Source organism: Hibiscus syriacus, unplaced genomic scaffold (assembly GCF_006381635.1).
Source record: "Hibiscus syriacus cultivar Baekdansim isolate YM2019G1 unplaced genomic scaffold, ASM638163v2 tig00110540_pilon, whole genome shotgun sequence".
Taxonomy (NCBI): domain Eukaryota; kingdom Viridiplantae; phylum Streptophyta; class Magnoliopsida; order Malvales; family Malvaceae; genus Hibiscus; species Hibiscus syriacus.
This window is the reverse complement of record NW_024062772.1, coordinates 1-55,569: the sequence shown is the minus strand read 5'-3', so window position 1 is coordinate 55,569 and position 55,569 is coordinate 1. Positions and strand designations below refer to the sequence as shown.

The window sequence follows — 55,569 nt, the reverse complement described above, 5'->3', positions numbered from 1 at the left end:
TTGTCTTGTCTAGATAGCTCAAGTTAAACAACTGGTTGCCCTATTTTTTTAACATTAGTAAGAACCCACCATAGTCATATATAGTTGGATTTTTTTATGTAAATAATATCTTAATTATATTAGAGAATTTATCCCAACATCATACCAATAAATTATCACGGGGAGTTCAAGACGGACACAAGATTTTATATTAAGTGGACAAATTTAAATTTTTAAATTTCAGGAGACAAACTTAAACTTATAAAATTTTAGGAGGGCGAAATCATATTTTCAATAGAAAATACATAGAAGAATCTAAAAATATATACTAATTTTAAAATTTCAGCGGGAGACTGCCCCATCTGTCCCCCTAGTCCATCCTGGTAGAGTGCTACATTTTTTTCTAAGTAGAATGTCAATGTACCCACTTATTTACTTAAAAGTTCAACTTAAGATCGTATAAGATATAAAAAATGATCATAACTCATTGTTTGACACCGTTTGATGGACTTATTAAGAGTTTGAAGATGACATGAACTTGATTTTAGAACATGAACAACTTGGAGAACATGATGACACGATGGGAGAGAAAATAACATTTAGGGGACTCGAACTCATGGCCATTCCCTTAAATGGACTCCCCAGTCAATATAGACTATATTGATTAATCGAAATCAGTTACGTAATCGAAAGTTAAAATCTAAACATTTTATAATATTGTTATCTCAAAAATGTAATATCTGATCCCAAAAATTGTATAATCGAAAGATCCCTAAAAATTAAAAAAAAAGTTTAACTCATCATTTAAGAAATTCATATATTCTAATCACAAATATTTGAAGCAAGTGCAAAATCTAAGAGGGAAAGTAGAAAAGAGATGAAAAGAAGCAATAATGAAGAAGAGCCAAAAGAAGAAAAAGAAAAGGGACGTTTTTGGTGATGGGGACAAAAAAAAATGTCCTTCCATTATTCTTTTCTTTTTACCATTTTTTTTAATAACAGAAAACACCATATATCCTTATTCGCCTACTAATTATCTCTCTGCCACCACACCACACGCTTGGGGTGTAGCCGTGTAGGGGTGGGGATGGACATGAACCCGATGGGTTTTGACCCGATCGATTTGATCGGGTTAAGATTTTTTAAAAATATAAGTTCGAGTCAGATTCATATTTATGGTGAAAAATACCTAATCTGACCCGATGCAAAAAAATATAATTTTACATTATATATTTATGAATAATTATAATAATACCCTTCTATATATTATTATTTTTCAATAAATCATTGTTTTTATTAAATAAAAATAATATTTTATTATTATTTCGAGTCGAATCGAATTTTATCTCAAAAATCAAATCGAGTGGAAGATATATTTTCGGGTCGAGTTTCGACCATGCCCATCCCTACTTAGTGGGACCAATCCCCCCTTTATTTTACCTTTATCCTTCTTTATTTGTTTCTTTTATTATTACTATATTGGTTTTCATTAGGTGTTTAAATTTCAGTTTTAACGGAATTAATTAATTGAATTAAAGTTTTTTTCGGTCGGTCAATTTTTGGTTTAGTTAGTTAGTGGTTAAGTTTTTAAAAAAATCAATTATTAGTTAATGAGGTTCGGAATCGATTTATTAACCGAATTAAGCAAAAATCTAAATATTTAATATATTATATATATTATTTATATATTACTTAGCCTTTTGAGTGTTTAAATTTCAGTTTTAACCGAATTAACTAAAAATATTAAATATATAATATACATTATTTATATATAAATTTCGACTAATTCGATTAACCGACCGATTAACCAAATTTTATTCGATTTAATTAAAATTAAAAAAGAATTAATTCGATTAACGGTTAAGAGAAAAAAATCGATCTTAAAACGCAATTGCATATTTTGCTTTCATTTCAAAAAAAGAAATCATAATCTTTGTATAAAATAATTTTACATAATCTTTGTATTAAATAATAATCCTTAAAAAAAATCTTTGTAACTCTTATTGAATTTCAATCGCTCGTCGGAAAGCCATTTTTGAAATTATGAACGATAATTCAAAACTAATTTCTATAAAATAAAAGCATATTTCATTATTTAAAATAATTAATTTAATGTTTTATTAATAAATCATAAAAACATAATTAAATTTTATGAAACATATTATTTTTATTATTTTGTTAAAACAACGCTTCAAAACAATTAAAATAATAAAAAAAATAGTATGAAAAATTATGAATTTTATGAGATATTGGAGTCCCTCGACGACTATCGACAGTTTGAGTCATGTTCATAACATTGACACATTATAATGCATAGCTGAAATCCACGTGCATGTTCTGAGAATCATGCAAGTACTCCCACTTGCCTTGGACTCTCAAATAGTTGTGGATGTCTCTCATCATTCATCTTACAAGCAACAAAAAGTTCTTGGAGAAGATCCATCCACTTGCACTAATTGGGTAAGGGAGACAGAGATCCGAGATATAGAATAGGGCCTCTATGCAGGACTGATCAAGGGGAGGGTATGAGTGCCGTCGTCCTTTAAAAATTTCAAATTTCTATATTTATTAGATATATTCTTCGCATTTTCGATTGAAAATCTGTTTCTCCTTAAAATTTTATAAATTCGTTTATCTTAAAATTTTGTAAAACGTCCTCCTAATATAAGATTCTACGTTCGTTCCTATGGACCCTACCTATATGTTGATAATAATGCAGCAAAAAAGAAGAAGAATATGGAAAAGTCTAAAATTGCGCCGACGGAAAGCATGCATGCATGCCATTGCCAGCCCACGGCCGATAGGGAATACATGAGAAGTTACTTTTGGCTGTAAGCTCACGTGATTGATTCCTTTCCATTCTATGTTGTGCATCTACTTCTAGATATAACCCCCTATCTATTTTTGACCAATGTATATACTATTTGATAGTAATTCGAAATGGGGTATATTACTCGTTTAGCACATTAACTATCAATTTTGATCCATTTTAGTACTTAAACTTTAAATTTTTTTGTTTTATCTTGACCAATGTGGACCGCCATGTTAACACCGTAACTATCAACGACAAAAAAAACGTTGGTCAAAGGGTCACATTGGATTTATTTTCTGAGTTGGAGGGTCGCATTGAGAGAAAAAAATAATATGAGGATCACATTAGTTTTTTTCAAAAGTACATGGACCTTTTATGCCTTTTTACCTAGTTATTAAGATGGTTTTATTGGGATGTTGAAAGAGTTTTTTTTTTGGAAATTAGGTTTTGGGATACATACTAGGTTTTGGGAAATAAGATAATTACATGTATTTTTACTCTTTATAATCCCTATGTTTATAGTGATTATTGTTTTTCTCATTTGTGAAGGCGGATAAGTCCGTACAATATTAAATCGTATTTCCCTTGTGTTTTATCTTTTCATGTTGATTCGATTAAGATTTAACAACATAATAATTATATTATTATAATTAATCAATTTTCTTGATTAATTGTAATAATAGAATTATACTGTTTCTCGCTAAACTCATTAGAATTTTGCTTGATTCGTGCTCGTTAAGAAAATTTGTTGTTCATTTTGTTGCTCGTTGCTCATCAAGCTCGTCGATTTATTTTATTTTATTTTACTTTATTTTATTTTAACTATAAGTAAAATCTACTAATACTAATACCATATAAAACTTAATATAAACATAAACTAATAAATTTAACAAAAAAATTATCAAAAGAATGTATGAAACCAATTCAAAGTTAAACATCAAAATAACAATCCATAAATACATTAAAATAGTAATTAGATTTGATTTTTGGGTGTAGTAAAATAATAATTATTAATTAAATAATTTAGTTTTTTAATTATTTATTAGAAAACTAATAGATAGTAACTTATAATATTTTTTATTATCTATTATTAAATTAGTAATTTTTGAATGAAATATTTTTTTAAGATAACTACTAAAAAGTTATAAAAAAATTAACGAATTGCTCGCGAACTTATCGAGTCGAGTTGGACTCTGCTCTACTTAGCTCGTTAAGGTCTCAAGTTGAGCTCGAGTTCGAGTCGAGTTGAGTCAACCCGAGTTGAGCTTTTACCAAGTTTTGACCAAGTCGAGTTCGAACTGCTCACGAGTTGCTCAACTTCATTAAGCACCCCTAATTGAGAGAGTCATCCTATAAAATGAATCTCTATAACATTTGATCTGAATTAGTCAATCAATATATTAAATAAAAAAATGTCCAATTATTTCATTTATTTGTAAAATAGTCGACAAATATTATTACAGAGATCTATGGGAAAAAATCCCTAACGATTGGGGCACCATAAACAACCCATACCCTTTAGTTTCCATTTTTAAGGGGAAGATATCAAAATCAAATGGTTACATGTGATGTGGATGGGTTTTTTTTCTTAATATTTTAGGTGTGAATTTTCCATCTTTTAATTTTTCAATTTTTTTAAAAATTGTGTTCATGTTTTTTATTACAAAAATTGTGTTCATTTTTATTTTATTTTTCTATAATAACTTTTTATAATCATTAATGGTTAATTCATTAATTAATTTAGATAAAATTTTAGAAAAAACTATGATAAGATAACTTTATTAATCCAATTTATTAATGTTGGGCTTTAAGTTTATTTTTAGGGTAAATTATGCATTTAGTATCTAAACTATCAATTTTAGTATTTAAACTTTTAATTTTTTTCAAAATCATACATGGTGTATAGTTTTTTTTCATTTTAGTACATCACCGGTAAAAATTTAACGGCATTACATTTTATGGGTAAATTACATCATTCATTACTCAACTATCTTCTCACTCCTATTCTGGTACTAAAGTTTAAACATTTTCAATTTAGCTACTCAACTTTCAAATTGCTCATATTTTAAGCACTCTAATTTATTTTATTAATAATTTTAGTGACATGACATTTGTTATTATTATTTTATTAATATATAATTAGAAATAGAAAAAAATAAATTTTAAAGTTAGAGTGATTAAATTACGAGTAATTTGAAAGTTAAGTAATTAAATTAAAAAAATAAACTTTAGTGACTAAAATAAGAGTGAGAAGATAGTTGGGGTGAAGAATGATGTAATTTACCATAAAAAAGTGTCACGTGTAAATCAACCGTTAAAAACTTAACGGGTGATTTGTTGTTTAATATATAGATGAGAAGATAGTTGGGGTGAAGAATGATGTAATTTAAATGTTAATTACTAAAACGAAATAAAAACTAAACGTTAGACATAGTTTTAAAAAATAAAAGTATAAATACTAAAACAAACTAAAACTGATAGTTTTAGTACTAAACACATGATTTATCCTTAATTTTATTTCCCTTTTCACCACGTAATCACTTAAGCTAATGTGGCTGATCATTTGTCCTCAACTGAGCACTCACTAGTACTAAAGCCATTCTCTTTTTCTTTCCTAGTAAATTTGGGTCTTCGAGGGTGAAAATGAACATCGGTCTTATTACGCTCTTAGTCCCTGTTTCTTTGCACGTTTGAAACTTAGTTTCTTCAAACTTTTTTAATACAATTTTTTAAATTATTCAGATCTTACTTCATCCGTAAATTGAAGAACACTATATTCTTAAACTCATGTACTCTTGGATATTACAATAATGGTTGAAAAAAGGGATAAATTACTTTTTTTTAACTTTAATATTTAAAGATAATTATATATTTTTCAATATTTCAAATTAAAATAATTTTTATTTAAGTTTGAATAATGAAAGAATTGTTTATTTTTTAATATTTTAAATTTAAAGATATTATTATTTGTTTAAATTTAGATATTAAAAGATATCTAGTTGGAGTCAAACTCTCTTGAAATTCCCTTATAAATACTGAGCAAACCTGATAGATTTTTCACATATTAAAATTCAAGAATTTTTCTTCTCTTGAAAAATATTTTCTCTCTTTCTTAGTATATAATCTTTTTCTTCCTTAGTTTTTTTCGGTGATAATCGAAGATAATGATAGTTCGTGATCTCTACTGTTGTGCTACTATAGTTGATCATCTAGTTGTTGTATTATGTGAGATAGACGATCGAAGGATCTCGAGCACCAATGATTGGCTGAAATTTTGTCTTAAGGAAGCTGTGTAGACAGACCTTAACTAATTCAGATCATATGAGAAAAATATAAATTAAAATTTAAGATATCGATAATTAATCGAATAAATAAATAACTGAAAAAAGTTCAGATTTTAAAATGAAAATTTATTCATCCCAAGTTAGACGTGAATCTACCGTTTACATTTAAGAGAAGTATAATGGAAACCGGTACCTTTGTTTCTTTTACTATCACGTGGCTTTGAATTGGTCACGTAGGCATTTTTATAATTTAAAATACCACATAATCAAATTAAAAATAGTAGGTAAAAAATCATATTAAATGTCTCTGTACTCTTGAAAAAGAACTATTACGGTTTCTGTATTATTTTTCTTTCTAATGTAACCCTTCAATTCAGAAAATAAATTCAATTTGACTCTTTGACTAATATTTTTTAATCGTTTGACCATTACTAGGGCTGTTCATTCGATTAATTCGGTAGCCGAACCGACCGAACTATCATTAACCGAATTAACCAATTTTTTTTCTTTAACCGTTAAACGAACCGAACATTTTTTTGAAAATATTAACTGAACCGAATAAATTTCTGTTAATTCGGTTAATTTTCGAATTAACTGAAATTTTTTAAAATTTTCTAATTTATATAAAAATTTAATATTTTATAATTAAAAAAATAGTATAATTAATTTAAATAATATATAATTATAAAATAAAAATTTTATATAAATTTTTTAATTAATTAATATTGATTTAGGTTTAAAAGTTATTGGATCTTAAATTATTAATTGGGTTTTAAATGGTTTGGGCTGAGCCCATATGTTATATATTATATATTTAATATTTTTTTAATTCAGAAAAATAATTTACAATTAATTTAAATATATAATTATAAAATAAAAATTTATATAAATTTTTTAATTAATTAATATTGATTTAGGTTTAAAAGTTATTGAATCTTAAATTTCTAATTGGGTTTTAAATGGTTTGGGCTGAGCCCATATGTTATATATAATATATTTAATATTTAAAATTTTATTTCAGTTAAGTAACCGATTTCGAACCGAATTAACCGTTAACCGAATATCCAAAAAAACCTTAAACGTTCCCCGACCGAACTAATTCGGTCACCGACCGAATTAACCGAATTAGTTCGGTTCGATCGGTTAATTCGGTAAAAACCGAATTTTGAACACCCTTAACCGTTACGGTACTGACGTGACAGCTCACGGTGTTGATATGGCAATCATGTTACTGATGTGGTAGTCCATATGTCATGTTTGAGTTAGAGATGAGCACAAGACGGGGCAGGCCGATTTTTTGGCCGCCCTGGCCCTGACCCGAAAATATATTCCCTAAACTCGATGCTACCCACCCCGATAAATTATTTTGCCTCGATATTGCCTCGAATTTTAGATTAAAACGCCGACCTGATCCAAATATATTAATATTTTAAAATAATAAAAATAATAAATTGTATAATAAATTTTATATTTTTAATAATTAAAGAATATATTTTATTAATATAAAAATAAAAATCTCTATAATTTTAAATATATTATATATAAAAAAGATAAAATAATAATTTATACCGGGTCAGGTTGATTTTTTTACTTTAAATTCGGCCCTGCCCTACCCCGATCCTTGAAATTAAAAAAAAAAACTACCCCTACATGGTCAAGTTGAGTCGTGACCTGTCAGATTCGGTTATTTTAACCATCCCAAGTTTGAGTTACTAATTTAGCTCATCTGTCATGCTATCTGTCAAATTATCAATCACTATAGATTGTCACATCAACATTGTAGAGCACCATAAACTATCATGTCAACATCGGAACAATCAAACAATGAAAAATGTTGGTTAAAGGGTGCTATTTGGTTTTTTTTTGAGTTGGAGGGTCATATTGAGAGAAAAAAATAATATGAGGGTCATATTAATTTTTTTTCCAAAGTACACGGACCTTTGATGCTTTTTTCCAAAAAAATATTTTGACGGTATTATCAATTGGTGTTAAATTTCAACGTGAGGAGTAAAATTGAGTAGGACCATAATTACAAGGGTAAATATATAAATAAACCCTACGCCCCCACCCCATCCTCACCAGGCTCGTCTTTCTTTCCCTATAAAGCAGCTTCTACACATATTATTACACCTTGTTAGAGTGGTCCATCAATGGCTGCTCCTCCTCCTCCTCCTCCTCCTTCCCATTCTTCTTCTTCACCACTCCATGGAGAAGTCCTGGTCATGCTTTTCCACAGCTTTCTTGAACTTTCTTCCCAGTATTAGCACGCCATGGAAGGAAGCTCAAGAAAGCTGTGGGAAAACATGATGGCAATTCAGGACCTTATTTCTGCAAGAACAAGGCTCTTTTATCTGCAAACAAAGCATGGTACGTATAATTCAAGTGTTTTCTTTTAAGTATCAAATAATTTGGACCCGTGTATATAAATTTTAATTTTAAATAATATTAAAAAAGTACAAAATTTTAAGTATTTGACAAAATAATTGCTAATAACAAAAAATAAATAAATATTAGAACTCGTAAAATAATCTCGAAGATAAAAGAAAATTTTCCTTGGAGATTATGGCGTATCTAACTAATACTCAATCATGATATTAGTTATAAGTATTGGAATATACTAAACAATTACATATTTAACCATTCTAAACGATATATCAATTACATATAAGTAAAATAATATTGTAAGTGGCTAGGATTACTAATTAGTTGGATCTGAATAGGGATGGATCGAGGGGGAGTGTTTGGACGTATTCGTTTCTCAAAAATTTCAAATTATCATATATATTAGATTTTTTTCTTAATAATTTTTTTTGGTAATCCGTTTTCATTCCTTACAATTTTATAAATTCGTCTATTCTTAAAATTTTAAAAATTCATCCTTAATATAAAATCTTGCTTTCATCGTGTGTCTGAAGTATGATAAAAATAAGTTATTTGTAGTTGTTTTACAAGGGTTTAAAGGTTAAGAGTAGGGACGAACTCATAATTTTATATTAGAGTGTAAACTTATAAAATTTTGAGGGGGTGTGAACTTATAAAATTTAAAGAAAATAAAATCGAATTTTCTGTAGAAAATGCAAGGAAAATATTTAAAATTTTGAGGGACAACTATCTCACCCGCCCTCGGTCTATCCATGGGTAAGAGTCATAAAGACGAAAACAGGCTTTAATAGGGGCGAAATATGGCATACAAATTGATCCAAAATGCTACAAATATAACAGTCTACATTGTAGCTCATGGGCATTATAAGTATAAAAAAATTGATTAAGGAGAGATAGTTACCTTCTTAACCTAAATGTTAGGTTCGAACTCACATAAGATGAGACAATATGAGTATCTTTAATCACTCAATAATCAATAAATCTTAATCAATCAATAGATCTTTAAGTAACAAAAAATAAGAGTAAAGTACACAAATGATCTTTCGACTATAGGGTAGTACTTTATTAAATCTACAACCATTAAAAGTTATAAAATAGTCTTCCAACTATAGAATGTTGCTTTATTAAGTCCCTCAATTATTAAAAGTTACAAAATGATCACTTGACTATTCATTATGTTCTAGAGTCACCATTTTTCATTAAAAGTTGGCGGTTGTTTAAGTTGGACGTTAGCATAATGATTGAGATATGATAGTTGTTTGATATTCCGGGATAAGATTTTATCCCATCACAGTCAGCAGGTTAACGTTTAACTCATAATACCTTCAATTTTTTAACGAAAAATGACGAGTTTGGAACGTTATGAATAATCAGGTGACCGTTTTGTAACTTTCAGTAGTCAAGGGACTCAACAAAGTAATACTCTATAGCCAGAGAATCATTTTGTAATTTTTAATAGTCAAATGACTTAACAAAACAATACTCTATAGGCGAGGGACCAATTGTATACTTTACCCAAAAAATAATATAAAAAAGTCATTAATTTGAGCTTTGGTCTAACTTTTTTTTTGGTGAACAAAAAGATTAAACGCTCAAATTTTCGTATATAATTCAATTACTTTGTACCTACACATTCTCTTAATTAAGAGTTTAACTATTGACGTTTCACACACAATCTCTAAACGTAATTACTTGAATCTAGAACCTCAATAAAAAACAACACTCCTTTTTAACCATTGAGTCACTTAACGGGTTTAATGTTCGTAATTATAATAGTAAGATGTTTGCAAAAATTGCAATTAACTTATTGGGAAAAGTATAAAAATAGTCCCCCGACTATAAGGTTTTATTTTGTTGAGTCCTCCGACTATTAAAAGTTACAAAATAGTCATCCGACTATAGGGTGGTGTTTTATTGTTTCCTCTAACTATTAAAAGTTACAAAATGGTCAGTTGACTATTCATATATTCTAAACTTGTCATTTCCTATTAAAAAATGATAGCCGTTTAAGTTAGATGTTAACCTGATAACTATGATATGATAAAATTATATTTTAATGATATCTACGAGCATTGTCATTGCTTTAAAGCAATAACTTGCCACCATAATATTTCAATCATTGGTTCGACAATATAATATAAATAGAGAGTTAATCCATAAAATACAGTTCAAATGGTTCTGAGATTAGATTTTATCATATTCCATCAATTTGAGATGCTATGGTGTCTCGTCAAGCAATCGAAGATTTATAACGATAAGGTTTTGCAATTTTGGTGGGTTTCTTTTGCTAGGAAGGTTTGAAGGGAAGTGATCAAATTGGTTGGGGATTAATTTGTTTCATGTTGATCTTGCAGTGACGGATAGAATGCGTTTTATTTTCATTTAGGTTTACGTAGGTTTTTAACGAGACATCCTATTTAGTCATGACTTTATGATTAATATTAATAAAAATCATAATTGCGTTACAAATTCTTTAAGTTTTTTTGGGTAAACCACACAAATTGTCATAATGTTTAGGTAAGTTTTGTTTTTTCCGCTGAAGTTTCAAAAGTTACAAATTGATCACTAATATTATTGATTTGTAATAAATTGATCACCCAATGTCTGTTATCGTTAACGTGAGTGATGGAGTGCTGAGCTGGACCGTTAACTACTTACATGGCTTGTTAACTGTTGACTCGATTCGTTTGACCGGTCAACTCTTCGACTTTAAAAAAATCAATCTCATTTTATTCATTTTTATTTTAACACATTACTTTCACTGACATCTTCAAGCACCATGGACACTCTCTTCTTCAAATTCCATCGCCTGTTTGACGAGACACCATGGCATCTCAAGTTGATGGAATATGCATGAAATACTTGATAAATGAACTATATCAGAAAAGGAATGATAGAAAGAGAAAGAATATAGCTCGACGAGATATCGATCTTACTTAAACCCATTTTTTTACCTCCTTTCTTCAACATCTCGAGTGTTTCCAACGCGACATCCTGCAGGAAAAACTTCAGCAAAACAGCACTTCCAACTCTGAAGCTCTTTGTCTTTACCCCAAAGAACCAAACAAATACCATTATTTTCAATCTAATCTCTTCACTGACAAGACACAGAAATGGGAATAAAACGAAGAGAAGAAAAGCCTAAACAACCCTTCAGCTTCAAGGGCCACGAGCCTGAAGTAAGGGAACAACGATGGGGATTTCCACAAAGCTTCTTCAACACTAAAAACCACTAGGGTTTGGTCTTTTGATAGATTTGATGATCTGTGAGCAAAAGAATGGTACTTGTGGTGTAATATTTTACCTTCGTTTGCATGAAGATTGCTCACGTTTTTGTGGAGAGCTTTGTGGTTTTAGCTTGTCTGAAGACGACTTGATAGAGAAAAAAAAGGAAAAATAGTTCATGGCCATTTTTTAAGTTCCAACGAAAGGTATTCGTTGAGTGAAGATGTACTTGTGTTGACCTATATGTAGAGAGAGAGTTCAACACGGTTTAATCCGATTGACCCATTGGTATAAAACAACACGGTTACGACTTAGGAGCTACAGATATTGAATAAGGATCATGTATACATGATGCCACACGAACACAAAGAGAAATCAATTAATGATGAGCAATTGAACCAATCAACAAACAATAGATGGACGTGAGTTCTTACTAACAATCTTTCATACAATTTATTTATTTTGAAAGAATTTAATTAGATAATAAACAAAGACGACCAAAGGTAGAACAGTGGTGAAACCTACCTGCCAATTAAAGCCTGAATGCAAACAACAACCTGAAACATGCAGGCAAGAAAAAACTACTCATAAACTAACTGCATTGTTCGGCGAACTGACGACGTGAGAAAAGATGGAAAAGCTGACGACCAAATGAGCTCTTGACTGGCACTGAGACCCTTCTGTACAAGAACATGTGCCACACCATTAGCTGAACCAAGAACATGCTGCCCAGGGGATGAAACAAAGGATCCCAACAAAGATCGAGCATTGAAAATAAAATTAAAAAAATGAGAGGAGACGCGGAGTATCACCGATTACCAGAAATAACGGATGACCTTCAAACAATCACCTTCAAAAATGACATTAATATGCTCAGCATCCAGCACTAGTTGGAGTGTTCTGCCTCGAAAGCACTTGCAACCGCAGAAATAGGTGTTGAAGAATCCAGAAGAACCACTGATCATCACCCCTCCGAGTTACGGATCACCAGATCTTCACCATCGCCGTCTTCTTAGGCCTTTCTTTGACCTCTCCAGGCCAGTATAGCCTCGAGAATCGAGCTCCTTGCAACGTCGGCATTGACGCCTCTAAAAAACTCTTGATCTTCGAGGTCGTCTCCTTCAGCTTCTTCATTTTCCCCTTCCAGGTAGCGCCGGGCTTGCCGCTTGAAGCTCGCCAAAAGTTTGTTGAACAACAAAGATATGGATGAAGGTTTTAGGGCCCACCTTAACCTCAAAGTTTTAAGGTTCAGGATGATGGGCTCCATCGTCGGATTCGCCATGGGCTACGACGAGGTCGACGAGCAACGTGATATCAAGACTCTTCATCATCTTGCAAATGAACTTTTCTTCATACTATCGTAGAATCTCAGTTTTCTTAGCATAAGACAATATATACACACTCTGCATACGTAATTATTCAAATCCAAGTCTTCAATAAATAATAATATTCATTTTTACCTTCCAATACCGAAGACATTCAATGAATTTTGTAACTCAAATTTGAATGTCAGATACGATCATGTTGAAGTTTTTTCATATATTCGAAAGGTCCAACTACGTTCACACGCAAGTTTTTCAAGAAAAAGTAAAGGGTGAAAGAAGCATAGTTTGTGTCTTGAGGAATTGATATCCATAGAATACAACCGGCGCCAGTGAAAGAAATATAGCAGAGGGGTTATGAAAATTTAGAAATAAAGAGAGGGTTATGAAAATCTCTCAACATCAATTTTAGTATTGGTCACCGACCGCATATATTTCCCATATTTTCTTCTTTTTTTAAATTTGGATCTTATTTTTCTCTTTGTTTTGTTTCTAAATTTTTAATAACTCTATGTGTATGGCATGCTTTCGTCTGTCTTTACTGTATATTTTTCTTTGCCTTTTGATACGTTTTCGATCGTTTGATCATTTTTTTCATTTAGTTTTCTCAATGTTGGATTCGACAACATCTCAACTGATTAAGATGATCGTTATTTGTTATCTTGTTGATGATCTTCTCCGCTTTAGACCATCGGATTGAATTTTGAGATGCATATTGCTTTCAGAGAGTTTTTTCACGATGCTTGACTCTGGTTTACAATTTTCTGTAGTCTTTCAATAGTTTGATCCCCTATTATAGTTTGTTTGTTGATGCAGTCAGATACGTTCGTATCTATCTTTTTTTCTTTGCATTATCTTTATATGATCTCAAGTGTCTAATTTTTCGTGTTAATGGTTTAGGAATATGTCTTAATTATATGTCCATTGTAATATTGGATATTATCTCTTTTTTAAATAAAACTAATGTCTTCTATTTGCATAAAAAGTTTAGATAATTTGATTGACATTAAAAATGGAACATTAGTTATCTAATTGATAAAATCTTTTATTTAGTGATTAAAATAAAATTGATCTTATAATTTAATGACTGAATAGTTAATTAATCTAAGTTGTATACCTTTTTGACTAGTTGAATAACTGAGTTGTCCAGAAGCATTTATATATTAGTTTAATTACAAATTAGATCCTCAAATCTTTTCTTTGAGCTATAAAATGACCCCTTAACTATAGGACGTTATTTTTTAAGTTCCCCATCTATTAAAAGTTGCAAAATGGTCACTCGACTATTCATTATGTTTCAAACTCGTCATTTTTTTTAAAAATTGATAGTGGTTTGAGCTGGATGTTAACTTGATGGATGGGATGTGATAATCTTTTGAGATTTTGATATCAAATTATATCATATATCAGTCAGCAAGTTAACATCAAATTCAAATTGCCATCACTTTTTAACGCAAAAAGGACAAGTTTTGAACACAATGAAGAGTCGGGTGACTATTTTGTAACTTTTAATAATCAATGGACTTAAAAAAGCAACATCTTATAGCCGGGCACCATTTATGTACTTTACCCATTATAATACTAGGAGGCTGTCAGCTGATTAAAATATAAGCAAAAATAGTTGTCGGCATTAAGACATGAATAAATAGATTTGTCAAAGGCCCAATTATATTTAGCGTAAAACTTTTAACTTTATAAATTTCTAAGATCATTAGATGAGTGAAAATAGATAGGTAAAATTATCTTTTTATTTTTCCTCATGTAAATATCTTCTCGTTTTTATTGTTAATCTCATCCGTATATTTTCACTCGTCCAACAATTTTAAAAAATTATAAAACAAAAAAGTTTTACACGACTTGAAAGGGTTCAATCTGACACTATGAGATGATTTCATTCTGACTATCAATCTTTTAATTTTGTTATCAGACTACTTAACTATATATTCCAACATTATGTATATAGCTTATACTTTAAATTAAGACTCGATTTTATATTTTTAACTACAATATAAATTATATATACAATTTACATTTGTTTATTTTCACTCATTCAATGTTAATTTTAAAATTATGTAAAACTAAAAAGTTTTACATAGCATAAAGGGATCTTGCCTCATGTGTGTGTGTTTATATATATATATATAATTGTGGTAAACTACATCCATGACTACTTAACTATAAGAAGATTATAATCTGATTATCGATCTTTTGAATTTGTTAATCAAACTATTTAAATATAGTTTAAAACATTGTGTATATAGCTTATACTTTAAATTAAGACTCATTTTTATATTTTTAACTACAATATTATTATAATTCATAACTAAATGGTCTGCTTAATAGCATAAATCAAACGATCTCGGTGGTAAAAAAAATTGTTGTCATTCCTTGAGGTATCAGTTCGAGTACTAGGAATGTCAGAGGTGTGAGCATTTAACGTCAAATGGTTAAAAGCTATCCATGAAAATATATTGTTTTGCACTTATCCTAAATTAATAAAAAATGATTTGCTTTATAAAATTAAAAGATCGATCGTCAAATTAAAATCTCGCCATAGTTAATTGGTTCTGGGTTTAGTTTACCCATATGATTAAAGTATCTATCTGTATCATGTGATCTGTAAAAAGAACTTTGAACAAACGAGTTGGCCTCTCATAACTAGATTTAAAATAATCTTACATTCAGATCTGATGTTCAAGCATCCCCTGGTTCTATCAGGACAAGATATATAACATGTCTTTAGGCCAATCTAGTATCTAGAGCCCCTTTTTATTGCACCTAAGTTGTCCTGTGGACACTGTACAAAAACTGGAAAAGAAAAGGGGGAAAACCCTAATCTGCAAAGTTCCTAAAGGTTCATTCCCTGAAACATCTTCACATTCACAACTGGAGTGGTCCATCTGGCACTAATATAACTGGAACTTTAATGCGGCTTATTATAGTTAAAAGTCAAAATTATATGTAACAATTTTTCTATAATCATCGGGATCTGATTTATTGATGGATTAATATGAGATCGGATACTGTAACGCAACCTTATTAACTCAGTTTGTTCCATTCACAACGATATAATTCGAGTCACCGGTCTTATTTAAAGAGTCTAATACCCCATCTTGCTTGTTGATGATCGGAAATAATTTTACATCAGAGAAAAGCATGCAATCCCCATTAATGAGAGAGTGGTGAATCATATGGGCAGTCACAAGAAAGAAAATTTTGACTGCAATAATGGGATCTTTTTGGTTGGGGAAATGCATGAAAATTGACTGAAAGTAACTGCAGATTGGTCAGCTAATAACTATGCAAATTTTAACTACAAATATCAAGTAAAAGAGCCTTTTTCGTACCTCTGTGGAACCCTAAAGATGAGGGGCACCACCCTACACTAACATAAAACAAAGTCAAGACAATTAAACATAAAGAAGATCCAAAACTAACTATTCAGAACTACTCAAGAAAATTCCATGTACCAAAACGAAACCTATCACTTTCTCTCTCTCTCCCCCTCCTAGTTTACCGTGTTTAGGGTTCAAAATTACTGAGGAGAATGAAGAACGATTAGATTAACAGAAGACCGAGTAAACAACCAAACATAAAATCATGCATCTGTTCTTATTTAATACGATGGATCTCTAAAATCTTTACTTTGTGGCCCTATCTGTATCTTCCCGCAACTTTATTGAACCGCAACGAAATAGGCCGGCGAACATGGATGGATGCACCATTAACAACGACAACAAAAACTGATGATCTACGATGAAATTGCAGTTCAAGAAAGCTGTGGAAGAATACCAAGAGGGCCATTTTTTTTCTTTTGCTTCTCATGAGCATCGTTTTTATGAAGAAAAAAAAACCCTAAAGCTTGAGAACCAACCATGGCTTCCAAAAAACCAAATAAGGAATTTAAAGGGAGTGAGAGATTGAAGAAAGGGGAGCTTATACATATAGGGTAATGAAGGAGGATGGTTTTTATAGCGGAAATGAGAGACTTTTCTGTATTTTTCTTACTTTTTACCACCGATCCCGAGAAGAACATTGGTAGGGAAAGATGTATAGCATATATATATTGAGTCATATTTGGTACATGTACTTTGATACAATGTTCAATGTGATACTTGTACTTTTAACATGTACAATATGATACTTCTACATGTACTTTTAACATGTACAATATGACACTTCTACTTTGATAAAATACCTAATGTGGTACATAGACTTTAAAATCTTTAAAGTGACACCTATATTTTGATAAAACTTTTAATGTGACGCTTGTACTTTAAAAGACATTCAACTAAAAGAATCAACATACTTTTTTATATAATATTATAATATCGAATTCTAACATTGTGAATAGATCTTTACAATATCCGTTTTAAATTAAACGATCAATGAATCAAATAAACGAAAGAGGAGGGTGTTCACATGGAGACATGTGGGGAAGACCCCACAGTAAGAACGTTGGTGTTGGTAAAGACAGTGCACCCCGTTTTTCCCGGACCATAGTGCCTTTGTCGGGGGGTCGACACTTCGTGTTGACAATTTGACATCTTCGTGGAACATTCATCCACCACAACATCATTACAAAACCGAGGAATAAATTTAATAAATTTAATTATCTTTTTATTAAGAAAAGGTAATGAATGTTCAATCACTTATGTTATAGTCGTTAGTGTTTGAATATGGGACCAGAGATAACAAAGGTGGAGCGGTCAAATTTTAAAATTTTAATATCATCATATATTTTAGATTTTTTCTATGTATTTGCTATTGAAGATATGTTTTTGCCTCCTATAATTTTATAAGTTCAAATTCGCCCCGCCAACATAAGATCTTGCGTCCGTCTCGAGTCAGGACCACTAAGAATAACAATCATTCATTTAATCACTGAGGTAATTTAGTTCGTTCAAATTTAATTATCTTATAATCATTTAAGATTATTAAAAAAGTATTGATAAAATAATTGTTTAAACATATTTTAATGATGTGTGATGTAATTCACCATTTAATAATGTTTGAATCATGCCCTTGTTTAGATTTGTGAGAATTAGGTGTTGGTTTATAGACATTATTGACTTATTGTGCTTCGTGCATGAGAAGAAGTTAATATAAAGACAATATAGAAATAAATCTTTATATTATATGAATTTTCATACGATTTAACACATGATGGTGTATGTTCTTGATCTTTATATATATATAACTTTGATTTTGAAATTAATTTTAAGTTTAATAAAATTTTTAGGTTTGTTTTAATATTTAAACTTTCAATTTTTTCAAACTATACCTAATGTTTAGTTTTTGTATTGTTTTTGCACATCGCCGTTAAAAATTTTACTCAACGGGTGATTTTCACAAGCAAGGGCGGAGCTAGAAAAAAAATTTGGATTTCAAATTTAGAAATTATATGAATACTTTTTTTAAGTGGAAAATTTGAATTTTAAAATTTGTATTATTAAATATTTTTTTAAATATGGGGTCAATTTCTTTTTTAAAATGTGTCAAAATATTTCTAAAAGGGGTGTCATTTTTTCTTTTACTATATATGTATGTATGGGTAAAAAGAAAGTTTTGAAACTTTTGGTGTGTCAATTTACACCCCGTAATATATATTGGCTCCGTCAGTGTGCACGTGGCACCTTTTTATAGGTAAACTATATCATTCATCACTCAATTATTCTTCACTCTTATTTTGGTCACTATAGTTTAAATTTTTTTAATTTAATTATTTAACTTTCAAATTACTCCTAAGTTAATCACTCTAACTTTTAATTTTTTTATTTTTAATTAAATATTAATAAACTAATAATAAAAAATTTATGTCATGAAAATTATTAATAAAATAAATTAGAGTGATTAAAATAGGAACAATTTGAAAGTTGAGTCGTTAAATTAAAAAAATTAAACTTTAGTACCAAAATAGGAGTGAGAAAATAGTATGAAACAAAAACTAAACGTTAGATATGATTTTGAAAAAACTAAAAGTTTAGGTACTAAAATGAGCCAAATTGATAGTTTAGGTACTAAACATTTAATTTACCCCTTTTCCATTAAAATTAGGGTAAATTACATACAAGTCACTCAATTATCAATAAGATTACAAATAAGTCATCTAATTTTAAAAAGTTACAAATAAATCATTTAATTAATCAATTTTCATAAACATATCATTATTGATAAAAAATGAAATAAACCTTTAAAAGTAGCGTTAAAAAAATTTCTAATAACTTTTTATTGAATAAATTACATCATAAATAATTCAATTATTAATAATATTACAAATAAATAACCTAATTTGAAGAAGTCATAATACAATAAAATAAGAATGTACTTGCCCCAAAATACCCCTAAGACCAGCCATTATTCCCATTGGGCTGCCTTTCAAAGTCAAATTGGTTCTTCCCACCAAACCCTAAATAAAAGTCCAAAACCGAAGGGAGAGAGAGATACATGATTGTTTCTAAGCCCAATTCTTCATCGTCTTCCTCCCCCCAAACCCTAGATCTATCTCCCCTTCAACGGGCCTCACTTTCCGGCCTTCCAATCCGCTCCCAGATCGCTTCGCTTTGGGGCTTTGACCGGTAAAATTCTCCATCTCTTAACTTAATTTTGGGTTTCTCCTCGTCTTTCCGATCTTTCTTTCTTTAGTGTTTGCTATGTTGTCGTAAAGTTTAGAGCTTTGATTTTAAACGCTTGGTGTTTCAGTGTTGTGGTGGAATTAACGATGATTGTTCTCGATTGTGTTGTCGAGCATGAGAAATTATTGGGTGTTTTTTGTCCTTATAGAAGTTGCAGAAGTTGGAGTTTTTTGTTTTGAAACTGATTTGTTGTTTATATAGCGTTCATTTGGTGATTTCATGCTTTCCTCTGTACTTATCGAAAGTCCCCTATTCTTAAGCTCATGTTTTGCCTCTGTAATGTTAATGGGTCTTTTTGCTCTGGTTGTTTTGTTTGTTTTGTTGCTCTTGATCTGGATTCTGGGCAGATTGCGTTTGAAATCGAATTGGGTTTGATCTGGGCTTTTCCTTTTCCTTCATGTTTATTGTGCTTTTTTCGAAAATATAATTTTGAAACCCTAGATCTATTTTTTTTTCTTTTGTGCAATGCAAAACGTAGATGATGTTAGAAAAGCCCATTCAGATGTGAAATGCCTAGATTAGCCCTGGTGCATAATGTGGGTCTGCTCGGATGTGAAATGCCCGTCTCATAAACAAGCCTAGTCGAGCTCGAGAATTTCTGTGCTCCTGGACTCGAAAAGTTTAAAGTTGTGGTTGATTCGACTCGAAAGCTCATGAATTTAAAATTATCAAGCTTGACTTGAATTTGAAATCGAAGCTCGACTCGAAAGCTCGCGAGCTTAAAAATTTCAAGCTAGAATTCAAATCAAAAATAGAAACTCGGTTCGAGCCCAAAAAGACTTGAAATCGAAATATTTTCGAACTTAGCCTGATTGAAATTCAAACTCAAGTTTGAACTCGAGTTTGGACTCGAGTTTGGACATGAATTTTAAATACATGAAAACATTATATTGTATTTTTTAAGAAAAACATCACAAAAATGTTAATATTGTAAATAATTTAATTTAAAAAATTAAAATTTTAATATATTATCTTTTCGAGTCGGGTATCAAGTAAATTGTTTTGACCCATTAAGAACTCGAGTCGAGTTTGACCAAGTCGAACTCAAATAGCTTGTGACACCTCTCGTCTCATTTACATACTACTTATGTGATCATGGATTGCCAGCTCGTGGGTATATATATCATTTAATGGTAGAATTTTAGAGTTCAGTGTCTATAGTAATGTTCATCAACTATACCGTATAGTATGCAGTTCAGACTGTTTTTTGCAGCTTAAAGTTGTAATGATGCAGCTCAAAGCTGATAAGATTCTGTTTTGATGAGCTTATTGAGCCTTCTCTCTCTATCTACAAAACCTCATTTGTTTACTTTTATATATAGCATCTCGAGTTATGTTAACCTTAATGGTAATTGGAGCTGTTCTTTTATTTTGATATGTATGGATGTATTGAATTCCTTTTTGAAGTTTTCTTTTGCTTTCAGCTGCGAAGTTTACTTCTAGATCAAAATGGAAGAAATGACAGAAGTGACGGAAATGGAAACTGCCCCGATGGAGAATAACAATGAGCTGGTTCTTGTTAGTCCTGAAATACAGCCGGAACCGCAGCCTAAGCGAAGGAAAAAGAAGTCCATGGTTTGGGAGTACTTTACCATTGAAAACGTGAGTCCTGGATGTAGAAGAGCATGCTGTAACCGTTGCAAACAAAGTTTCGCTTACAGTACTGGTTCCAAGGTAGCAGGGACCAGCCACCTCAAACGTCACATTGCTAAAGGTACTTGTCGGGCGTTCCTACGTGACCAGGATAACAATCAATTCTCCCCGTATACACCAACGGTTGGTGGAAGTGAACCACGAAAACGGCGCTATAGAATTCCGAGCTCAGCTTTCATACCATTTGATCAGGACCGTTGCCGCCTTGAAATTGCGAGAATGATTATCATGCACGAGTACCCTCTTCACATGGTTGAGCATCCGGGGTTCATAGCTTTTGTCCAGAATCTTCAGCCTCGATTTGACAAAGTCAGTTTCAACACCATTCAAGGGGATTGTGTTGCAACTTACCTGAGGGAAAAGCAAAGCGTCATGAAGTTTATTGAGGGTATTCCTGGGCGTGTTTGTCTTACACTAGACATGTGGACTTCGAAACAGACGCTGGGTTATGTATTTATAACTGGACACTTCATTGATTTCGAATGGAAGTTGCAAAGACGGGTTTTCAATGTCATAATGGAACCGTATCCCGATTCCAATTCTGCTCTTAGTCATGCTGTTGCTGCCTGCCTATCAGACTGGAGTTTGGAAGGCAAATTGTTTTCCCTCACCTTCAATCATCCTACAAGTGAAGCTGGGCTTGAAAATCTTAGACCTCTGCTCTGTACAAAGAATCCCCTTATTCTTAATGGTCAACTGTTACTTGGAAATTGTGTAGCTCGTACTTTGAGCAGCATGGCAAAGGATGTGCTCGGTGCAGGGCAAGAGATTGTCAAGAAAATCCGTGATAGTGTAAAGTACGTGACGACTTCAGATTTGCATGATGAAAAGTTTTTCCATGTTAAAGACCAGCTTCAAGTGCCAAGTGAAAAGAGCCTGATTCTTGATGATCAAACTCAGTGGAACACAACATACCAAATGCTGGCAGCTGCTACCGAATTGAAGGAAGTGTTTAACTGTTTGGATACGTCTGATCCGGATTATAAACTAGCTCCGTCAGTGGATGACTGGAAGCTGGCTGAGACTTTATGCACTTTCTTGAAACCTCTCTTCAATGCAGCTAGCATCCTTACAACTACAACTAACCCTACTGCAATCACTTTCTTTCATGAAGCTTGGAAAATACACACAGACTTGGGTCGTTCGATCACTAGTGAGGATCCCTTCATCAGCAATCTTGCTAAGTCGATGCAGGAAAAGATTGATAAGTACTGGAGGGATTGTAGCTTGATTTTGGCAATTGCTGTGGTCATGGATCCTCGTTTCAAGATGAAGCTTGTTGAGTTCAGTTTCACAAAAATATACGGTGAAGAAGCTCCCGCGTTTATCAAAATTGTTGATGATGGAATTCATGAGCTCTTTCATGAATATGTAGCACTTCCACTGCCTTTGACACCAACTTATGCAGACGAAGGCAATGCTGGAATTGGGAAGGGCGACGAGTCTCATCAAGGAAATCTTCTTTCGGACCAAGGGCTTTCGGATTTCGATGTCTACATTATGGAGACTAGTAACCAGCAGATGAAATCTGAGGTGGATCAGTACTTGGAAGAGTCGTTGTTGCCTCGTGTCCAAGAGTTTGACGTTTTAGGGTGGTGGAAGCTGAACAAGATGAAGTATCCAACACTTTCAAAGATGGCTCGTGACATTTTGTCGATTCCAGTTTCTGCTGCTGCTCCTGATTCGGTCTTTGATATCACAATCAAGCAACTGGATGAGTACCGAAGCTCCTTGCGACCAGAGACGGTGGAAGCCCTGATCTGTGCCAAGGACTGGCTTCAATATGGATCTGAAGTAGCATCAAATGCACTGGTTAAAATGGAATTTTAGATGTAGTCCTTGTTTACTCATGGTAGGATGCTGTACTGGGCATATGTTTCACCTGTTGGGTATTTAATTTGTACAATTAGAAAACAATTGTGTTTGTATGGATGCATGGACATGAAAACCTTAATTGCTAGAGGTATTTTTAATATAACATGCCTTGTTTAAAGCTTTTACAGTTATCCTGAATCATTTAAGTTTGTTCGATTCGATCTCGTACACTTGACTTTACCCAAATGCCTATATGATACATACTAAAATTGGTACATTAGTGTGGGACATCTACTCTGCTACATTTAACTCATAACTCAACTTAACAACATGGTCCTTCTGCCCTTTCTCCGGCATTCTTCCCAGATCGAACTTCAGCAATCCAGGGGAAGAATCGTAATCGAACTCGACTTTACTAGATCCGACGGTGCACTTTCTCGGCTTGGCTGATGAATAAGCACCAAAGTTTCCACAACCTTTGATCTCCATGCAAATTCCTACCAATTCGTTGCTAGAATTCTCCATCCGCGCATGAACAAGACCACTGCTTTCACCTTCACATCCGATTTCGAACTCAGATAGCTTGGCTCCATCTTTTAATTCATATTTTAGATCTTCAATGGCACCACCGGAGTTGTACATGCCGATGGTGCAAAACTGAACCCTGGTGCCAAGTGCTTGATAGGTGTTAGTGTGAAGATTTCATTCTCGAGGACCTTGAGGGAAACCGGCATGGATGCATCGTATGGAAGGGTGATTAGTTCACCGGTCCGGTGGGAGTATACTACACAGTCACTGGGCCATTCAGGGTCCAACAAGGCCTCGGAAATGAGATGGACGTCACAACCCTTCACATTGCCTGATATGGAGTCCGTATTTGTTTGGTGGAAAATGTTCTTCCTTGCAGCTCTGTTCCAGGCTGCACCTTGGCAGTTGTAAACACCGAGGACTCCAGCGTACTTGTTCATGTTCCATATCTTCAACAAGCTGCAATCGAAGAAAAACAGAGACGATAAGGAAATGCAAACAATTTAAACAGAGAAGTCCGGTGTACATGTTCACTTTCTAATGCATGCCATTTATTGCTATCGATTCAATTCCAGTACCAGATGAACAGAGTTCAAGAGCTGATCTTACCTAACACCATCACGAGCCGGATCTGTAAACAAGAAATCGCGAGTAGGCCGTCCAGGCAAACGAGCACGGAGAAAGGACCCATCAGGCAACACAAGTTTCTTCAAGAGCTCGAAGTTGTGTCGTCCACGGGCATCACTTTTACAAACAAAAGCTCAAATATTTAGCCACCGAAAACTATAATTTCTGCTAGACAACTCCTCCTCGGTCCTTTACCTGACATAGATCCGGCCGCCGCTAATAGTGCATGTAAACCTCTAGACCCGACCTATACGTTAAGATTAGATCTAGCAAATTATGATAAAAATTTTCCAAAACATTTTTCAATAGTTTAAAACCATATTACGAACAAACATCTTTAAAAATATAGTTAAAAACATTAAAGTTCAATTCCAACAATTAAAGTCATAAGCAATGAATAAAATACTCCATAATCAGTATCGAAGCAAATCTAACATCGGTAACAAAAGCAACATACGTCGTAAAACAAGTATTTTCAAAATATAGACACATGTCACCCAAAATAAATGCAACTCGGAAGATAAAAACATTACAAAAAATACTCATGTACGAATGCGTTAATCCTCCAAGTGTCAGGTCCGGGTCGCCTATAAAAAAGTATCTGAAAGGGGAAAGTTTGGGGGAGTGAGCTACGGAGCTCAGTGTGTTCCGACAGTGCAAAATAAAAACATACAGTTAAGTTTCAAAATCAGATCATTATCAAAGTTATGAAAATGATAGTATAGTTGTAGTTTAAAATACAGAACAACCCTCCAATCATACACCATATGCAGTTCTCCAAAACTACATCCATAAGGACTTACCCTAGGCCCAAAGGGCATGAGCTTCAACCTAAGAAAGCACATTAGGTTCATAAGGTCTTACCCTAGCCGAAGCGTAGGTGCCCACCTGAGGGGTGTGCCCTCAGGCCCATAAGGATTTACCCTATGCACATATCATAGGAGCCACCCTAAATGAGTACCTTATGGTCCATAAGATCTTACCACTAGGCCCATTGGGCCCAGGAGCCCACCCAAGGGTCGCCTTAGATCCATAAGGAATTACCAACTTGATCAGTGCTGAATCTATATAAGAAATTATCAGTTTGATCGAAGCTGAACCTGTAGAGACTTCATACTAGATCCCAGAGTACCCCGAAGAGCATAGTTTTTAGACAGTAAATAGTAGTAGCAGTAACTAGAGAACATGAATCAGACAAGCATGCTTAAAACTTCAGTAAATAAGAAAATTAAGCTTGAAATAGATAAATCATGCAAAATTAAATCAAATCAACTAGCCATATAACAGATCAAATAAAACAGTCATGTGCACATAATATTTCAAATAGGTATTTAAAACATATATATATATATATATATCACACAAGGAACACACCTCACAAAAAGAATCAGCCCGGGAGATCTACGGAGCACTGGTCTCACTACAAACAAAAGTAGTACACCACCAGGTAATCACGGCTCAAGCGGTCAGACGGAACGAGAGGAGCTGGACTGAGCAGTCGAAGGGTTAGGAGAATCACATGTACCTATCATAATCAGAGTCGTAAATCAGTCATTGACCTTTCCAAAATTCTCCTTAACTTATTTAAATTAACTATGCAAGTTCTGGTTCAGAGGCCGATTAAGAGGCTTTCAAGTTCATTGGTCGCTCACTGTTATATTTTGATTATGACAGTCATAATGTATTTGTCCAATATATATATGACAAGACTTGGTGATACTATATTTGACTAATGAATATATTATAGCCCTACCTTCAAATAAATTTAAGGTTTAATTTTTTTTGACAGTGTAATAGTAGCTACTTTCTTACCCTAAAATTCATATAGTAACTAAATATTTTTTTCTTGCTCAGCAATGATTATTATTATTGATGAAGGAAAACGTTAAGGATGAATGCCTCGTTAAAAATCTCTCTAGCTCTCGACGGAGGAAAAGAGTATATTCATCCTAGCAAACAAGAACTTACAAAGCCCAAACACCCTAAGACAAAAGCCAATCCTTACAACACAAGCAAACCCCTACTTCAACAATTATATTTATTTAAAGCATAAAACTCAACATGTTAAGTATTTATACTATAATATTTTTTATGTATCGTTATATCTCTGAAGATATTCTTTAGAAATAATATTTAAGTTGACGATTTAACACGAGTTCTATACTCTTGAAATGCTTACAGTCTTATGATTAGATCTATAATAGTCCTACGTGATTTATTTGAGTTAAATATACTTCAACAATTGTAATCATGTTAGATCTATGATACTCGTATAGTTGGGATGAGATGGCTTTTTGGCTAGTAAAGGATGGTGTGTGCAGACATGAGATATTTAAAGCATGGTGGTACGGGACTGGGGAATCCCTGAGTCCATGATTGGGGTCTGGTTGGCTTGCTTTTATTTTGGTAATTTTTTAGGTATGTTAACCTCTTTGGTGTGTGCGTGTGTGATGTTTTTCAGTAGAGAATTGTCTTTGATTGATTGTTGTATTTGTGTAGGGTTCTTGTCGTTCAGAGGTTAGATCAGTTCGGGTGTATTTTTTGAGCTGATTCGGGTATGGTTTCTATCTTCTCACTTCTCACCAAAAACAATCTTCTCTTCCACGCTATCTTTTTCTTTCTTTAGTTCGGGTGTAGTTTTTGAGTTGATTCGGGTATGGTTTCTATCTTCTCACTCTCACCAAGGACAATATTCTCTTCCGCACTATATTTTTCTTTCTTTAGTTCGGGTGTAGTTTTTGAGCTGATTCGGGTATGGTTTCTATCTTCTCACTCTCACCAAGAACAAACTTCTCTTCCACACTATCTTTTTCTTTCTTTAGTTCAGGTGTAGTTTTTGAGTTGATTCGGGTATGGTTTTTATCTTCTCACTCTCACCAAGAACAATCTTCTCTTCCACACTATCTTTTTCTTTCTTTAGTTCAGGGGTAGTTTTTGAGCTGATTCGGGTATGGTTTCTATCTTCTCACTGTCACCAAGAACAATCTTCTCTTCCGCACTATATTTTTCTTTCTTTAGTTCGGGTGTAGTTTTTAAGCTGATTCGGATATGGTTTCTATCTTCTCACTCTCACCAAGAACAATCTTCTCTTCCGCACTATCTTTTTCTTTCTTTAATTCGGGTGTAGTTTTTGAGTTGATTCGAGTATGGTTTATATCTTATCACTCTCACCAAGAACAATCTTCTCTTCCACACTATTTTTTTCTTTCTTCGGGTTTAGTTTTTTAGCTGATTTGGATATGATTTCTATCTTCTCACTCTCACCAAGAGCAATCTTCTCTTCCACACTATTTTTTTCTTTCTTTAGTTCGGGTGTAGCTTTTGAGTTGATTCGGGTATAGTTTCTATCTTTTCATTCTCACGAAGAACAATCTTTTCTTTCACACTATCTTTTTCTTTCTTTCACGAAGAATCATCTGATAATGATTATCTTTACATCAGTTACAATTCTTTATTCAAATCAGAAAAAGTAAATCGTCAACGATCAACGATACTAAATTATTTCTAAATATGTTTATAGGCCATGATTATGTTAAAATATAATCATGAAAAATAGATTTAGACTCGATTTGAAGTGATTTAGAAGCATTTTTTAAATTTACATTTTACAATTTTTATAGTATCAATATCACAAAAATAAAATATTGATATTATTAAACATGAAATTATACAAAAATTGTGGTATGAAGATTTGATATTGATATTAACTAAAAAGTATAGATAATTGATCTAGAATATTGATTTATTTAGATATTTAGTATATATCATTATTATTCAATATATGAATATAACATCTCGGATTTAGTTGGATATCCGATTTAAATAAAGGATGTTACAGATAGGGATGAACATCGGTCAGGTCGGGTCGAATTTTTCAATCAATATGACTTGATTCGAAAATATATAGCATCTACTTAAAACCCGAATCGATTCAAGTTTATAGATAACTTCGTTCGATCCAAACCAACCCAATTTTTTAGTAAAACCTATATACGACTCGAAATAAATGTATTTATAAAAAATATTATTTAATTTTTCACCATTCATCACTGAACTTTATTATTTATCCTATTTCACTCACTGTACTTTTAATTTTTCAATTTACTCACTAAACTTTCAAATTGCTCATATTTTAATCACTACAAATTATTTTATTATTATTATTCTATGATATGAAATTTTTATATATTATTAAATATAAAAGTAATTCAAAATAAGAAAATTAAATTTAAAATGATTTAAAATAATCATAGTCCCTTCTCATCACCATCAGCTATTATCTAGGTTTAATTTTATATTTTAAACTATTTTTATATTAAATAAAAAAAAAATCCATGTTATATCAAAATAATAAAAAAGTAATAAAGAGTGACCAAAACAGAAGTAATTCAAAGTGTAGTAAGTAAATTAAAAAATTAAAAATATAGTGAGTAAAATAGGAGAGAGGGTAAAGTCTAATGATAAATGGTGTAATTTAATCAAAAGAAAAAAAAAGAAATTTTCCCCCAATTGTGATTTCGTTAAAAAAAAAACTAAGCATTTCATTGTTTAAAGAAGCAAAGTGGTTTCCTTTACCATATTCTCCTTTACGCCTGAGATCCTTTTTTTTTATTAATCTTTGTTATCTCCTTCGATTCGCCTGCTCTGCTCATGGATTTGCGAGATTCGTCATCATCGCCTCCGAATCGGGATGGTTCCACCGCCGGCGACGAAGACGCCGTCCTCTCCGTCACCTCCTCCCTCGCTAAAGACGCCGTACTTTGCTTTCAGTCTAGGAAGTTCGCCGAGTGCGTCGATGTCTTGAATCAGCTCAAGTCGAAGAAAGAGAACGATCCCAAGGTAAATTGTTTCAATTCCTTTTCACGCGTATGCATGCATCGGTTCCCTTCATTAATCCGATTGAATCGATTTATTTCTTAGATTTTTTTTTCTTTTTTTGTAGTGAGAAATTGAATATTGTTTTCAACCTTTTTGTTGTGCTATTTTCTGGCATCAGCTGATTTCTTAAAAACAATTAACTTAGTCTGATATTGGTTTCCTTGTTTATATGTTTAATGGTTATCATTCTGTATATTCATGGCGAATTTTTGAAACCCTGTGACTAGGTTTAACTATTTTCATACGGCGATTTTATATATTCAAACTTAATAATTCCAGTTGTTGATTTCTTTATTCATACTTAAGACAGGCAAGAGTTAACCAATAAAATGGTTTGTGGGGTAGTTGAACTCCTCTATCAGTGAATAGGATAATCGTCTTATACGTAATCAGAACAAGTCAAACGTATGTAGAGTTTTTAGCTTCACCAGTGGTGTATCATGTAATAGTCCATTTCTTGGTAACGATTATGTTACTGAACTACCAACAAGTTTATTCCGTTGCAATGTCCTCTTAGGCTCTGGCTAAAGAAAGTAGGACGGATGAATTATGGATTTATTTTCATGGAAGTTCATATTCTATTTATCTACTGTTCCTTTAAAGCTGATGGATTTAGACTAGAGGATACTCTTCAAAGATAGAATTTGTAGTTGCTTGAAATTGCTGTCACGGTTGTCTTGTTACTGCTAAGATAGGGTGGAGAAATGTACAGAGTACATATGCTTTTTTGAAATGATATGTAGATATAGTCTATCACTTTTGGAAAGGAAATGGTGGAAGTTTTATTTTTCAAGAAAATTTATCCTAGTGTTTTAGTTAATATTAGCATGATATATAAATGTTTGTTCTAATGCCCAATAAAGAAAAATGTTGAGCAATGTTTGTAAGGCGTGTGCTTCTGGGTTGCACCTCAAGGCCAGACCAGGGCATTAACCCTTTAGAGCTAAGCTTATTTCTGGTGCATTGAAGCACATTCTTCTGTAAGGAAGTAGGTGTAAAAAAAGTCTGGCTGAAATTCAATTTAATTTTCACTCAATTTTTAAAAAAAATGTAATTTTGCATTTTGTGAAACTGGCTGTGATGGTGATGCTGCTTCAATTAAATGCGTTTATAAAATGTTCTCGTTATGTTCTGAATTTTGATTACTTGATTGATCTTATAATCCTGTTAGCAGGTGCTGTATTTCATTGCTATAGTATAATTGTTGCCCTCAAATTGAAATTGGGCTACTAATGATAGCTTCCCCTTCAATATTTTTGACATCTTTTATAAGTTTTTCCATTCTGTTTGCAAAGTCTAAGTTTTGAAACCAAATGATTATTGACAGGTTCTTCATAATATTGCAATTGCGGAGTTTTTTCGGGATGGTTGCTCGGACCCAAAGAAGTTGCTTGAAATCCTTAACAATATCAAGGTACTACCTTTTTCATACCTCCCTCCAGTTATGTGGCTGATTGGCTGTGCTCTCCATCCTAATTTCTCATTAATCTAGTCAATCTCCTGGAAGAACGATAGTTGTGTCCTGTTCATGATTTCATAACTGATTTTGTTTGCTTGCCTCCATGTGGGGAATGGATTGTGGTTGGTGAATTGTGCTGCAGATACTGCAAGGCCTTAACCAAATAAGGAAAAGCAAATATATTATCTTTTAATATTCAAATGAAATCTTTTGGGTGAAGCATCTTCCTTAGCATAAAACAGACTTATTTGTCTGTTGTTTTTAATTGCAGTATACTAATGTCAACGTGTTAGGCATTTAGCAATTTGAACCATGAATAGCTTGTATGAGACCACTTTCATTGCTAGTTAGTATTTAGTTTTCTTAACTGTAGAAATGGTTTATGTATCTGGCCCCATTTAATGGACATGAGGCATTTTCGGCCTGAGTTTGTGTGGTTATTTGTATTGCACTCTAATAGAAGTGATGATTCATTACTTATTTTTATTTACACTGGAATTAATGGTTTTTGTGTGTTGGTTCAGAAGGGAAGTGAGGAGCTTGCTCTTGCTTCTGGGGAACAGGTGGAGTCTGTTAGCAATGTTGGAAATAAAGTTACTTCAGGTTCAAAAGGAAGTGGTATGAATAGTGCCAGTATTATCTACACAGATGAATTTGATACCTCTGTGACTTCTTTAAACATGGTATGCCCTCTTTGTACATTCAACAGTTTCAGGAGCAGTAATCTTTTCATCGATAGCTTGGAGTAGCATTTAACACATTTGGTTTAATTTGATCTAATGTAGGCAATCATTTGGTTCCACCTTCATGAATATGCAAAGGCCTTATCAATTCTTGAACCTCTTTATCAAAACATTGAACCGATAGATGAGGTATTTTATCTTTACATTGTTTTTATTTTTTTTATTATCTGTTCATCTCTTATCTTGTTTTAATTTCTCCCCTTTTTATTTACATGTGCATTACAGACAACAGCTCTTCATATCTGCCACTTGTTGCTGGATGTTGTGCTGGCTTGCCATGATGTTTCAAAATCTGCGGTAAGTTCTAAATATTTGTAGTGTGATACATGGAATTCTTTCCAGTTAAAAATATTCATATCTGCCACTTGTTGCTTGATGTTGTGCTAGCTAGCATAAGTTAACCTTGTACTTCGTTGGCAGGGAAAGATAAAAAGCTAACTTATGCTCTTACAATTCTGATAAGCATTTTGTTAGAGGAGATCAAAGTACTTGCCCATTAAGGTCATTCCAATAGATGACCTAATTTATTTACATGTTCTATTTTCCTTTTCCTTTGATTTTAGGAATGACTCATCCATCAAATGGTTCCTGTCTTCTCTTGCACGGTCTCTATTGGATGATTTGAAATGTTTTATTTGATACGCCATTAAAAAAGATACCTCCTAATGATTTTTAACATGAATTTTATGTAGTGCCAACTCTTAAAGGTATTGGCACTTATATCAAAATGAAAACATTAAAAACATGCAAGATGTTCCTGCAAGAGTGTAGCTAACCATTTTCCCTATGTTTTGGTATCCCCATCTTCGCTTTTTCTGTAATACAGTACTAGTTAAATCCTGAAGATTGATTTTGGTCCAACATAATCAATTATTACTCGTCATCTTGTAAATGCATATGCGAGTAACTATATCTAAACTGATTTTGCACTTAGACCCTGATATATGAATTGGCTTATTAATTTATTCAAGTGTTTGTTGCTACGCACTTGTATAAATACTCATGTACAACATGGTACTTTCTATTTCCATATTGGAATAAGACTGTATTCTTACCCACTGAAGAAGAGTAGGCCGCTTATATTTTCCTTTTCAGGAAGAGTTTTTATAATTTTCCTGGTGGTTAGTTCATTTTTATTTAAGTGTTTGTCGCTATTTGCTTGTATAAATACTCATTTACAGTAGGATACTTTTCTATTTCTATATTAGAATAAGACTGTATTCTTATTTGTTGGTATTCCCACCCCATTGAAGAATTGTAGGCCATTTCTGTTTTCCTTTTCAGGATTTTTTTTTTATAATTTGCCTGGTGGTTAGTTCATTTTTTTCTTGCAACTGTTAAAATTTTGCCCCGTATGCTACTATAATTGTTAGTAAAGATCTACTTTTACCAGATGCTGCAATTCAGATTCAAATTCTCCTCTAATTGTAACATTAAAAGGAAAATTTTTATTCATACTTGTCCTTGCGTTGCTATGCATGTTCCTACTTCGTTTCAGCATTTTATGTTGAACACCTTGAAACTGTCTGCAAATGCTTCTTTAGTTATTAGTTTTGCAATATGTGTTTATGTTTGTGTTGGTGTATTAAATGATACAAGGAATGCTCTTAGGTTATGGCTTTTGATTCTACTTTTACACCTTTTTCAGAACATTATTTTGTAATTTGTGCTTACGTTTGTATTAGCGTGCATTAAAGGATACGAGGAATGCTCTTAGTTTACGACTTTTGTTTCTACTATTAGCATGTATTAAATAATAATAAGTTACATGTATGATACTGATTTTTATATTTCTTTCACATTTTAGATTTTATTTTTTGTGAAGGTTAGATAATGAATTGTTCTACGATTTTCAATTTGAAACCAAACTAATAATTCCTTATTTCTGGTTTTGCTTGCTATATCAATCTGTATCAATGCCAATTTGACCTGTTCACAAATTTTTGTTGGTATAATATTTTTTTATAAGAATTAAAGGCCTCGTTAAAAACCCCCTTCTTGATTAATAGATCTTGAAAGGAAGCTCCTTAATCAGCGGAAGGAGAAAAAGAGTGCCTTAGAAATTTTATTAATATTGAAAAATTACATAAGATTTAACCATTACACCAAATTGCATACATAAAACTTAAAAAAATCCTCCAACCACATAAACCTGCTCACTGGAACAGAAAAACCACAGTTGTATCCTTACAATCAATCTATCCCTTTCTTTGCTAAACTATTTGCCTCCCCATTACACGCCCTTGGAATCAACCTAACTGATTGTACCTTACCAAAAATGAGAGTCGAAATCTGATAAACTAGAGGCGAGAAAAAAGCAGGAGCCAAAGTCGGGGACTGAATCCATTCCACTGCAGACTTACAATCACTCTCGACAATCAACCTACCAACAGATACCCATCGTGATGACACAAATATTTCAATGCCTCTTTTTATAGCCTTTAATTCAACAAGTGGAGGAGTTCCTTGACCAACATTCTCTGAAAAAGTCAGAAGAGTACAACAATTCCAATCTCTTAAAATACCTCCAATTCCTCCATCCGAGCCATCTATCCTAACAGCACCATCAACATTCATCTTTAGAAAGTCTACTGGGGGAATCCAACGAATGACATGACAATCTTTAGAGCTAGGAACTAAAATACCATCTGCAAGAGATGGGTCTCCAATCAGCACATCCTCCTGTATAGGGAACTTAGGGAACTTGGCTAGGAACCATTTAGATAGCCTGAATCTAACAATGAAAAACATAGACAGCCTGTCAAGAGGTGCTCCTTAAAACACCATTGCATTCCTAACTTTCCTGATTGACCAAAAAATGACTCCCGGAATAAACTTCCAAATCACCGAGCTCACCCTCAACTCACCCCAGGAGCTAAGAAGAGGAGGGTCTTGGGGTAAAACAACGGATAAATCCTAGAAGCTAGCAATTTTATTCCATAATTCCCAGACAACAAAACACGAAAAAAATAAATGTTGCACCAATTCCTCATGCTTCTTACAAAAAGGACAAAGAATATCATCACCTAGGGATAATCCTCTCTTAACCAACTCTGCTCTGACTGCCACTTTCTGATGAGCTAGCTGCCAAAGGAAAGCTTCCACCCGAGGTGGAGCGAAACCCAACCAAACCCCTTTTAACCACATATCACTACCCCCAAACACATTACCAAGAGAACTTCTGCAAGATTTAACCGAAAACAGTCCATCACCACTTGCAGACCAAGTTAGGAAATCTTCCACCGACTCTGACAGTTTAATATCCTTCAGTTTTGACATCAAATCCATCCACTGATCCAATTCCCAATCACACAAATTCCTTCTAGTTTGAATATTCCACACCCAACCGATCGAATCAAAGCTGCCAAACTCTGCAACCTTCCCCCATTTGTTAGGAGAAAGCACAAAGATTCTAGGGAATAGATTTTTTAGAGGAAACTCATCTACCCATGCATTATTCCAAAAAGAAATGGACTTTCCATTTCCCACTTGCAATTTCGAATTTGATCCGAGACAATCCCCTTCCGAATCATTCTTCAAGTAATTATTGGTAATACCTCTCAAAATCCAAGAAGATTGAGGAGAAGTAACCTTCCTATTAGACATTGTATTGCAGCTAACCTTGTGTTTACTACACAATGCACATTTCCATAAGGAATTTTTATCATTGGCAAATTTCCACACCACTTTCCCAGTAGAGCCCGATTAGTGAGATTCAAATCAAGAACACCGAGACCACCACAATTTAAAGGCTTGCAAACTGTGCTCCAATTCACCCAGTGTATCCTCCTCTTTTCCTCCTTATCGCCCCATAGAAAATTAGCCAATAAAGAATTTAACTTCTTACCAATTTTACAAGGCATTTTAAAAAGTGATAAGAAAAAAATTGGTAAGGAAGTTAACACCAACTTCAATAAGACTGTCCTACCAGCCAATGAAAGACAAGAAGCTTTCCACCCAGCGAGTTTGTAGCTAAAATTCTTAAAAACTGGATCCCATAAGACCTCTGAATTTTTCTTAGCACCCAGGGGAAGTCCCAAATAATCTGTGGGAAATGCCCAATCTGTTAAAACTTCATCATCCACATTAATTCCAAACAGTTTGCTCTTCGCCAGGTTTAGATGCAGCCCTGCCATAATACTAAAAATCCTCAACACTCTTTTAACATTCTTGATCTGAGTAAGAGAGGCCTGGCAAAAACTGATTAGGTCATCGGCAAACTGAAAATGAGACAACCTAGCAGAATTTTCAGATTTCCCAATAACAAAACCTTGGAACAAACCCATGTCTATTGCTTTAGACAGCATCAAATGAAACAGCTAGCCTACAATGTTAAACAGGAGCGAAGAGAGGCTACACCCTTGTCTTAAACCTTTGGCCATAGGAAACTCTTCCGAAGGTGACCCATTTACAAGTACCGAAATTGAAGCTGTAGAAAGGCACTGAGAAATCCACGAGGACCATCTATTGCCAAAACCCATCTCTGACATTGCTCTGATTAAAATTGGCCATTCAACAGAGTCCCATAAGACCTCTGAATTTTTCTTAGCACCCAGGGGAAATCCAAATAATCTGTGGGAAATGCCCAATCTGTTAAAACTTCATCATCCACATTAATTCCAAACAGTTTGCTCTTCGCCAGGTTTAGATGCAGCCCTGCCATAATACTAAAAATCCTCAACACTCTTTTAACATTCTTGATCTGAGTAAGAGAGGCTTGGCAAAAAATGATTAGGTCATTGGCAAACTGAAAATGAGACAACTTAGCATAATTTTCAGATTTCCCAATAACAAAACCTTGGAACAAACCCATGTCTACTGCTTTAGACAGCATCAAATGAAGCAGCTAGCCTACAATGTTAAACAGGAGCGAAGAGAGGCTACACCCTTGTCTTAAACCTTTGGCCATAGGAAACTCTTCCGAAGGTGACCCATTTACAAGTACCGAAATTGAAGCTGTAGAAAGGCACTGAGAAATCCACGAGGACCATATATTGCCAAAACCCATCTCTGACGTTGCTCTGATTAAAATTGGCCATTCAACAGAGTCATAGCTCTACGAAAATCAACTTTAAGAACAATCCCCTGCAACCCTTGTTTTCTCCAATAATTGATTCCTTCATTTGCAATAAAAGCACAATCCAACAACTGTCTCTCCGGTATAAACGCGAACTGAGACTGACTGATGATATCCCCAACAGAGCAACTCAATCTCTTAGATAAAACTTTAGATAGGATCTTATATAAACTGCCTACAAGGCTAATTGGTCTAAAGTCCTCCACACTGTCTGGATTAAGCTTCTTTGGAATAAGCGTGATAAACGCGTGATTAATCCCATGTTCCCATTTCTTTCCAAAGTAGAAATCCTTAAAAAATTTCATTACATGCTCCTTTAAACTGGGCCAAATTTTTTTGAAAAAAACCATGGTGAAACCATCTGGGCCGGGAGCTTTAGAGTTGTCCGATGATGCTATAACTTGCCATATTTCCTGTTCTAAAAACTGCTCCTCTAGCTTTGAAGTTTGATCCCCTGACAGCTTTGCAAAATCCAGAAATAAATCCTCCACTGCCATTGTTGATTTGGAATTGTAGGCTTTCTTGAAGTTTCATTCCTTTTGCTTCTGTTCAGCGCAGGCAGATGAAAATATCTTGTATTTCTATCCCCGTCTTTAATCCATCTCGCCCTTGATTTCTGAAACCAAATACTTTCTTCAATCCTATACAGCCTCCAAAGATTTGATCTGAACTGCATCATCTGATTCCACTCCTAAAATTAGCTGACCATATTTCCATATGTAATGGGGTAAGGGGGAGGTAGGATAGTAGGCTGCCCCCAACACCAGGTTGAGAGCAGCTTCCGTGGAAGACCTCCGTTATGAATTCTAGATCATTAATTTTCGATTCCAAATCTAAAATAGACTCAGAAATCCCATGGAATTTTCTGCCAGACCAGTTTCTGATTGATTTTTTTGTTCCTTGTAAAAAACTGAAGTTCTCTTCTTACTCACCCTCAAATCATCCAAGGATGATTTAACCAATTCCTCAAAGCTTTTCTCCTCTAAGAGATAATTAAAAAATCTGAAAGGTTTAGGACCCCAATCTACAGACTTTTCCTCCAATGAAACTGGATTGTGATCAGATAAGGACCTAGGTAATAGACTCTACACAATATTCGGAAAACAGATCAGAAACTTCCTAGAAATTAAAAATCTATCAAGTCTGACCCAAGTAGAGGCTTCTCTATTATTGCACCAGGTAAACCTTCCTCCCACCAGAGGAAGATCAATTAAATTGGTTTGGTTCAGGAAATTTATTAGAATATCAATAGAAAGCCAGTTTTGAGACTTGCCCAACTTCTCTGCCGGATCAAGGTACACATTAAAATCCCCCCCCCCCAATGCAAACTGACAAGGTCTGAGCAGCTACAAACTCCATCAACTCCCTGAAAAATTCATCCTTTTCAGAAAATAATCACACTCTTCACTTGAATTCTTAAACATCCCAAAAACTGCTATGAATCAGCCACTTAAGTGGCTTTTGGAAACTTCAAAAACATTATCATTCCACATAACCATTAATCCACCTGCAGACCCCAATGCTGGAACGAATATCCCTCCATTAAGAAAGCTTCCACCTATCTTTCTCCTAAGAGCCAAAGAACAGTTTTCTAGCTTAGTTTCTTGAATGAGAAGGATGCACGGCTTATACATCTTGACCATATTAGCTATAGCTCTTGATTTTTCCTTTTTTCCCATACCCCTTACATTCCACGAAATAATATTAATCTGTGTCATAAAGACAAATATGAACCCAAAAGCCTCAAAGCAAATAAGCAAAAGATACCTATTCCCCCTGCTCCATCCCTTCCCTACTTTCTGCCAGACCCTCCTCAAGATTTATAATTTTTCCAAAAAAGCCTTCTTCCCCTCTTTAAATGAAATCCCCAGTATTTTATTGACTTCCCATGTAGCCAAAGCCTCCTCCAAGAATATCGAGAAATTTGAAAAAGAGACGGTAAGGCGACTAACCACATCCAGAGCTTCCCTAATTAAAAACCTTCTCTTTCTTCTACTCTCATTCCCTGTCACTGATCCAGACCTACTACCTGTTAAAACATCTTCTACACTTCGAGAATGCTGTAAAATGGTCCACTGCAGAATTATGACTAAAACCACCTTTCTCCTCAATACCAGTGGGTCCTTCCTCCAAGATAGTAGGAAAAGATTGACTACTCAAAATAGGATTGATTATATTCCTATTATGATCAATCAACTCTAAAGATTGCATTGCCCCTTTTTCTCTGCTCGGATTAAACCAAACCTTTCTTTCTCTAGATCTTCTATACACTCTAGAAAAAGATCCTCTATTCCACCTTCCTACCGGTGCATTTCTAAAGCACAAACTTTTAGAAAAATGATCCAAAGGACTCCAACTCCTTAGAACATTTGAAAAGGACTCCTTATTAAATCCCAGCCCGAGATTACTAACCGTGTGAACTGGTATTGCTTCCCTTACCACCTTTGTTTCTTCCGCACTTCTAACTTCCTTATCCAAGACTACTACTTCCTCTAACAGTTCCTCATTTGACTTTTTTAAAGTCCCTCTAAACTGAAACTGTAATATGTCATAGGACCCTCCAGCAATCCAATTTGAGTTGTAATCAGGCTTAGCAGTAGCCAAATTCTGCAAATTTGATTCACCCAAACAGTTTGTTGTAGATCTCCTAGTGCCTCCACCCGAGATTCTTTCTGTTTACCATAACCCAATTTTATTAAATTAACAGCTGGCCCAGATGGTGAGATTCTAGGATTGTTTGAGATGGGCTCACTCAAGTTATCTGATTGGGGTTTTTCACTTTCATTAAAAAAATTATTCCTTAACCCAAGACCCCAATAATCCCCTCTAAAATTCAAACTTTCTTCTGGAAAATCTGACACATTTTCTCCACTAGGTTGACCTTCTCCTTCCTGCCACATTAAATGCTGACCCCCTCTGCCGCCTGCCACAGTTGTTCAATCATCCCATACCAACCACTTGTCTACTCTACCCCTAGTTTCCTCAGCTAGCAAGCTGGTCTACCTACCCTGCCTGAACACCGATCTTCTTCCTCCTTTGATGATGCATCATCTCTGAACACACCATCGCCGGCCACCGATGAGTTTTCTGCTTAAATACTTTTATGTTTTATACAAACTGACCCCACATTAATTTTTACCTTAAAAGATCTCCCATACGAACCCAATGTTACAGTTTCCGGTATATTAAAAGGACTGGCCACCCTCAGCAGTGCCCTTGCCACGGCCATATCCTCTCTTCTGACCATCGACTCGTGAATACAAACCAGCTTCCCCCACCTTGTAACAAGCTTTTCCAGAAAAGAGACATTCCAACATAATAAGGGGACTCCAACTAATTCAACCGAACAAAATGCCATCGGAACACCTTCCACATTCAGAAGCGGATCAAGCCAATCAAACCAAAATGATAATTCCTCCAGTCTGCTCGACCATGCCTCCTTTAATTCTTCCACCGAACCAAAGGTTAAGATGCATGAAGTACATGCATAACCCCATTTAGCTCCCTTGACTTTGATCCCATCACTAGCCAGCCCCTTTAGCACTAGCTCCAAATCGAAATGGGATTTAATAATCCCAGTCAATGATCTTTTCACCCAATCCGATTCAACTGGGGGAATATGCATCTCCCACAAGTTCCTCATCCCTGCGTCCTTTCTTGGCTGACCCTCCCTAATATCTTTACTTACCGGAACTTCCCTCAGCCCTTCATAAGAGACTAACGCATCCTTATATGATCTTTCATCCCTCAATCGACTGAAAGACTCATTTCCAACTCTTCTTCTCCCGTTCACTCCCTTATTCAACTTTTCTTCTTCCTTTTTGAAATTTCTACTAGCAGCTTGCCTTAACCTCTACTTCTGATACTTAGCTACTCCGACCAGTACTTTCTTTCCATCTATCCAAATACCGTTAACATTTGCTATCGCCTTCTTCAATCCATCCTCCTCAAACTAAACGAAAGCAAACGTATGATTTCTATAGTTCGGCTTTTTAGAGCTACTCGGAATGTAAACTCGCAGTACACTACCCTGTTGTTGAAAAATTTCCTTTACTGTTCTCCAAGTGACTCTCTTGCTCAGATTGTCCACGAACACCATCCAATCCTCGCCGGAGGACTAAACACCTATGATACTCTCTCTCTCACCCATTTTTAATTAGAGTATCACTTGTTGGTATAATATGGGATATGAGTGAGGGAGTGAGTAGTCTTGGATGTAAGAAGTTGTGGTGGATTGATGGATCAGACTGATTACAATAGGGTTGCACCAAGGATTGGCGTTGACTCGTTTTCTCTTTGTCATTATAATGAATGAAATAATGAAAGGCATTCATGAAAAAAAATACCTTGGTGTATGTCTGTATTCTATTTACAGATAATATTGTAGTGGCTGATGAGACTAATGAAGGGGTTAATACCAAATTAGAGTTGTGAAGACACACTACAAGTTTGGGGTTTGTCTGAGTAGACCAAAAACCGTGCGTGTATGTTTAGTAAAAGAAGGAATGACTATCACATATGATAACATTTGACGGACTAGTGATATGAGCAGCAGAATGTTTTAAGTAAGTAGGGACGATAATGAAAAACACAGGGACATTGATGTATATGTTAACCATTAGGTCAAGGCTGGATGGCTTTAGTGGAAAAGTGCATTAGTACTCGTGTATGATTGTAATATACCTAAGTTGAAAATGAAATTCCATATGATGACTATCAGGCTTGCTTTGGTATATGGTTCTGAATGTAGGTGAACAAGAATCGATGTATTCAAAAGATAAGTATAGTCAAGATGTGAATGTTAAATATGATTGTGTAGTAAGATTAGGAAGTGCTGAATTACAAATGTGATCCGTCTCAAAGTTGGGATAGCTCCTATTGAGAATAAGGGAGAAGAAAACTGCTTACAATGTTTTGGTCAGAAGGACACGTATTGAGGAATGAACTTCTGAGAAATATGGTGCAAATTGACATTGCACAAGATAAAAGGTCGAAGGGGAGGCGAAAAACAACATGGTTGGAAGTTGATAAATAATGATATGAAACAAATAGATTTAGAAGTTGAAAATAGGATGGCGGTAGATAGAAATAATTGGAGGAGATTAGGAGAACCGTTTGCCATATGAAAAATTATTTGTCTTGGTTTGTATATCCGACCCGACTATAATAGAATTGAGGCTTGTCAGTCTGCTCTTAGAATTTGCCTGACTCGCTTTGTGGGTGTAAAAATGTGTGTTCAAATTGTAGGTGAAAAAAGGTGTGTGGTTTTTAAAAGTGGATAGTTACTTTTTCTCGCTTAAAAGGCAAAAAAATTTTGAACTTATATTTATTAGAATAACTTCAATTTTCTTTTGTAAATTCCCTGATTGTCACTTGACTTGTTATGCATACTCGGGTTTTATGTATAATGTAGATGAGATTGGTGACTTTATTTTGTACTGAAAAGCGTGCTTGTCACGAAGATTATTTTAAGCAGTTGACCCTGGCTTCGTGACATGGTTTAGGCCTGTCTGTTGGATTCTGTTTTGGGTTCACTCTGTTTATAGTTCAGACAATTGAACCCATTTTATACATTCTGACCAAACTTTTCTGTTGTATCTTTTAGTACTCTATTATCTTTTCTTGTTTGAAGGATTTTGTGCTGAATTATTGGTGACAATGGTCTAACAGTTATGGGCCATACATGGTTTGGAATGTATATAGGAAGATAATTCCTAGCATCTATCATGAACTTTTGGCATTAACTTTTATGACATTCACTGTGGGTGTAGATGTTTTTAATGGCTGGTTTAGCGTTTGCATATTGTAACTTTGATTCTAAACTGCTTTAATCATGTTTAGGATGTGTTGAATTATTTGGAGAAGGCATTTGGCGTTGCTAATGTGAGCCAAGGGGAAAATGGTAACACAGCTGCGCAACAATCTTTGAATGTAGTTGGAAAATCAGCCTCAGATCCAAACAACTCACTCGTCTCTGATGTTTCTTGTTCAGACTTAGCTGCTAGTGTAAATGCCTCCTATAGTTCTCTATCTAGAACTTTATCGGAGGATCGACTGGATGAAATGTTTTCTACACTGGATATCGGAGCACAGAACTTAGCTAGACATGCTGGTCTTACATCTGCAAATGATCTAAGCAGGGTGACAGTTGATAGATCTATCTCTGGTGTTGATCTGAAGCTCAAGTTGCAACTTTACAGGTTCGGTTTTTGCTTCTCACTAGAAATGTAAAGCTAGCAAAGCGTGAAATCAAGCATGCAATGAACATCGCTCGAGGGAGAGATTCATCAATGCCTCTATTCTTGAAGGCCCAGCTTGAGTATACTCGTGGGAACCATCGGAAAGCTATCAAGTTGTTAATGGCATCAAATAACCAGATGGATGCAGCAATGTCGAGCATGTTTAACAACAATCTAGGCTGCATTTACTATCAACTTGGAAAGTATCATACATCTGCAGTATTCTTTTCCAAGGCATTGAGTAATTGTTCTCTCTTCGGAAAGAGAACCCTCTAAAGCTATTAACATTCTCTCAGGATAAATCTCTCCACATAACATATAACTGCGGGTTGCAGCACTTGGCCTGCGGGAAACCACTACTTGCCGCTCGTTTTTCCAGAAGGTGAGTCTAATTTTCTACAAAAGACCCCTCTTGTGGCTTCGACTCGCAGAATGTTGTCTAATGGCTGCAGAGAAAGGACTTGTGAAAGGAAGCCCAGCTCCATCAGACAGATCAGACATTCGAGTCAGCGTTATAGGAAAGGGTAGGTGGAGGAAACTTCTAATTGAAAATGGAATTTCTAGAAACGGACATGTAGATTCTGTTGAAAAGGAGAATTGGGCTTTGGGTGGCGATGGGCAGCCGCAGCTTTCATTACCCCTTGCTAGGCAGTGCCTCTATAATGCACTGCACTTGTTGAACTGTTCCGAGTCGAGTAATCCAAAGTCTGTTTTATACTCCAACTTATCCTTGGAGGAGAATGAATCGAGTGATGGAGCATCTTCCAAGAACTCAAACCATAAGAACTTACCTGGCTCCGATTGCAAGGCTTCAACTATGTCAGCAGCATTAATTAACTCGAATGGGGATTTGAAAGAGCCGAAAGGGGGAACTAATCAGGAGAGTATTCAGAATTCCATCTCGTATTATGAAGATATTTGCAGAAGAGAAAATCAGATGATTAAGCAAGCTGTTCTTGCTAACCTTGCATATGTGAGTTAGAACTGGAAAATGCTTTAAAGGCGCTCTCTGCAGCACAATCTCTCTTGGAACTACCAGGTTGTTCGAGAATTTACGTTTTTCTAGGTCATGTCTACGCGGCAGAGGCTCTCTGCTTGCTGAACAAGCCTAAGGAAGCCGCGGAGCACTTGTCCGTGTATTTGTCTGGGGAAAGTAACGTCGAATTACCATTTAGTCAGTCGGACTGTGAGCAGTGGCGAGTGGAAAAACATGTTGATTATGAAGAAGCAAACGGAGGAGCATCAGCCGCCAAGAACCTTTCCCCCGAGGGCTCACAGGATTTCATCTTTCTCAAGCCGGAAGAGGCACGTGGAACGCTTTACGCAAATCTCGCTACGGTGTCTGCAATTCAAGGTGACCTCAACCGGGCCCAAAGTTTGGTGACGCAAGCATTATCCCTGATACCCAACAGCAGCGAAGCCACAATGACGGCGATATACATCGATCTCATGCTCGGTAAGTCGAAAGAAGCCGTGTTGAAGCTAAAACATTGTAGTCATGTCAGGTTCCTAGCCAGCAATCAACAATTCAACAAACCCTCCTCGTGATTGTGGGGGATGCGTTTTTCTAATTCATCCAAAGCCAGCCCACACCATTCAGTTGCTAGTTAGCAGGTAGATCAACAATCCTTTTTAAAGGATTTGTATCATATAAAATATAGCTCAACAATCAGTGGCTAATCCTTGCCTTCATAGAGGTAATGTGCTCTTTCTTTTTTCATTTGGGTTTACATTCCATAGCCATTCATTCCCATCCTTGCCTTCCAATTTTCTTATTATCATTTATAATCTCCGAAATGTTATGAAATTGCAGTCCGAATCCGGTTTTTACGAATGATTGGTTCATGGTTTTTCAGTAAATAACTTTGTAGTGCATTGGGTAGCCAAATGGGGGAAGAAACAAAGTAATGTATCAACATACCTAGGGAGCAATGGATAGGGTTGACTCGGGTTAGGGATGGCAATGGATCGAGTTGACTGGGTTTTTGCTTATTTGACATGACTCAAGAAATATATTTTCTTAATCTCAACTCGATCCGACCTTAAAAACATATTTCCTTCACCTGACTTAACTAGATAAATATATTTCCTTCACCTGACTTAACTAGATAAATATATTTCCTCCACCCTTATTTGATTTGACTCAACATATAGGAATTTAATTGAAAAAAAATTATAGAGAAGGGTATTATAGTAATTATCTTTAAATTTATTAAATAAATTTTCTAAATTAGGTCGAGTTGAGGATTTTTTTACTCTAAACTCGAATTTGATTTCTCTATAAATTGACTTGATTTGATATGAATTATTTTCTTCTAAAATGACCTTATTAAATCAAATCGATTAAAATATATCGAATTTGTTTTGAATTACATCACAACATACATCTCATGTCATTACATAACATAAAGATAGGCAAATATACCAACAATAAGTTGATTTAATGTGATGAGATACTAAATTTTTTAAGCAATATTAAGGGTTCGAATCTTGACGTTTGTTTGTGGAGCAAATTGAGTTGGAATGATTACCCTTATAATAAATATCTATAAAACTCAACATGCATTAGTCGATCAATCGATCAGATATATTTATTAATTTAAAAAATGGGCAAATGAACCATAGGCCTTAGAAATAGTCACCCAAATTTTCATCCAAATGTATTGGTACACACATTGTCTAGTCACGTCACCATTGCTACAATTGGATAACGCCAAAACAATATAGTATATGCCCATGGTAGATTACACATGAAGTCACTAGTGTCCTACGTTTTTATTTTGTCATTGAGGTTTGAGAAATTATGTTATAATCATGGGTTTTAACATAAATGGTCTCTCAATAAGATATTGCTTTTAAGTCTATTGACTATTAAAAGTTATAAAATGATCCTTCAACTATAGAGTGTTGTTTTGTTGAGTCTCTCAGCTATTAAAAGTTACAAAATAATCACCTGACTATTTATCATACTTTAGACTCATCATTTTCCGTTAAAAAATTGACAGTTATTTAAGTTGGATATTAACAACATGACTAGATATGATAGTAGTTTGAGATTTTGGGATCAAATTTTATTATATCACAATCAACAAGTTAACGTTCGGCTCAAAATATTGCTCATTTCTAACGGAAAATAATAAGTACAGAACATAATGAATAGTCAGTGACTGTTTTGTAACTTTTAATAGTCGAGATACTTAATAAAATTATATCTTATAGTCCTGGGACCATTTATATACTTTACCCTATCATTTATGTTTTGTTTACCACAAATTAATTATCTATCATTAATTATTGTTAAATTATTCTCTGAATAACTAATAAAACAGATATTCACTTCAACCCCTAAATTATAATCAAAATTTCAGTCTGATCCTTTCGCCATTTTTTTAAGAGTTACAAATATAAAAAAGATATTAATATTTTATATTTTTCACAAAACTTGTCGTCGCTCTTTAGCCAAAGAACTCTTCTTGTAATCGTAGTGAAGCTTTCTCTTGTATTTTTATGTAGGCTTGTAAATGAACTGAACGTTCAGCGAACCGTTCATGAATCGTGCGGCGGGAAGTTCGTTTATGTGCGTTTATTTATTAAATGAACGAACATGAACAATATTTTGTGTTCGTTTAATTAAATGAACGAACATGAACATATGTCGTCATTCATTTACGTTCGTGAACGTTCGTTTATGTTCGTTCGGTTATGTTCGTTCATTTATGTTTAACCCAATCTTCTTAAATCAATTTTGGTGACCAATTTGTAAGTATCTTAAAAATATTAATTAATTTGATATTCTGATGACCAACTCTATAATTAACTCAATTTTATTTGGAGATTAAATCCAATATGTTAACCTGTGAGGCACCTCGCACCTATATTAATTTTCTCCCTTTTTCCCCCAAACCCTAGTGTTCACTAGAGAGTGAAAACGATCGATGAAAGCTTCAAAACAAGTTATATTATAGTACAATCTGAAGTTTTACAGGTCTGTTTTCATCTCTTTCTCTGTTTTATATGGCTTAATAGTTGATATGTAAAGTTATTGCCGATATCTTCACATCTAAAACTCAAAAAAACATCATACTTCTTTCTAGAAATAGATAGGAAGATAAAGGTAACAATCGGAAGTATATGAACATCAGTAAAGAGAAAAATATATAGAATTTGCTAGAAAACAAAATAAATGTTTCTATGCAATTTTTGAAAAAGAGTGTAATAGCAGAAGTAATGGATTTTTCAGGAAGAACCCATTAATAAGTAGAAAATACAATTTGACAATGAACTTTTGTTTTCATAGTTCTTATGTGACTTTTAGTTGAGGAGTAGACTTTAGGTACGTTAAAATTTTGGATGATGGTTTAGCAATAATATTAGTTATGATATGTAGCATTGGAGGGATTTCGGATCTATGTTATTGCCTTGTAGTCCAATTTGTACCGTTCGAAATCTTCATGGTGTTAAATTTTTTACTCTACCAACGGAAATGATCATTAGCAAATCTCACTAAAGCCTGACATTGATGTCACAAAACTTTTAGCCGACGAATTTATTAATAACGTAGTGGAAAATGATTGTTCATATGTAATCATGGACCACTAAGATAAATGTTATAGCGTTAAATTAAAGTTGTGTGAATCATTTAATATCTTTAAAAGATCGATCGAAATATCTGATATCTTCAAACATTTCATCACTGCTAATCAGCTCTTACGCTATTTATCACTGTAGATTTGGTTGATTTACAATGTCAACTATTTTCATGAAAGAACAATAGAAGGTAGGGTCTCCAACGTTTATGTTCGTGTTCATTTATGTTCGTGTTCGTTATGTTCGTTTATTTATTAAATGAACGAACATGAACAAGCTATATTCCTAATGAACGAACATGAACAAAAAAAAATTTGTTTTGTTTATGTTCGTATTCGTTTATGTTCGTTTATTTATTAAATGAACGAACATGAACATACCTCCGTTCGTGTGCGTTCGGTTCGTTTACAGGCCTATTTTTATGGGCAGAGTACACAAATTATAAATTGTCTTCCGACTATAAGACGTTATTTTGTTGAATTCTTAACTATGAAAAGCTATAAAATGATATATCAACTATATATTATTTTATTGAGTCCTGACTATTAAAAGTAATTGATCCAAATAGTCGAAGAAGATGCCGGAGAGCGATGGTTTTAAAAAGCAACCATATCATTTTAAAGGATATTACAAAATTTAAAGTTTTTTTTCTTCATTTTTAAGAATTAAAGTTTTAAAAAATTGTTAAAAAAATCAGATAATTGTTTTAGTTATAACTTTTAAGAATTTAATTAAACATTAATTCTTTTGTTAATGTGTCACTCAAAAACAAATGACAAAATGATCATTTTGATCAATCGAAAATATTAACAACCATGATACAACTTTCCAAACATTAATGATAAAAAAAAATTATAAAATAAATTATTTACTTCCCTGTAGTTTACCCAAAATTTATTTGTAGATAAAATTTTGGGTGATGTTTATTAATGGTCCTCCGACTATAAGATAATGCTTTATTGAGTCTCTTTATTATTAGAAGTTATAAAATGATCCATCGACTATAGGAAACTTGTCACACCCCGGAATTTTTGGGTTAATATTAATAATTTTAATTTTTCTTTCGAGGGGTTAAAAATTGAGAATTTGAGATCACTTCGTAAGATTCCAAGCAATGCAAGAACCTGAAGCAGAATTTAGCCGTTAAGTTCTGCATAAAATGAGCTGGAAAAATAATGTGTGGTTCAAAAGTGGTAAACCCAGGCCCCTTGAATGTTCACCTAAGCCCTAAACTTTTAAATTAGGTTATTATTCAAAATATTTCTAGTAAAATAATTCTTTAATAGTTTTGATCCTATTTTTTTAAACAGCCAAATCATTTCCCCAATTTATCACCACATTTGAATCAAAATCCCCAAAATTGGAAACTCTCCATATCGCCCCGATACACCACTGTCCGACCAACAATGTCGGGCACCGCCTGCACCATCGTGACTAGTGTTGTCCCCCAATCAAAACCCCTCTATTTATTCGTCAAAAACCACTATCGATCGATGTGAAAACCCACAAGAAGCTTCGTCAAAACCCCATTTCTGTCACCTTTCAATTCCATCCACGACGATTGTCTGTTTGGCCCCACCATTCTCCGTAGAGATTGCGTTGAATGTTCGTCAAAAAAAAAACAAAGGTTATCCCTCAGGGTTTGTCGATTTCGCGTCGATCCTAAGCTTCGTTCACCTCACCGCCACCGCCATCAGGTTCCCTGCCCTGTTCTGACCAAAAATCCAATCGATTTTGTCCCTCCTACCGTCGTTTCTTTCGACAGCCGTTGGGGTAAGCTTGGGCCACTTTATCTTTAAATTTTGTCAACTTTTGGCTGTTTTGATGTTGTTGTAAACTGATTTTGGGTGTTTGGCTATCTTCCGAGAGTTCGGCCGTCATCCTTGTCCCCGTCGCCCGTTCCACGTGCCACCACATTCCTCCGCCGTGCGTGGCCTTTGTCCTTGCTTAGTTTTTTGGAAAACTGAGTCAACTCAGACCGAGTTGATTGAGTCAAACGAGTCAACTCGTGAGTCAATCCGCTGAGTTAACTCATACCTAGTCAACTCATTAACCGTTGACTGTTGATTTTGACCAAAAAGTCAAAGTTTTTGAAAACTCTTATTTTATGTTTTTTGACACCCTAAGTTCGAGTCTGAAGTCTATTTTGTCAAATTCAAACCTGGTAAGCTATTTTTCGATGTTTTATCTCCTGATTCGATACGAAGTTTCACATTTAAGTTTTGTTTCTAACGTAAATTCGTTTTCTATGTACCCGAGACTTTATGGGGTGTGGACTTAAATTACAAGGGCGATCAAATGAAGTTTAAATGGTCGATCGATGTGGCTCTTAAATCGAGGTAATACATTACTACTATTTGTATGTTTTACGGAACACGTTGATATTGGTTATTACATGAATGAATTTTATTGCACAGTTTTGTATAATTAATTATTGCTAGACTTGAAATGAATTCAGTAAAAGTTTAGTAAATTGTATAACACTCGAGGAACTCGCATAAGAAATTATAAGACCGTTAAAAAGGTAAATTTCAAGTTCAATGATTAATCAGTAAATCAATTGACCTCAAGATCCGTAATAACTAAAATAAACCATGATAATCAATTTTTTACCTTCGAAGAGGAAAAGCATTCTTAGAGTTATATTCCTAAGCAAACGCCTGAAGACTAAACCAACCAAGGTATCAGTTACATCTAAATGGTTCGAAATGGCTGAATTATATGATAAATATTGAATCGAAAGAGAATGACTAGAATAAGCCCGAGTATTGAAGTGACCCAAATACCCTAATGATATGGTTTACGAAAATGTTTGTATACAAGTTTTGAAAGTACCAGTGAAGCATTAAATATTTTAACGACCCCTAAAGGTTATGGAGATGACCCAAGTGCGTAGGTCATATTGGAGACTGTTGCAATACATAAATAAAACAAATACCATCGGAATATGTATAGTTCCTCAATATCCGTTCAATGATGGTTCTGAAGATGATCAGTTCGATTAGTGTTGTCAGTATTAAAGTGTGAATATTCTTGAAGTGTATCGATTCGAGTGGTTAACAGGTATTGCAGTGCTGGGATTTGTTCAGCTCGAGTTGACCCGATATCCTAATAAATCAACATGAATCTTGAATACCATAAATCATCGTTCACCCTTATTGGATTAAGTTTCTAAGAATCCAGTAGAAAATCAAAGTGTTTGAAATACCCCTGATGGCCTAAATAATGAAATCGCTTTGGTTATATATGAAATCTTAATTTATTCTGATGTAAAGGTTCCTAAATACCTTTATGATACACCTAAAATCCTAAATGGTTCTGAAGCATCAATCTTTGAATGTCTGTTTAGATCCATTAGCAATGAAACCCTTTTAATAGGGACATCGATCCTGAGGTCCAATCAATTTTGCGTAAATTCATACTTTCTATTCCTGATAATTTCTAAGCGCCTTCAAAAAAATATATGGATCCTCTAATGTGCTCCCCAAAGCTCACTCTTTTACTTACTATTTCAGGTTTAAAGAATCGATCCAGTGCAGCTATCAAACTTCAGTAATGGGAGTTCATTCAACTTGGATTACAGAGTACGGTAAAAGCGTAATTAGGGGCATGCAGGTCATATTTGATTTTTATATTGAGTAACTTGTATAATTTTAATTATGTTTGTAATATATGAATGGTTTCTGAACTTGTATTTTATTTATAAATTATTTTATGATTTTACATGTTTTTACAAAAAATTTAATTTATCCTGGATTTTTATTGTGGGTCGTTCTGGTGGCCCTAATATGACACCTCGAATCGGATTGGGTCACTCGTATTGGTCTAAGGATTCTAGAAAGTTGCTTTATTGAGTCCCTCTACTATTCAGAGTTACAAAATAGTCACTTGACTATTCATATGTTCCAAACTCGTCCATTTTCATTAAAAATTTACGGTTGTCTGAGTTAGTCAAACAAACACTATTAGTGACGAATTACTTATGATGAACTTCAAAGTTGTCACAAAATATTATATAGAAAGTGACCAAATGAAATAAGTTACAATTACTCATTTAAAAGTGACAAAAATAATTTTCATCATAAATAACATACTTTTGTGAAGAAATTCTTTAGTGTCATAATTAAATAGTCACTAAAATCTTAATTCTTGTAATGTAGGATAGTCATTTGAGATTATGAGATCAAATTTTATCATATCTTAGTCAGTAGGTTAACGTACGTCTCAAATTATTGTCAAAATTTAAAGGAAAATGATGAGTTTGGAACATAATTAATAGTCAGGTGACCATTTTATAACTTTTAATAGTCGAGGGACTCAACAAAGTACCTTCCTATAGTCAAGGGATCATTTTGTAACTTTTAATAGTCAAGGGACTCAATAAAGCATTATTCTATAGTCAGGGGAGCATTTGTGTACTTTACCCTAAAATTTTAATATATCTATTTAATTTTTAAATTAGTTTATCTAACAATAAGTATCTAAAGTATATTATCTTTTTCATTTAATTACGTAAATTTTTTTATCAAAATAAATATTTAAAGTTATGTTTTTAATCAAAATAAGTACATAAAGTATTCATTTTTTTATCTAAGTACCTAAGTATTCTTTAATTAATCGCATGTCAACTTCTTTTTAGATGAAAAAGTTTAAATAGTTTAGGTACCTATTTTGATATAAAATATTTGAAGTACTTATTCTGACCAAAAAATAACTTTAGGTACTTATTTTAACTAAAAATATTTTAGGTATTCAAATGAAAAGGTCAATATTCTTTAAGTACTTATATGTGACATAAACCTTTTTAAATTAGAAGTTTCGAGAAAGAAAACCACATATAAATACAAGAAATCTTATGTCTGTGTCGGGGTATTACTGTCGTTTTATTCTACAAGGGATTTTCCACCCTCCACCCATAGTTTCTGGAACTAACACTGTACCAAATTTATGAAAAAGATTAATAGTAGAAAAAATTATTAAATTTGTAAATGAATTTAATTAAATCATGTATTGCTATTTTTTAATGGAATGAAATAATTATATGATAGTATTTTTTTTTTATTCTTAACAATGCATATACACTTGCAGATATAATTGTTCGAGCTCAATACCTCAAAGAGAAACAATACTCCTTTTTTTAGTTGCCCTCCCAGTTCCATGGCTTCGGCCTAACTAATTCAGACCGACCCGTCGTCGGAGATGGAGTCAAAATTCAAATTCAAGGGAGGCATTGTATACATAACAATAGAAAATGAGAGGGACAAAATCAAAATAAATCAAAATTAGAGGGACAAAATCAAGGAATATATACTTGTGTTAGTTTGGTGTTTTGAAGTTTTCGGTTAAATCAACGAGAATGATAGAGAAAAGATTAAGATTGATTTACAGTGATTCGACTTTCTTATATATTTACTAAATTTTTCGTTGTTAAATTTTTTTTTCAGTTTACAAACTTAAGTTAAACCTTTCAAGAAAATATTTATTTTTTTACAACATTATCTTTTATAATAATTGGAATTATTATATTTTTTTTAAGGTTAATTTACCTATTAACATTTTGATATTTATCCCTTATACACTATTAACGCATGTAATATAATGTAAATAAAAGGGAGTAATTAAAATGACTAAAGAGATTTATTAATTGATTCGGTGGTTAAGAATATCATATTATTTTATTTTACGCGATTGAAATCTCGACATTTATATTGAATATTAATAAGCAAAATTCGAAACCCTAAGGAACTTAGAATTAGTTCAATTAGAACAGGTGGTGAAAGATTGGTTGTCCTTTCCGTTCAAGAGCTTTGCGATTAATCTGAATCAACCTGCATTATACATCTGATTTCAAATACAAAATATATCTAGGGTGAGTATAGGGGTGCACAAAAAATCCGAATATCTGATTTTGCGAAAAAAATAACCGAAACCGGATTTGGGAAAAACCGATTTTTTTTAACCGGATCGGATTTTTTTAAACCGGTTATTTTAACCGTTTTGGAGAAAAAAACCTAGACCGGTTTTTTACCATATAACCGGTTTGAAAAAAACCGGTTAAAAACCGGTTTTATCCGAAAAAAAACCGGTCTGGTTTAAAAAACTAGCCGTTAATATAGCCGTTGGGGGGGTTTTGTGACCGTTTTTTTTCTTTAAAAAATTACCATTTTACCACCCTAAACATGTATAAATAGGTTAGGATGTATTTGGTTGATTACAACTTTCTCAAATCTTATTACACAACACTTAAACATCTCTCAAATCTTATTTTCGTAATTTTTTGTTCATCATGAGTAACACGCTCGAAACAAAGATATTTGGGATCACTACGATTTATGTGAGATGTCAAATGGCTCGAGGAGGGCGCGTTGTAAACTTTGTCTAAAGTTTCTTGCATCGGAAGGAAACACGACGTTGAAGAACCATTTGAAAAAATCATGCAAGGCACTTCGCTCAAGATCGGATCCTAGTCAATCGAATCTTACACCGCAAGGTGTTTTGTTTACGACAACGAAAAATTACGAGAAGCGTTTACAAAGTTCGTGATTACAAAAGCATTGTCGTTCGACCACTTTGATGATTAAGATTTCACGACAACAATTCAACAACTAATGCAACCACGTTATACTCAAGTAAGTCGTACTCCCCTTAGAAGAGATGCTATAAAAATGTGGCGTACGGCGAGGGAAAAAATGATTTTAGGATTCCAGAACACCGTTGGTGTGTCGCTTACATGTGACGTTGGATTTCCCTTCATAATACCGGAAATTCTTTTTTAGCCGTTACGTCACATGGTTAGATCAAGATAATTGGCAAATGATGAAAAGAACAATCGCGTTTGAATTATTCGATGAGCCGCATACCGGTGTTAATTTATTTACACTTTTAAAAAGGGTAATTTGTCTTTATAAATTAGAAAATAAAGTTTTTTCTATATCTTTGATAATGCATCGAATAATACAAACGCGTTCCAAGATTGAAAATATTACTTTCACCGATTTTAGACGGTACGTTTTTTATACCCGTTGCGTTGCACACATATTAATTTATCCGTGCAAGCCGGTTTGGAGGTTATTGAGCCGATTAGATTAGAATTTAAAACAATGATAAAATCGGTTTTTTGTAACAACAACAAAAGAAATGATTATAAACGATTTTGTAAGTCCGTTAATAAAAAAGCTTTGGGTCCTAATTTGGATTGTCCAACTCGTTGGAACTCAACTTGGATGATGCATACTGCCTTAAGGCAAAGGGAAACATTGCAAACATTTCACGATCGCTTTTCGAGAGGGGTCATGTCCCAATATTATCCGGATTCGAGTTGGGAAACTATAGCCAAAATAACCGATTTGCTTGAGGTTTTTTAAAAATGCAACAACTTTATCCGGTGTTTATTACCCTACTAGCCCGTTGGTTCTTAATCAAATATTTTTGTTGGCTACCCGACTAAATCTTTAATTTGAAAACCGAAGTTTTTCAAGAAATTGGCTTTGCATGAAGGAAAAACTTTAAATATTTAAGGATTCCCCCATTTTTACTTGTGCCGCCGCTTTAAACCAACGTTAAATGTTGGTGGGTTGAAACACTAATTGAACAAATTGCGTTTGCTTTTAATCTAACCGATGATGAACCCAGCTTTGTCCAAAACCAAATAAATTATTTTAACAAATGTTTTCGAGACATGTTTGCAATTTATTTAACTAAATACGGATCAAGTAATGTAATACACGATCAAATGAGAATAAATGCGGAATCATCTAGTAGACGTCCAAGTAACATAAATTTGAATCTTTTTAACACTCTTGTAAATTCTCAATTCAAACGATCACGTACTACCACCCAAGTAGCGAGTTGGGAAATTCATGCATGGTTTTTCTATCAAAATGACATTTGAAGAGTTTGAAAGTTTAGATATTTTGGCTTGGTGGAAAGAAAAGGAAGCACAATTTGATTCTAGCCGCCATGGCCCGTGATTTACTAACCGTCCAAGCTTCTACGGTAGCTTCGGAATCCGCTTTTTCTGTTAGTGGTAGGGTTATATCGCAACGGAGATCAAGACTAAGTCCCGAGTCGGTGGAAGTATGCATTTGTTTGAAGGATTATTTGGATGGAGCGGCTCGTAAGCAACATATTACCACCCTAGAAGATGCAATTGATGCCGATTTGGAAGCAAACTTACACATTGAAGAAGTCGAACTTGGAATATCCCCTCCAAACGAAGAAGGCGAAGATGATGAAGAAGAAATGGCAATGTAGTTTATTTTTAAACTTTATTTTAATTATCGTAAACTTGTTTCAATTATCGAACTTGAAGTTTTTAAGTATTT

General features: G+C 33.8%; 3 protein-coding genes across 3 annotated transcripts; 2 read left to right on the top strand and 1 right to left on the bottom strand.

Moving 5' to 3' along the window:
• Nucleotides 1-19,462: 19,462 nt before the first annotated feature.
• LOC120130320 (zinc finger BED domain-containing protein DAYSLEEPER-like) lies at nt 19,463-23,272 on the top strand. The gene is made up of 2 exons (XM_039147572.1): nt 19,463-19,582; nt 21,064-23,272. Exon 2 carries the CDS (start codon nt 21,089-21,091, stop codon nt 23,120-23,122), a length of 2,034 nt encoding a protein of 677 aa, XP_039003503.1. The 5' UTR covers nt 19,463-19,582; nt 21,064-21,088; the 3' UTR covers nt 23,123-23,272.
• Nucleotides 23,273-23,398: 126 nt separating this feature from the next.
• Nucleotides 23,399-24,464, bottom strand: LOC120130316 (probable galactinol--sucrose galactosyltransferase 6). Its single transcript, XM_039147569.1, has 4 exons — nt 24,458-24,464; nt 24,245-24,395; nt 23,748-24,094; nt 23,399-23,661 (listed from the first exon to the last, which is right to left on the bottom strand). The coding sequence occupies exons 1-4, from the start codon at nt 24,462-24,464 to the stop codon at nt 23,399-23,401; spliced, it is 768 nt and encodes a 255-aa protein (XP_039003500.1).
• A 4,367-nt stretch (nt 24,465-28,831) lies between these two features.
• LOC120130269 (CCR4-NOT transcription complex subunit 10-A-like) lies at nt 28,832-44,419 on the top strand. The gene is given in 10 exon segments (XM_039147530.1): nt 28,832-29,101; nt 30,468-30,554; nt 31,124-31,282; nt 31,385-31,471; nt 31,568-31,639; nt 42,261-42,612; nt 42,615-42,905; nt 42,908-43,027; nt 43,030-43,629; nt 43,632-44,419. Coding segments are annotated over 10 exon segments (2,532 nt in total). The 5' UTR covers nt 28,832-28,912; the 3' UTR covers nt 44,207-44,419.
• The last annotated feature ends 11,150 nt before the right edge of the window (nt 44,420-55,569 follow it).

Excerpts from the sequence above, each read along its gene's own strand:
- LOC120130320 (XM_039147572.1), top strand. The coding sequence starts at position 21,089 with ATGGAAGAAATGACAGAAGTGACGGAAATGGAAACTGCCCCGATGGAG.
- LOC120130316 (XM_039147569.1), bottom strand. Across the intron at positions 24,095-24,244 it reads CCGGCTCGTGATGGTGTTAG|CTTGTTGAAGATATGGAACA; the intron begins GTAAGATCAGCT and ends CTTCGATTGCAG. Across the intron at positions 23,662-23,747 it reads CAGTTTTGCACCATCGGCAT|GTGAAAGCAGTGGTCTTGTT; the intron begins GTACAACTCCGG and ends TCGGATGTGAAG.